Genomic DNA, 72,089 nt, shown 5'->3' with positions numbered 1-72,089 from the left:
ACCCCTTTTAAATTAAAGGTGTAAACTATTTAAGAGTAAAATAAAAGTAATAGATGGATCTGGAACCTGACTGGAAATCCACGTGAGTGCCAGTGGCAGCAGAATAACTGCAGGAGGCCCCAGCCCAAGATTCTGCTGTCCAGAATGAAAAGTTCTAAACTTCTAAAAACAGTCCTGGATGCTGTACTAAAGACTGATAAATAATCAATCAAGACAACAAACAGCCATCCACCTCATAGCTCCAACAATAATTATGCCAAAGCTTAGCAAGTTAAACTTTGGCAAAAGGGGGGAATGATGTGGGCTATGGGTGGAAGGCTCTTTGTCTCTTCAGAGATAACTAAGTTGTTTGACTTGTGGGTGTGGAACGAAGAGGCTGCAGTCCTGCCCTTAGGGACAGTGGCAGTGGCTCCAGTCCCAGGAAATGTTTAACAATGCAAGGGCTATAAACTTTAAGTATTTAGGGGAAATGCAAAAAGCAAATATGCTAAAAGCTTATCTAGAATATCTGGAGTCCATGCTAAAAGCTTACCTAAGATGTGGAAGAGATATATGCTAATTGAAGCCTATTGAGAACTGAAACAAAGGGACCATTTGGCCTTTCCTCTCTGTATAAAAGACGTTTGAAAATCTTGTTCGGGGCTCGGGATTCAAACAGAAGTTCCCGAGTTCGGCCGGCCGTCAGTAAACCATTTTTCCTTCTCAAAATCATTCCTGAGTCCTGGCCTCTCTATACTCAAATAATTGAACTTCTCTTAAATTCTACAACAGTATGGGCTTCAGTGATAGGGGACACATGGAAGGAAGTTCACCTGGGCAAACCTATAAGGTACATAAATATGTTCAAATGTTTATGGGGCATTGTCATAGTGGAGATTCAAACAATAACCCAAAGAACATTGAATTCCCATCCTGGGAGCTCTGCCACATTCTCTAATGGAACATCACTGATCCCCGAAGTGCAGGGCAATGACTAGTGAAGAAGGATGGTCCATTGAGGGACCCTTGATACTGACATTATGCTTATGAGAATTTGCTCTTGAAATTGCAACTTAGCTTAGTGCTACAGGGTGCCTAAGATTTCCATCCTGTGAGCCACCTTGTTGCTACAATGTGGCCTCTCTAAGCCAAACTCAGCATACACATGCTTTATTTTCCTCCAAGCATGAGATATGACTCCCAAGGATGAGCATCCCTGGCACCAAGGGATTACTACCAAGCACCCAAAAGCAATGGAACTGGAAAAAGACCTTGAATAAAAGGGGGAATAAGGTTAAAATCATGTCCTTTTTCAAGCAGATTTATGAGCAGATTTCTATCAAGTAAGTCTTTTTCTTTTCTGCCTAATCATCCTAATACTTAAATGCATCAGGGAATAGCTCTGCTGGAAAAGCATTTATTCCATGCATGACATCCCTGTCTGTGCACTCAAGGTTCAAAATATGAAAACCTGTTCTGTGTGTGTTTGAATAAAAACCATAAATAAGTGTTTTCTTTAAATAAAAAAAAAGGGGGGGGGGAGTAAAGACAAATGAGTTTATATGGCTAGGAGACTTCAATGTGAGTCGGGAAGTCATTCCAGAGGTAATGCTTATATAAGTCTCAGTAGGAGCTCATAAATTGCCAAAGATACTGCCCCAAATAGTGGGGCTCCTGAGTGCTACGGAGACACCCAGGGCCTACTGTCACAGCAGATAGCTCCAGAGTCTGGCCCCTTGCCAGTGGGCCCTATTTTGGAGTTTGTGCTCCCCAGTGTGACAGAGTTTGATTCAGGTGTGACTTCTCTACACATGCCTCCACCATCCCATTTTATGTGAATCTATATTTGGTACTAGAGTTCTTAGGTGTATGTCCAAGAGATTTAAATCTTTGGGCTGCCCATGTACCAGCTAGGCCCTGAGCCTCTGCAGAGTTTCAACACTTACTCTCCAGTTTATTGGACTCAACCAGGACAACTAACGAGAAGGTGAGGATGAATAACCACCATGCCAAGGAAATGAGAGAGTCTACAGTTGTAACCAAGAGAGTCCCATCCATCAATAGGCAAGATGGCGGCAGAGTAAGGGGTTCCTAAAGTCAGCTTCTGCTACAGGGCAGTTAGTAAACACCCAGAGCTATCTGGAGCTAGCTGAAACACCTATCTGGGGCTTCCAGAAGACCAGAAGAGCATTCTGCAACATCCTGGAAAGAATGGAAAGAGGAGACTGCCCATCTGCAGAGAAGACTCATAAGTAGAGACCTCAATGCCAAGGAGGGCAGAGCCCATCCTCTACTGGAGGCTCAAGCCATCTTGGGAGCTGTTCTGGGACTGGAACTGAAAGCTCCATTTCCCAAAAACAGGGTAAGAAGAGACAGTTTTTCACCAACTTCAGCTACTTATGAGTAAATTCAGCAGGCTCAAGTATAATCCTGAGAAAGCTAAAGTTTGAATCTGTCCAAGTCAGAAAGAGGCCAGTAACCACCATCTTAACTCCATGACTGGCATCAGGAGAAGCAGGGCAGAATGAAAATCACAGTGCTGGTAGGGACTGGCTTCTTTCCATCTAGATCAGTTTGCAGCTCTAGCATAAGACCAAACCCCACCTGTAAGCCAGGGGGACCTGTGCCAGACTCTCCAGGAAATTACTGGCCAAGCCACAGTGGCCAGTGATCATCCTACTTTGGCACCACAAACTGTTCCAGGAGCTATTCTGTGGCTTGAATTTGAAGCTCCATTTCCCTAAAACAGGGGAGGAGGAGATGGTTGGACACTGATTTCAGCTACTGATTGGCAGATTTGACTGGCTAAAGTATAACCCTAAGAATAGATAAAGTTTGAACTTGTCCAGGTCAGAAAGACGCTGATACTTGCCATTTTGACTCCAACCCCAGCATGAGGGAAAGCTGGGCTGGTGGAAAATCACAGTGAGGGTAGGAACTAGTTTCTTTCACCCAGATCAGCCTACAGCCCTAGCCTAGGCATCAGCCCCACCCCTAGCAGGGAGAAGGCTGGCAGGCCCTGTACCAGCCTATGCAGGAAACTGCAGGTACATTTGATTGGCACAGACTGAATAATCAGAAATCTATCAGGGCAACTGCAGTCATCTTGGACCCACACTGCTTAGATTGCTGCCCACAGCTGCAGCTTCATCACCACCCCAGGCAGGGGAGAAAAGGACAAGAAGGACATCAGTCTCTCTGGGCAACTAGAGTATAGGCCTAAACAACTTGAATTATTCCACACAGCTGTGACTCCATCCCTACCCCTGGAAAAGGAGAAAATTGGGAGAAGCTTCATCAGTCCCTGGGGTAATGAGGGCAGCCTGAACCGCCACAGCTTATAACACCAACTACATCCTTGGTTTCTACTGCACAATCAGCAAGGGAGAAAGGGCAAGAAGCCCTAAACTAAAGAGAAAAACTGCACCCAGAATAATTACTCTAGTAAGCCAAGTGCCAGGACATCAACAAAAAAAATTACATCCACACCAAGAAAAAGGAAGCTATGGCACAGTTAAAGGAATAAGTTAAGCCTCCAGATGACATAAAGGAGTTGAGACAACTAATCATAGATGTTCAAATAAATCTCCTTAATAAATTCAATGAGATGGCAAAAGCGATTAAGGATATTAAGAAGACATTGGGTGAGCACAAAGAAGAATTTGAAAGCATACATAGAAAAATAGCAGATCTTATGGGAATGAAAGGCACAATAAATGAAATTTTAAAAACACTGGAATCATATAACAGCATATTTGAAGAGGCAGAAGAAAGCATTGGTGAGCTTGAAGAAATGGCCTCTGAAAGTGAACATACAAAAGAACAGATGAAGAATAGAATGGAAAAAATTGAAAAAGTTTTCAGGGAACTAAATAACAGCAAAAGATGTGCAAACAAACATGTCATGGGTGTCCCGGAAGGAGAAGAGAAGAGAAAAGAGGAAGAAGGAATATTTGAAGAAATACTGGTAGAAAATTTCCCAACCCTAATGAAGGACATAGATATCCACATCCAAGAAGCACAATGTACTCCCATCCAAAAAACTCCAAATAGACCAACTCTGAGACACATAGTCTAATGCCAAAGACAGAGAGAATGCTGAGAATAGCATAAGAAAGCAATGTATATCATATAAGGGATACCCAATAAGATTAAGTGCCAATTTCTCACCAGAAACCATGAATGCAAGAAGACAGTGATATATTTAAGATACTACAGGACAAATATTTCCAGCCAAGAATCTTTTTTTTTTTTTTTAAATATTTATTATTATTTTTTAATTACATTAAAAAAAATATATGAGGTCCCATTCAACCCCACCGCCCCCGCCCCCCACTCCCCCCACAGCAACACTCTCTCCCATCATCGTGATACATCCATTGCACCTGGTAAGTTCATCTCTGAGCATCACTGCACCCCATAGTCAATGGTCCACATCATAGCCCAGACTCTCTCACGTTCCATCCAGTGGGCCCTGGGGGGATCTACAGTGTCCCGTAATTGTCCGTGAAGCACTATCCAGGACAACTCCACGTCCCGAAAACGCCTAGAAATCTCATCTCTTCCTCCCGTTCCCCACACCCAGCAGCCCCCATGGCTACCGTTCCCACACCCATTTCACATTTCCTCTGTGGACATTGGATTGGTTGTGTCCATTGCACACCTATGTCAAGTGAGGGCTTAGATTCCACATGGGTACTGGATGCACTCTTCCCGCTTCTAGTTGTAGACACTCTAGGCTCCATGTTGTGGTGGTTAACCTTCTTCAACTCCATGTTAGCTGAGTGGAGTAAGTCCAATAAGTCAAAGTGTAGGAGCTGAAGTCTGTTGAGGCTCTGGGCCTGGGTGTCATATTATCAGTCCAGAGATTCAAATCCCCTACATATATCTTAAACTCAGCACCAACTACAATTCCAATAAAGTAGCATGCAAGTCTTGTGAAAAGAGATCCCCTCTGAGTCCATTTCCATCACGCAGAAACACCAGCTCCAAAGAAGGGCCATCTGTCATGGCAGTGAACCCCTTCTGCCATGACCATAGAACCCGTGGGTCTCTTTATCCCTCAAAAGAACCAATACCTGGGGTTGTATCTACCTTATCTGTCTCTTAGACTCTGTTCAGTTGTACATAGGGGTATTCCTTCTGACAACCTCCCGACTCTTTTTTAGAGACTCACAGCCTTATAATCTCATTTCTCCTTTCCATTTCCCCCTTACATTAAGTCAAACCGCTTCCCGAAGTCATGTTATTATATGTAGACAGGTATATTCTGCTGTTCCGCATTGAATCTTTAATTCAAGGTCATTTTCTAGTTGCTTCTTCAGCTGGTATGTGGTAGTGATCCCTCAGTGCCAGGGAGGCTCATCCCCGGGTGTCGTGTCCCACGCTGGGGGGAATGCATCACATCTACACGCTGAGTTTGGCTGTGAGAGTGGCCACATTTGAGTAACATGAAGGCTGTCAGGAGGAAACCCCCAGGCACAATGCTACTCTAGGCCTTGTTCTTATTGCAGGTGCATAGGCTCAAAAGTGTAGCCATTAGTATCAAGAGCCCATTGTTGGGCCCTCCTTCCTTCCTGGTTCTTGCCGTTGCACCTGGAGGATTGCCGCTGCTCTCCCAGGGCCCACAACAGTGACCCGCCGGCCAGGAGCCCAGTACCCCCCCAGCTGTTGTTTTTAATTGTTTCCACTATGAGTATATATAGACATTACCATATACCCTGGGCATATGCCCTGTATAACTCCCTGTCAACCATATATATCCTGTCAATAACATCCCATATCAGTATTCCTCCGCTGCCATTGTTGAACCACTCTGTGATCCAAAACTTCCCGTAAAGTGAATCCCAACATAATGTCAGCTTCAGAAGAGTCTTAGATCACCAAAATTCATATATACAATATACAGTATTTCCCCAGATCCACCATAAAACCTTTTCCCTTCCACAGCAATAATCTTTTAACTTATTCATATCATATTTCCTGAAACTGATGTACAGATTCCAAAACTATAGTTTTCAAACAAGGTAACATTTGTGCTTACTATGTGGTCCATACTTTAGGTTGTACAGTTTTCTAAATTTTTTAGTTATCCTATGTTTTGTCTTATGGTTTTCATTATTAGTCTGTCGTCCCCTATATGTTTTTGGTGTAATATTAGCTGTTTTATATTCATCCTCGTGTACTCTCACATAACTCCTCTTTTGCCCCCTTATTTACCTTTGTTCTATCCATTGCACGTCCATTTTCCCCTCCCCTTAGGGCCCACAACGCCTGCCAATCTAATGCCCTGGGAGCCGTCCTTTCTCACGAGAGATACAGTTCTCTCTATTCGACGGCATTAGTCTTCCCCAGGATATGGGTCCACCCCACCCAATGGTAGAACCCACCTTGGCAAAATGAGCCTTCAGCTATTCCCTCCGGAGTCCGTCCCACATCAGACCATAGCCCCTGAGCGTCCTAACCAGGTGACCCTCCTATTTATACTTTGATACGTTTTACTCAACATTTAGTTCTCAACGAACTTCCGGCACTCTCCCATGTTTGTATGTTGCCCCTCCCTCCCACCTATTTCTTGGACCATATTACCCCTCTTCCCATCCCCGGCCCCCCTCAAACCCAGAAAACCCCACCCGAAGGTAATCCCTTGCCCCCATTTTGTCCCTTCTTTGTGCTCATACTTACCCCCAGCTCATCACAGATTCCACCCCTACAGACATTAACTCACATCCTTCCTCCACCCCCCGATTTCCAGTAAGCCACTTTTCCAGACTCTAGCTCTCTGAGGCAGTTAACTTATTTCATATCATTGAGGTCATATAGTATTTGTCCTTCAATGCCTGGGTTGCTTCACTTAACATAAGATTCTCAAGGTTCATCCATGTTATCACGTGCGATTGTAGTGTATTGGTTCTTACAGCTGAGTAGTATTCCATTGTGTGTATATACCACATTTTATTGATCCACTCATCTGTTGATGGACTTTTGGATTGATTCCAACTTTTGGCGATGGTGAACAATGCTGCTATGAACATTGGTGTACATATATCGGTTTGTGTCCTTGTTTTCAGATCTGATGGGTATATACCCAGCAGTGGTATTGCTGGGTCATATGGCAAATCTATGGATAATTTTTTGAGAAACTGCCAAACTGTCCTCCAGAATGGTTGGATCCTTCTGCATTCCCACCAGCAATGGATGAGTGTTCCCCTTTCGTCACATCCTCTCCAGCATTTGTATTCTACTGTTTTTTTCATGGCTGCCAATCTTATGGGAGTAAGATGGTATCTCATTGTAGTTTTGATTTGCATTTCCCTGATGGCTAGGGATTTGGAGCATTTTTTCATGTGCTTTTTAGCCATTTGTATTTCTTCTTTGGAGAAGTGTCTGTTTAAATCTTTTTCCCATTTTTTAAATGGGTTGTTTATCTTTTTGTTTTCGAGATATATGAGTTCTTTATATATGCAAGTTATAAGTCTCTTATCAGATATATGGTTGCCAAATATTTTCTCCCATTGTGTGGGTTCCCTTTTTACTTTCTTGACAAACTCCTTTGAGGTGCAGAAGGCTTTAATTTTGAGGTAGTCCCATTTATCTATTTGTTCTTTTGCTGCTTGTGCTTTTGGTGTGACATTCATGAAGCCATTTCCTATTACAAGGTCCTGTAGATGTTTCCCTACACTGCTTTCTAAGGTCTTTATGGTCTTGGCTCTTATATTTAGGTCTTTGATCCATCTTGAGTTGATCTTTGTATAAGGTGTGAGATGGTAATCCTCTTTCATTCTTCTACATATGGCTATCCAGTTCTCCAGGCACCATTTGTTGAATAGGCCATTCTCTCCCAGTTGAGAGGGTTTGGTGGCTTTGTCGAATATTATATGGCTATATACATGAGGTTCTATATCTGAACTTTCAATTCGATTCCATTGGTCTGTGTGTCTCTCCTTATGCCAGTACCATGCTGTTTTCACTACTGTAGCTTTGTAGTATGTTTTGAAGTCAGGAAGTGTGATTTCTCCTATTTCGTTTTTCTTTTTCAATATGTCTTTGGCTATTCGGGGCCTCTTTTTATTCCAAATAAATTTCATAGTTAGTTTTTCTAGTTCCTTAAAGAAAGCTGTGTTGATTTTTATTGGGATTGCATTGAATGTGTAGATCAGTTTTGGTAGGATAGACATCTTAATAATATTCAGTCTTCCTATCCATGAACAGGGAATATTCTTCCATTTATTTAGGTCTTCTTTGATTTCCTTGAACAATCTTGTATAGTTCTCGATGTATAAGTTTTTTACCTCTTTAGTTAAATTTATTCCTAAGTATTTGATTTTTTTATTTACTATTGTGAATGGTATTTGTTTCTTGATTTCCTCCTTATCTTGCTCATTATTGGTGTATAGAAATGCTACTGATTTTTGCGCATTGATCTTATAACCTGCGACTTTGCTAAACTCATTTATGAGTTCTAGGAGCTTTGTTGAAGATCTCTCAGGGTTTTCTATATATAGGATCATGTCATCTGCAAATAATGAAATTTTGACTTCTTCCCTTCCAATTTGAATGCCTTTTATATCTGGTTCTTGTCTCAGTGCTCGAGCCAGTACTTCCAAGACAATGTTAAATAGGAGCGGAGACAATGGGCATCCTTGTCTTGTTCCTGATTTTAGAGGGAAGGATTTCAGGACTTCACCATTGTAAACAATGTTGGCTTTAGGTTTTTCATATATACTCTTTATCGTGTTCAAAAAGTTTCCTTGTATTCCGATCTTTTGGAGTGTTTTTATCAGGAAGGGGTGCTGTATTTTGTCAAATGCCTTTTCTGCATCTATAGATATAATCATGTGGTTTTTTTCTCTCAATCTGTTTATATGGTGTATTACATTGATTGATTTTCTTATGTTGAACCATCCTTGCATACCTGGGATAAATCCCACTTGGTCATGGTGTATAATTCGTTTAATGTGTTGTTGAATACGATTAGCAAGTATTTTGTTAAGTATTTTTGCGTCTAGGTTCATTAGAGAAATTGGTCTGTAATTTTCCTTTCTTGTGGTGTCTTTGTTTGGCTTTGGTACTAGGGTAATGTTGGCATCATAGAAGGAATTAGGCAGTGTTCCCTCTGTTTCGATTTTTTGGAATAGTTTCAACAGGATTGGTGTTAGTTCTTTCCGGAATGTTTTGTAGAATTCACCTGTGAAGCCGTCTGGCCCTGGGCTCTTCTTAGTTGGGAGATTTTTAATGACTGATTCTATCTCTTTGCTTGTGATTGGTTTGTTAAGATCATCAATTTCTTCTTTCGTCAGTATGGGCTGCTTATGTATTTCTAGGAATTTGTCCATTTCCTCTAAATTGTCATTTTTGTTGGAATATAGTTTTTCAAAGTATCCTCTTATGATAGTCTTTATTTCTGTGGGGTCAGTGGTGATATCACCTTTCTCATTTCTTATTTTGTGTATTTGCATCTTCTCTCTTTTTTTCTTTGTTAGTCTCGCTAAAGGTTTGTCAATTTTGTTGATCTTCTCAAAAAACCAGCTCTTGGTCTTGTTTATTTTTTCAAGTGCTTTCTTATTTTCTATTTCATTTAGTTCTGCTCTTATCTTTGTTATTTCCTTCCTTCTTCTTCCTGTTGGGTTACTTTGTTGTTGTTTTTCTAATTCCTTCAAATGTGCAGTTAATTCTTCAATTTCTGCTCTTTCTTCTTTTTTGATATATGAATTTATGGCTATAAATTTCCCTCTCAGTACCGCTTTTGCTGCATCCCATAAATTTTGGTATGTTGTGTTATCATTATCATTTGTTTCAAGGTAGTCATTGATTTCTTTTGAGATTTCCTCTTTGACCCACTGTTTTTCTAAGAGTGTGCTGTTTAATTTCCAAATTGTCGTGTGAAGTCTGGGTCTCTGTCCCTTGCAAATTTCCAGCTTGACTCCACTGTGGTCAGAGATATTGTTTTGTATGATTTCGATCTTTCTGAATTCATTAAGCCTTTCTTTGTGGCCTAGCATATGGTCAATCTTGGAGAATGTTCCATGTGCGCTTGAGAAAAATGTATATCCTGCTGTGTTTGGGTGTAATGATCTATATATGTCTATTAGATCCAGCTCTTCTAATATACTGTTCAAATGTTTTGTTTCTTTAGTGATTCTCTTTTGAGATGTTCTGTCCAGAGTTGATAGTGGTGTATTAAAATCCCCCACTATAATTGTAGATGCATCTATTCTTTCACTTAGTTTTTCCAGCGTTTGCCTCACATATTTAGAGGCGCCCTTGTTAGGAGCATAAATATTTATGATTGTTCGATCTTCTTGACAAATTGTCCCTTTCACTAAAATATAGTATCCTTCTTTGTCTCTCACAATTGTTTCACATTTAAAGTCTATTTTGTCTGATATTAATATAGCTACTCCTGCCTTTTTTTGGTTGTTGTTTGCTTGTATGATTGTTTTCCAGCCATTCACTTTCAACCTCCATGAGTCTCTGGGTCTAAGGTGTGTCTCTTGTAGGCAGCATATAGATGGGTCGTATTTCCTTATCCAGTGTCCCATTCTGAATCTTTTGATAGGTGAGTTTAATCCGTTGACATTCAGTGTTATTACGTTTAGAGAGTTATTTATGGTAGCCATATTTTGGTTGGATTTGTGTTTGTTATATTTTGTTTGTATTATTTTATTTTCCCCTTCTATTTTTGTCTTTCTTGTTGCTTTTACACTCTCCTCCATCTCTGACTGTCCTGTTTTTTCCTTTCTTCCTGCAGAATTCCCTTAAGAATTTCTTGAAGGGGAGGTTTCTTGTTGATATACTCTTTCAGTTTCTGTTTATCTGTGAATATTTTGAACTCTCCATCATTTTTGAATGCTAGTTTAGCTGGATAGAGTATTCTTGGTTGGAGATTTTTTTCCTTTAGTACCTTGACTATATCATACCACTGCCTTCTTGCCTCCATCGTTTCAGATGAGAAATCAGCACTTAATCTTATGGAGTTTCCCTTGTATGTGATGGTTTTCTTTTCTCTTGCTGCTTTTAGAATTTTTTCTTTGTCTTGAGCATTGGATAATTTGACAAGTATATGTCTTGGGGTGGGCCTGTTGGAGTTTATGACCAGTGGAGTGCGCTGTGCTTCTTGGATATGTACATCTGTCTCTTTCAGTAGATTTGGGAAGTTTTCATTCATTATTTCCTGCAACACTCCTTCTGACCCCTTTCCCTTCTCTTCTCCTTCTGGAATGCCTATAATACGTATGTTTGAGCGTTTTGCGTTATCATTCAGGTCCCTAAGTCCTATCTGGATTTTTTCTACCTTTTTATTGACCACTTCTACTATCTGTTTGATTTCCAATGCACTGTCTTCCACATCACTAATTCTCTGCTCTGCCTCTTCTAGTCTGCTGATATTTGCTGCAAGTGTATTTTTGATTTCTTGAATTGTGGTGTTCATTTCCATCATATCTGTTATTTTTTTGCGCATGTCTGCAATTTCCCCTCCAAGTGTTGTCTTCACGCTGTTAACCTCTTTCATTACTTCATCAAATTTGTCGGTGATAAATGTTCTGAGATCTTTCATTGCTTGTGCAAAGTCCTGCCCCCCTTCCTGATTTTCAGTTTGTTGATTGGATTCAGCCATGTTTTCCTGATTACTGGTTTGGTTTGTAGATTTTTGTTGCTGTCTTGTCAACATTTTTTCTTGACGGGTTTAATCAGTTCCTTAGCTTCTTTGTCTAGTCTTGGAGATTAATTAGCTGTTGTTTTTGCGTAAGTGTTACATCTTCTCTTTGTCACTTTGTTCTTCTTATTCCAATTTCTTATTGCTAGTTAAGCTCGCTTTAAAGGAAAGTATTAGTGCTGGGGAAAGTCAATTGTGTAAGGAAGGAAAAAGTGTGAAGTAGTATTGGTGATATATGTTTACAAAGCAACAATATGAGTTCTGGGAGGATGGAGGTTAGATCATGTAAATTGTGTAGAGTTATAGTAGTAGGAAAGTACCTATAATGAGGTAGACGACTGAATATGGGAGGAATGTGGTACGTACTAAGAGGCTATTGTTTTCGTGAGAGAGGGAAAGAGAAAAGAAAGGTAATAGTTTCAGGGACGAATACCAGATGGAAAACTAAACAAAGGTATTAGACATTAAGAGTTAGACACTTCGTGGATCAAAGAAAGGGAGATGGAATATAGGAGAGATAGCAGATGGTGGAGGATATCAAGTTGTAGGGGAAAGGGGATAGTGTAGATAGGCTAAATCTATTCACAGAGAAATGAGGCAGTACCAGCCAAGAATCTTATATCCAGCAAGACTGTCTTTCAAAAATGAGGGTGAGTTTAGAATATTCACAGATAAAAAGAAATTGAGAGAATTTCTAATCAAGAGACCAGATTTTTAGGGAATTCTAAAGGGTGTGCTAGAGCCTGAAAAGAAAAGACAGGAGAGAGAGGGGCCTAGAAGAGAGTCTAGAAATGAAGATTATATCAATAAAAGTAACCAAAAGTGTCAAAATAGTGGTGAAAACAAAATACGACAGATAAAACACAAATAGGAATAAACTTAACCAAAGATGTAAAGCACTTGTATTTAGAAAACTGCAAATCAGTGTTAAAAGAAATTAAAAAGTCTGAAATAACTGAAAGAACATTCCATGCTCATGTATTGGAAGACTAAATATCATTAAGATGTCAATTCTCTTCAAATTGATATACAGACTCAATGCAATCCCAATAAAAATTCTACCAGCATTATTTTAAGTTGAAAACATGATTATCAAATTTATTTGAAAGGATAAGTGGTCCTGAACAGCCAGAAACATCTAAAAAAGGAAAAGCAAACTCTCCTTTCTGGACTTTAAATTATATTACCTAGCTATGGTGGTAAAAACAGAATGGTACTGGCATAAAGACAGACACATAGACCAATGGAATCAAACTGATGGTTCAGAAACAGACCCTCGCATGTATGATCAAGTGATTTTTGACTAGCCTGTCCAAAACAGCTTGGGCAGAACAGTCAATTCAACAAATGGTGCTGAAAGAACTGGACGTCCATAGCCAAAATAAGGAAAGAGGACCCCTATCTCACACCTTATCCAAAATTACCTCAAAATGAATAAAAAAACCTAAAAATAAAAGCAGTAATCATAAAGCTTCTAGAATAAATTATAGGAAAATAGCTTCAAGACCTGGTGGTAGTTGGTGGATTCTTAAAGGAGAAATGAGAAGGACTGAGATCTACCACTGATGTTTAATGTATGTAGAGTTTTAATTACCTTTACTCTAAAAGTGAATGGCAACACATAGTAACAGCTAGTTTATAAATGGGGATGTGGCTAAAAATGGTAGTCTAGGGATGTAAATGCCAGTTAACAGAATGCTAGAGAATATTCTAGGAAAAGAATAACATGGTAAACCAAGAGGTGAATGAGAATTGTGGTTGATGGTATAGATGCAAGGGTGTCCTTTGTTAGCTAGAGCAAATGTACATCACTATTGCATGGTGGTGGGAATATGGAGAAGCATGGGAAAGATACAACTGGAGTGACCTATAGACTATGGTTAGCAGTAATAATATTCTTGCATCTATGCCAAAGATGTACTGTGTTGATAATGGGGCAATATGGAAAATGTGTGCCAAGTGTATACTATGGACATGGTAACAATCAGATGATATTATCTTATCTGTAACAAATGCTCCACCATAGTGTTGTGTGTTGATAGAAAGGTGTTTGGGAATTCTGCACATGTGCATGTTTTATAAGTCTACTACTTCTGTCATTAAAATATATTTAAAAAATAACAATAGGCTGGTTTGGGGAAAAATACACCAAATATAAGAAAAGGAGTATAATTAGTAGTAAGATTTTGACAACATTCTTTCATAATTTGTAACAAACATCTCACAACAATGTAAGGTGTTGGTGGAGGGTTGATGTATGGGACCTCTATATGATACTGTGCATGTTTGCTTTGTAAGTACACAACTTTTGCTATACACTTATCATTTATGTATGTTCATATACAAATATATAAAGATAATAATAATGGGGGTTGGGGGAAAATACCTTGGTTAGTAGTAATATTTTGACAATGCTCTTTAATCATTAGTTAAAAAGGTTTAACAACAATGCAAGGTGTTAGTGGTAGGGTGAGGTGTGAAAGTCCTGTATGATGTTATATATATGTTTGTTTTGTAAGTTCACAACTATTACTGTACACTTATTGTTTATTTATGAGTGATATACTTCAATAAATCTTTTAAAAATATGGACTAGAATGGACTTACTATTGTACTATGGACTTATGATTATAGCAGTGGAAGAAATTATATCACTGATATGGAAACAGTGGCACTGGAGATGCTGAAGGCATAGAGAGGGAAAAAGAGATGTAATATGGGGGCATTTGGGGGACTTGGAATTGTCCTGAATATCTTTGCAAAGACAGATACAGAATTGAGTGGGAGAGAGTGTACAGTGTAAACAATAATCCATGCTTAGTGGCAATGCTCCAAATGTGTTCATCAATTGTAATGAATATACCATACTAATGAAGTAAGTTACTAATGTGGGGAGGGCTGGGAGGTGTTGGGATTGGGGCATATGGGAATCTCATATTTTTTTGTGTAACATTTTGTGTAATCTAAGTATCTTTAAAAATATTTTTTAATGTATTGAAAAATAAATACGTTAAAAATAAAAAATTACATGTCTTTAAATTTCAAATATATGTTTTATCATATTGTGATTAATTTCTAATTGAATTGTACGATGCCAGAGCACAATCAGTACTATAATGACTGACATTAATGTAGTACATGGTAAATATTCATAAATGTTAACATGCATGCTTGAAAAGAATGTATGTTCTCTAATTTTGGATTCAAGTTCTGTACATGTTCATTGTATATATCTTACTCATGTTTAATTTCTATACTCTTAAATAAATGTCTGATCTATTAACAAAATTAATGTTTTGAAGTAGCCCACTATCATGTTGAAAATCTCAATTCCTCCTTGAAACTGTCAACAATTGATGCATTTTCTTAAATTTTTACTGCAGTAAATGATATAAAGCACAAAATTTCCCATTTAACCCACATTAAATATACAATTCAGTAGTATTAACTATATTCACTATACTGTGCTACCATCACCAACAACCATTACCCCTCCTTTTTCATCATGTCATGCAGAAACTACTTACCTATTAAGCTTTAACTCCCTCTTCTCACACCACCTCCCCCCAGCTCTGCCCTCCACACCTGGTAATCTATAAACTACCATCTGTCTCTGTTAAGTTTGCTTCTTTTGGATATTTCATATAAACAAGATCATACAATATTTGTCTTTTTGTGTCTGGCTTATCTAACTAAACATTATGCCTTCGAAGTCCACCCATGTTGCAGAACACAGTAAAACATCATTCCCTTTTACAGCTGAATATGCCAGTGTATTTATATACTACATTTTGTTAATCACTCATCCATTGATGGACATTTGGGTTGCTTTCCTCCTTTTGGCTTTTGTAAATAACAATGTACACTAAAACATTAGTGTACAAATATCTGTTTAAGTCCCTGCTTTCCATTCTTCTCAGAATATACCTAGAAGTGGAATTTCTAAGTCATATAGAATTCTATTTTTGATTTTCAAAAAACAACCAAATTGATTTCCACACTGGCTGCACCATTCTACATTGCCACCAGCAAAGTATAAGTGTTTTTCTGTCTCTGAATCCTCACCATTTACTATACCTGTTTTTATAACAGCCATCCCAGTAGATGTGCAGTGGTATATCATTGTGATGTTGATTTGCATTACCCTGATGACCAGTGATGTCAAGGCATTTATATAACATTTACATATCTTCTTTAGAAAAATGTCTATTTAAGTCCTTTACCCAAATTTAATTGGGCTGTCTTTTTGTGATTGAGTTGTAGGAATTCTTTACATATTCTCTATACCAAACACTTAACAACTATATGGATCACAATGATTTTCTCCCATTCTGTAAGTTATCTTTTCACTTTAAAAGTGTCTTTTGATATGCAAAACTTTTCATTTTAATGGAGACCATTTTATCTATTTTTCCTTTTGTTGCTCCTGCTTTTGGTGTCTTATCTAAGAAATGAATACCATATCTATGATTATGAATGCCCACCCACCCTGTTTTCTTCTAGGACTTCTAGGATATTAGCTCTTTTGTTCAGGTACACAATTCAATTAGAGTTAATTTTTTTTATATGGTGTGAGGAAGGGTCTGAATTCTCTCATTTGCATATGGATATCCACTTTTCCAATACCATTTGTTGAAGAGACCATTTTTTTTCCCAATTAATTTTGTTGTCACTCTTGCCAAAAGGTTTATTTCTGAACTCTCACTTCTAATCCTAAGAAATATCTTAATGCCAGTACCATGCTGTTTTGATTACTGTAGCTCAGTTGTAAGTTTTTAAATTGGGAAGTGTGGAGATTTCCAACTTTGTTTCCTCTTTGCAATATAGATTTAGCTAAATCATGTAATCATGAGATTACATATGATTTTACAGACTGGCTTTTCAATTACTGTAAAATAAATAAAAATAAAAGGCTGCAGGGATTTTGTTAGGTACTGTGTTGAATCTGTGGATAGTTTTGGGTAATACTGACATCTTAATAAGATTATGTCTGCCTATCCATAAACACAGGATGTCTTAGCAATTATTTAGAACTTTCATTTCTTATAGAAATACTTTGTAGTTTACAGTGTACAAGTCCTTCATTTCCTCAGTTAAATGTATTCCTAAGTGATGTATCCTTTTATGAGCTATTGTGAATGGGAGTCTTTTTTTATTTCCAATTTCAAATATTTTTTGGTGATATATAGAAACAAATGATTTGGAGTTGTTGATATTGTAGCCTGAAACTTTGCTGAATTTATCATTTCCAGTAGACTAATTGTGGATTCTTTGGAATCTCCTATATATAGGATCCTGTCATCTTCAAATAGAGATGGTTTTACTTCCTTGGTTCTGACTTCGGTCTTTTTACCTCTTTTTCTTGCCTAGTTATTCTGGCAAGGACTACAAGTACAGTGGTGAAAGCAAGCAGGCATTCTTGTACTGTTCCTGTTCTCAAGTGGAAGGCATTCAGTCTTTCAACACTGAGTATACAGGTAGCTGAGAGATATGTCCTTAATCAAGTTGAGGAAGTTCCTTCTATTCCTATTTTTCTAAGTGTTTTAATCATGAAAGGATGTTGGATTTTGTCAAAAGCCTTGTCTGTATCAATTGAGATGACCATGTCAATATATTACTCCATTCTATTAATGGGATTATTACATTGGTTGATTTTCTTATGCTAAAACATCCTTGCATTCCTACATCCCACTTGGTCATGATTGTATAATTATTTTAATATACTATTGGATTGGATTTGCTAGTATTTTATTGAGGATTTTTGCATCTATGTTCATAAAGGAAATTGGTCTATAGTTTCCTTTTCTTGTGATGTCATTATCTGGCTTTGATATTAGGGTAACATTTGCTTCATAAAATGAGTTAGGAATAGTTCCATTCTCTTCAATTTTTTGGAAAAGCTTGAGGACTGATGCTTATTCTTCTTTGAATATTTGGTAAAATTTATCAATGAAGCTATGTGGTCCTGGGTTTTACTTTGTTGGGATGCTTTTGATTACTTATTCAATCTCTTTAATTGTTATAGGTATGTTGCAATATTCTATATTTACATGAGTCAGTTTAGGTAAGATGTGTGTTTCTAGGAATTTGCCCATTTCCTCTCAATTATTGAATATGTTGGCATACAGTTTTCAGAGTATTCTTATAATCCATTTCATTTCTGTAAGGTCAATTTTAATGTCTCTCCTTTCATTCTGCATTTTAGTATTTGCATCCTTTCTCTTTTTTCCTTGCTAGTCTTGTTAAGGTTTGTCAATTTTATTGATCTTTTCGGGGAAGCAACATTTTTAAATTTTTTAAAAGAAGCTTTAGATTACATAAATGTTACATAAAAAATATAGGGGATTCACATATGCACCACTTCCTCCCCCTTCCATACTTTCCCACATTAACAATATCTTCCACTAGCACGGTACATTTGTTTCAATTGATGAACAAATATTGAAGTATTGCTACCAATCTTGTACTAAACCTTGTAGTTTAGGGTTTACATTTTGCCCCACACAATTTTATATGTTCTGACAAAATGTATAATGCCTGTATCTGCCATTGCAATGTCATGTAGGACAATTTCAATGTCCTGAAAATGTTCCCATGTTACACCTATTCTTCCCTCTCACTCCCCTCAGAACCCCTAGTGGCCACTGCATCTACATCAATGATAAAAGTTCGTCCATTGCTAGAATAATAGTAAATCTATAACAGAATTATAACAAGTCTATATAGTCCCTTGTTTATTCCCCTATTTTGAGGATTTAGGATGGTAATGCACACTCTGCTTAAAATTGAGAGGGGGCTTACATTCCATGGGGTAGAGGGATGGAATTATCTTGCTTGCAGTTGCAGACATTGTCTCTTCCTTGGGATGGGTGTTGTCCATCATCATCTCCTTGTTAATTGTCCTGGGTGAGTCCAATGAACTGGAGAGTAGGTGTTGCAAGTCTGCTGAGATTCAGGGCTCAACTGGTACATGAACAGATCAAAGATTTAAGTCTCTGGGACATATATTTAACAAGTATAATGCTAATTACAGGTTCAAATAAAAGAGGCAGAAGAGCCATGTGTAGGGAAACTACAAATGGTCTAACTCTGTTACACTGGGGAGCATAAATTCCAAAGTAAGGCCCACTGACTGCCTGTCTGCCCTGCTTATAGTGTTTGGCTGTCTCTAGAGCCTTCAGGAGCCCTAAAGTTTGAGGCACTGTTTACTGTAGCAGTCAATGAGATCCTGCTGAGACATGCATAAGAGTAACCTCTGGAATGACCTCCGACTCACTTTGAAATTTCTTAGCCATAAAAATTCATTTGTATTTAATATTTTCCCCTTTTGGTCAAGGTCTTTTTCCAGATACATTGCTGGCTGGTACTTCCTAATAATCCCTCAGTGCCAGGGAGGTTTATCCTAGAAGTCATGTCCCACACCAGAGGGAAGGTAGTATATTTATATGCTGAGTTTGGCTTAGAGAGAGCAACAAGGAGGCTTTCAGGAGATAACTCTTAGGCAATATATAATACTAGGTTAAGTTTCAATTTCACAAGAAAGGTTCATAAATACAATCATCAATATCAAGGGCCTGGTGTAATGATCTGTCTTCCTTCACTAGGCACTGCCCATTTACTTGGGGGATTCTTGCCACTCTAATAGAGAATGTAGCAGTATTCCCCAGGATGGGAATTCAATATTCTTTTGTTTATTGTGCAGTTTTCCACCCACCAAAACAACACCTCAGGAACACTGGAGCATATTCATATGCCTTAGAGGCATGCCCCAGGTGTACCCCTCCACATACACTGTCCCATCACCAACACCCCATACCTATGATCCTCCTCTGCCACAGTTGTGATCCAAAACCTTTCTAAAAATGAAACCAAAAAATGATAATATTAATAAAATAACAAATTTTAAAATAACAACAAAAAAATATTAAAAATTTGAAATGAAAAATTTTTATACATTGTCTTTCATGTAAGATCTATTATGTTGTATATATAGAGACAATTTCTTGCCTATGTTCCCCCACTGTCTTTTTTTTTTTCTCTCATTTTATTTTCAAAGAAGCTTTAGGTTACAGAAAAGTCACATAGAAAATATAGGAGATGCCCATATACCTAATGCCCTCCCCCTTTTCCACTCTTCCCTATTAATGACATTCTACATGTGTATGGTACATTTTTAACAATTGATGTACAAATATTGAAGCATTGCTACTAACCATGGTCAATGGTTTACATTATGGTTTACATTTTCCACCATACACTTTTATAAGTTTTGATGAAATTTTGAAAGGCCTGTATTTGTTACTGCAAGATCATGTAGAACAATTCTAATGTCCTAAAAAATGCCCTATGTTCCATCTCTCCCCCTGTTATCAGAACTTACGGCAACCACTAAGTTTCAATTTTTAAAATTTATTTATTTATTTCACCACCATCACAAATTATGCAGTCGAATTTCCAGCATTTCGGAAAATGACAGGAGTCAGCACATATGGAGTACAATGGATAAGCTTTGCCCTGAGAAAACCCCCTTCACGATCATGTTATCTCCCCTGCCAGGTAAGTATTACTAAGTTTCAATTTTAGAAAAATAAGATTTATAGTTACTTGCAATAATATTGAGGGCTGGACATATTGGTCTGTTTTCTTTTATTAGGCACAGTGCCTATGTTCTTGAGAGATTCTTTTCTTTCTAATTGAGAACATAGCAGGGCTCACCAGGATAGGAGTTTAATATTTTCTTGTGTATTGTGTGGGTCTCCACCCACTGAGATAACACACTATGACAAGATGAACACTTAAATATTCCATAAAGGCATGTCCCAGGTGTGCTCTATCCTGCATATCCCTCACACCCAACTCCCTATACTAGTAACCCTCCTCTGCCCTATTTGCCAAAAGAACATTCCCACCAATGTAGTTTTAACCACAGACTTCCAAATCCCTGCTCCTTCCTCCAAGCATTCCCCAGTTACATGGATAGTCCAACCAAATGCCCCCACCCGATTCCCCCTCACAGACCAGCACCACTGAACCCAAGCTCATCACTGCATCACTCTCACACCCATCCACTGCTCAACCACACCCTTCCACCTTATCATAGATTTTGTCCATATGAGCATTGACTCACCACTCTCTATGACCTGCCTCCTGTTAAGCTATCTTCCAGAATCTAGCTCTGTGAGTCTGCTCAATTTGCTTAAGTCATATCAGTGAGGTCATGTAATATTTGTCCTTCAGTGACTGGCTTACTTTATTCAACATAAGGTCTTCCAGATTCATCCATGTTATCCTGTGTGTTAAAACTGCATTTCTTATTACAGCTGAGAAATATTCCATTTATTGTATATACCATGGTTTGCCTATCCATTCATCTGTTGATGGACATGTGGATTGCTTACAATTTTAGGCAATAGTGAATAATACTGCTATAAACTTTGGCTGTGCATATATCTGTTCATGTCCCTGTGTCAATGCTTCTGTGTATCTACCCAGCAGTGGAATGGCTGGATCAGATGGCAGATCTATAGTTAGTTTTTTGAGGATCTGCAAAACTGTCTCCCATAATGGTTGCACCATTCTACATTCACACCAGCAGTAGATAAGTGTTCTCTTTCCTCCACATTCTCTCCAATGCTTGTAGTCCTCTGTTTTCATAATAGCCTCCTGTGTAATAGGTGTAAGATGATATCTTATTGTAGTTTTGATTTATATTTACCTAATAACTAAGGATACATCTTTTCATGTACTTTTTAGCAATATGTATTTCTTCTTTGGAGAAGTATCGATTCAAATCATTTGCCTATTTTAAAAATGGGTTGTTTGCCTTTTTATTTTCAAGATTTCTGATATCAGATGACTGTATATGTGAGGATGTATATCAGAATTTTCAATTCACTTCCATTGGTCAGTACGTCTATCCTTGTGCCAATACCATGCAGTTTTGACCACTGTAGCTTTGCAGTATGTTTTGTCAGGTAGTGTGAGTTCCCCCCATTTCATTTTAGTTTGTTAATATCTTTAGCTATTTGGAGCCTCTTGTTCTTCAAAATAAACTTCATAGTTAGCTTTTCCAATTCTGCAAAAAATGCTATTGCAATTTTTATTGGGATTGTGTTAAATCTGTAAATCAATTTGGGTAGGGCAGACATCTTAATGATGTTTAGTCTTCCAATCCATGAACATGGAATATCCTTCCATTTATTTAGGTGTTCTTTGATTTCTTTAAACAATGTTGTGTAGTTTTCTGCATAAAAGTCCTTTACATCTTTAAATTTGAATAAAAAATGATTCTTTTTGTTGCTGTTGTAAATGGATTTTTTTCTTGATTTCCTCCTCAGATTGCTCATTATTGGAGTACAGAAATGCTATGGATTTTTGCACATTGATCGTATATCCTGCCACTTTACTGAACTTGTTTATTAGCTCTAGAAGCTTTGTTGTAGATTTCTCAGGGCTTTCTATGTATAAGATCATGTCATCTGAAAAAAGTGAAATTTTTACTTTTTCCTTTCCAATTTGGATGCCTTTTATGTCTTTTTATTGTCTAAGTGCTAAAGCAAGTATTTCTAACACAATTTTAAATAAGAATAGTGAAAATGAGCATCCTTGTCTTGTCCCAGTTTTTAGAGGGAAAGCCTTTAGCATTTCACCATTGAATATGATGTTAGCTGTGGGTTATGCACATGTAGCCTTTATCATATTGATGAAGTTTCCTTCTATTCCTATCTTTTGAAGTGTTTTTGTCAAGACAGAGTGTGTATTTTGTCAAATGCTTTTTCTGCATCATTAAAGATGATCATGTGATTTTTTTTCTTTTGATCTGTTAATGTGGTATACCATTGATTAATCTTATTTTGAACCATCCTTGCATACCAGGGATGAAACTCACTTGGTCATGGTGTATAATTTGTTTGATGTGTTGTTAAATACAATTAGCACATATTTTGTTGATGATTTCAGCATCCAATTTCGTTAGAGAGATTGGTCTGTTGTTTTCTTTTCTTGTGGCGTCTTTATGTGGATTTGGTATTAGGGTGATGTTATCATCACAGAATGAGTTAGGCAATGTTCCCTCTACTTTTTTGGAAGTGTTTAAACAGGATTATGGTTAGTTTTTTCCAGAATGACTTACAGAATTCACCTGTGAAACATCTGGTCCTGGGCTCTTCTTAATTGGGAGGTTTTTGATGACTAAGACAATCTCGTTATTTGTGATTGGTCTGCTGAGTTCATCAATTTCTTCTTTCATCAATGAAGGCTGCTCATGTATTTCTAGAAATTTATCCATTTCATCTAAGCTATCCATCTTTTTGGCACACAATTTTTTAAAATATCCTCTTATAATACTCTATTTTTGTGGAATTAGTGGTGATATCCCCTTCCTCATTTCTTATTTCATGTATTCTCTCTTTTTTTCTTTGTTAGTCTTGCTAAGGGTTTGTCAATTTTAATGATTTCCTCAAAGAACCAGCTTTTTGTTTGCATTTTTTCTAGTGTTATCATTTTCAGTTTCATTTAGCTCTGCTCTAATCTTTGTTATTTCCTTCTTTATACTTGCTTTGGGATTAATTTGTTGTTCTTTTTCTCATTCCTACAGGTATGCAATTAGGTCTTTGATTTTAGCTCTTCATTCTTTTTTAAGGTAGGCATTTATGGCTATAAATTTCCCTCTCAGCACTGCTTTTGCTGCATCCCTTAGGTTTTGATATGTTGTGTTCTCATTTTCATTCACTTCCAGGTAGTTACTGATTTCTTTTGCAATTTCCTCCTTAACACACTGATTATCTAAGATTATGTTGCTTAACTTCCATATCTTTGTGCCTAATCTGGTTCTCTGGCCCTTACTGATTTCCAGCTTCATTCCATTGTGGTCAGAGAAATTATTTGTATAAATTAAAACTTTCTGAATTTTTTGAGAGTTGTTCTGTGGCCTAGCATGTGATCTGTCCTGGAGAGTGACCCATATGTGACAAAGAGGCAATTTTTGGTTTCATTGACTCTAGATTGTTTTCCTATTTTCCATTTCATTTATATTCATTGTAAAATTTACTATCTTCTTTCCACTTACTTTAGGTTTAATTTTCTCTTCTTAGATATGAATTTCCTCTTCTAGATATGATGTTAGGTCATTGACTTGAGATAGTTCTTTTTTAATATAGGTATTCATAACTACAAATTTCCTTCTGAAAAGTGCCTTTAGTGGGTCCCATAAGTTTTGGTATGTTGTGTTCACATTTTTATTCATCACAAGACATTTTCTAATTTCCCTTGTGGTTTCCCTCTTTGACTCTTTGATTGTTAGAAAGTATCTTCTTTTAACTCCCATATATTTGTTGATATTCCAGTATTCTAATGATCTCTACTTTCATTCATTTGGGGTCAGAGAAGATGATTTGTATAACTTCAATCTTTTAAAATTTATTGAGACATGTTTTGTGACCAAACATGTGGTCTATCCTGGAGAATGACCCATGTGCACTTGAAAAGAATGTGTATTCTGCTGTTGTTGGGTGCAATGTTCTGTACATATCCGTAGGATCTAGTTCATTTATAGTATTGGTCAAGATCTTTAAAGTGCTGCAGTGGGTCTGTGAAGTCTTGGTCACTGTATTTGTGTGTTCAATTAAACTGCTGGTGTGGGTGGAACTGCAGTGAATGACTGCAGTAGGAGGTATCCAGACCAGGAATACATCTGTGAGTCAAATAAACCTGGCAGATCTGAGAATGGGGAAGAGGTCTGGAACAATAAATACATCTTGCCTCTCTTTTATCTTTTTTAGATGTTTGCTTTATTTGTTTTTCAATTCAGCATTCATTGAGTTTTTTCCATTCTTAATTGTTCCACAGAGTCCAGTGAGTTGAACCTGTTGTTTTATTTAGCTGTTTCTAAGAGGGGATGTTTACAGGCATTTCTTATACTGCCATTGTTCAATTTATACATTTTGAAGTTGTTATTAGGTATAAATAAATTTGGAATTTATCACACATTTTAGTGTAAAATATATGAAGAGAAAGTTATATGACGACCCCTTTATCACTAATGCCTTTTGCTTTTAAGTCTATTTTATCTAATACTACTACTGTTATACCAGATTTATTTTCTTTGCATTTTTCTTGGTGTGTATTTAATCCTTTTAATATATCAAGGGAAAATGATGTCCCCTTAATGTCCCTTCTTATTAAACTACATATCTACCAATTAATTAAATGAAATGAGCTATGGGTTATAAAGTTGACCTAGTCCTGAAAATTAAAAAGCAACACTAATTGGTAAAACATCTGTAAAAACTAATTTCAGGATAACAAAATAGGACTATGGAGTTGTCAGTGAAATGGAATAGAGGAAAATAAGTCTATCAGTGCCACTACACTAACAACCATCCCTGCCCTCCTAGCTAGATATATTTTAAAGCAATTTGAGCACAACTCATTTACTTAAAAAAAGTAACACCACCTGAGTGAGAAGTCCTAGCACAATTTAAACCCAAGACATATTTCAAGTCATGCTCCAAAATCAACTTGACTCGGGAAACGGACTTGGCCCAGTGGTTGGGGCATCCGTCTACCACATGGGAGGTCCGCAGTTCAGACCCTGGGCCTCCTTGACCCGTGTGGGGCTGGCCCATGTGCAGTGCTGATGCACGCGGGGAGTGCCCTGCCACGCAGGGGTGTCCCCCGCATAGGGGAGCCCCATGTGCAGGGGGTGTGCCCCATGAGGAGAGCCGCCCAGCACGGGGGAGAGTGCAGCCTGCCCAGGAACAGCACCGCCCATACTTCCCATGCCGCTGACGACAACAGAAGCAGACAAAGAAACAAGATGCAGCAAATAGACACAGAGAACAGACAACCGGGGGAGGGGGGAAATTAAATAAATAAATCTTAAAAAATAAAATAAAATAAAATAAAATAAATAAAATAAATTAAAAAAACAACAAAATCAACTTGACTATATTTATCAAAGAAGCAAACCAGTCCAGATGGTTGCTATTCAAATTGAAGGCTCACTTAGGACTCTAATATGTCTTTGATGGAATGAAATAGTGATTTGGCTAACAATACCAGGAAGTAATACAATAAATTATCAAGATTCCAGGTCTTTTTGGAGACTGCTCACTGAATCAAATTAGTGTCAAAAAGGTTGGACAGATTTTTCCAAGGAGCTAAAATTAGCTTTTCTGCTCTGTATTATGCCAAAGATTTATAAGTACAAAGTGAAATTAGTTATACTAGGAGATAAGAGCCTGGTTTCTAAGTCTTTTCACTATGACTGAAGAGTTGTATAATCTTGGACAGCTCTTTGGGCCTAAGTTATGTTACTTCTAAAATGAATGTTGGAATAAAAACATATCAACTATCTTCAAAACCTACCTACAGGACTATGAGTCTAGACAATTCCTAGGGGACAGCATCATAACTGACAGTACAAGTGGCTACAACATCAAATTGCTACATGAAATATAAGAAAAGAAAATTCTGGTAAAGCAAGATTTTCCAAAGATAACCTAAAAAACATCCAGGAATATTCTAAGACACTCTTTTATAAAAGGAAACTTTAAAAGATATAAAAATTCATCCAGGATAGGTCATAAAATTTAGGCCATAAAATTTAGGGAAAAAAAAAGAATACATACATAAATAATGGACTCGGTTCTAGAATGGAGAGAATAAGGTTATATAAAGAATCTACTTGGGACATTCTATGACATTGCTTACTTTCAAATGATCTCTCTACAAGTAGAAAATAATAGTAATCAAAGAAAAAGTATTATTCGTAGGCTGATAGCTAAAAATCTGTCCTAAGAGTAAGAGATTCCTATCCAGAAATGTGACTTTAAATATAACAGAGGACTGAACAGTTTCCTACATGAGAGAAGAGCCAAACTGCCATGTCACTTTTCAAAGCTGCATTACTGCCAGGCAGGCATGGGGATACTGAATGAATTGAGAAGTTGGGGGAAGCAGTGTTTGCTCTTGGTACTGACTTTTCTCTCTAATAATGAAGGAACGTATAGGAAGTGAGTATGAGGACAGCATCATCATAGAAGTCTCAATGCTTCAGTGCATTAGATAAAGGAAAAAAAATACAAGGCACCCACAAGATGAGAATGCATTTCCTCTTTTGTGTTCTGTAATATTGGCAGTATCTCCACAAGGCAGGTAATATGTTAAAGCAAGGCTTATTACCACCAATTTTTCACATTCCTCTACTCTTCTGCTTTGAAGACATCGTATCACACTGTCTTCATTAATTAAAAGGCCATCCACACTATATCTACGCATGCCTCCTACTTCATGTGAAACTTATCATGTATCTCTATTAGTAGCACAAAATAAGATCAATACTAAAATACGTAAATTCAGGGTAGAATTGAAAGGGTTTTTCTTCACGTTTTTGTTTTCTTTACAGTTGTAAAACATTTCCATTCCTTCAAATTCCTAATTGGGTCATCTTCAACATCAGAGTGACACAGAATGGAAAAGCTAACGTGGTGAGGAGAGGACGGGGTCAGTGATTTAGGTAATAGGCACAGTCAATGAGCACAGGTCCCTCTTCTTGAGTTTTACCTCCCGAGTCATTAAGCTATGTGTTTCCTGACTTGATGCAGGCCAAGTCTCCAGGGAATTCAGGTCTTCCTAAACAGGGTCATCTCCCTCAGGAGCCTTTCCTGAACAAAGAGAAGACAAGACATGATCAAATGGGAAAAAACACACAGATGGAAAGATTAAGCCTAAATGAGAAAGTCATGCTACTCAGGGAAATTGTTTTAATCTACCCCTCTATTCTAGAATCATATCATCTTTATCTCCTATATTAATTTCTTTTCCCCCTGCTTTGACAAAATCAAATAGCAAAGATAATCTTTCCTCCAGGATGAGCCTCAGGAGTTTTATTTTTAAGTACTTCTTTTGTTCCTAAAGGCCATATTATTTAAGAAAGTACTTTTCAGGTAAATCGTAGATATATACAACCTTGTAAACCTATACATTAGGATCTAAAGAACACAAATCTTTTGTGTTTCAGAGTCTACCTTTTGGATCAAGAATACTGTGCTCCATAAGTCTCACTTAAACATTTGTATTACCAATAATATATAAATTAGTAAATTCTTAATCTTTAGAGAAAGTTGTTTAAAGCTTTATTAAAGATCATAATATCATTACAATGAGACTTGATTGCTGGGTTTATTATAGGATTGTTACTACTTATTTTGTTAATTTCACTGTATGGACTCTTTCTGATAAGAGGCCAAGCGAGATAGTTTTCTCTGATTTCAGAATTCAGTTCTCAGAATATATTATGGCAGCCTTAAATACTATGATTTAGAAATTTTGTGATAAAGTAAAAATCAAGAATGACAACATCAACAATAAAAAAGACAAGCACATTGGAAACTAAAAAGAGCATTCATTAATTAGTGTTAAAAAAAAAAGAAATTATAAACTATTATAACACCTGAATTAAAATTTAAATATATAATACTAAGAAATATCAATGGAAGGACAACATACCAAAATAAAGGTGAAGGAACTAAAGCAGTGTATAAAGGAGAACAGTATAACTTTAAGTGTGTTGCTAAAAAAGACAGAAAAAATGAATAAAAATGAATTCTGTATTTAATGATAAAGACCAAGCAAAGAATAAATAAGTAAATCCAAAGAAAGCAGAAAGGAAAAAATAATAAAGAATAGAATATAACAAATAGAAAACAAGCTAAAAGAAAAAAAAACTAGCAAAACAACAAAGAATAGTTCTTTACAAACAACTTTAAAAATACACAAAACTTTGTCACTACTAACCAATGGAGAGAAAAAACACAATTAAAAGTAGGAATAAAAAATGGCACAGGAACAGATGGTATGATCATTTTTTAAAATAATAAGCAAATATTATGAACAACTTTATGAAAAAGTTGATGAAATGGACATTTTATAGAGAATTATAAATCATAAAAATTTACTCTAGAGTTTCAAAAGGACAAAAAATAATAAGCATTTAAAAAGTTGGCACAATAATAAAAAGCTCACTCCTTAGGGAGAAAAAGCCACCTGGCCCCCAACAGGTATCCAGAAGAGGCTTTATCAAACTTTTAATGAACAAAAATACCTTTCTTCTATAAATACTTTCTGAAAATTTTTAGAGTTAATTTATATTAAAAGTTAGTATAATTCTAACACAAAAATTAAAAAGGTAAAATTATTAGCCAAATAAGGAAAAGTTTTAGCCACGTTCAGTTATGAACAATAATATAAAAGTCCTGAATAATTTATTACTAAATGAAGCAGTAGAAAAAAATGCATCTAGACTAAACCTTGTCACAAGAAATCATTTGAAAAATTCAATAGCCATTCGAGCTAGAAATAGAAGAGAACTTCTTTGACTTACAATGAAGGTTTATCTATCCAAAATGTTGAGCCAACATGAAAATTAATGATAAAACTTTAGACATTATTATTTTAAAGAAAAGGCAAGGGTTCCTATCACCACCCTTTCTTAATATTGCTAATATAGAGGGTTCAGGCAAAGTGAAATAAGTAAAACAAACAAACAAACAAACAAACAGGCCCATAAGGAATGGAAATGAAGCAAGTAAGCTTATTTGCAAACACTTTAATTGTCTTCATAGAAAATTAAAGAGACTGTACAGTAAAACTACTAGAAAAAATAAGAAAGTTTGACAGAAGAACTGATATAAGATAAATAAATTAGGAGCATTCCATAATAACCAGATACAGCTATAAAAGAAAATATGATTCCCAATAGAAACAAATAGTATAAGGTAACTAGAAATAAATTTAACCAAAATTATATAGTGACAATTGCAACATTTTATTGAAGAGCACAAAAGATAGATTACATAGAAAGGGTCTAATCATGTAGGAGAAAACTCAACATCATAATAAAGGCAACTATCCCCCAAATGGATCCATAGATGCAATGCAATTCCAATCAAAGTTCATGTAGAATTTGCACACATGTACACATGGGTGTGAGTATGTAGACAAACTGACTCTAAAGTTTATGCTATAGAATACAAGGTCTAAGAACATCAAAGACAACTTTGGAAAAGGAGAAAGTACTGGAGAAATTTGCCCTACTACTACCAGATACTGAAACCACTGCATAATAACCAACTTTTAAAGTAACCCCTCCCTTACCAGCTTGCAGAAGTTTGTTTCCCTTTTCGTAGAACTCGCACTTCCTTATGAAGTTACCTATACCTAATTTTAATAGTAAAAATCACAACCATTCAACATGCTAAGCTGCCATTTTTAAAAGTGCAATGCATTAACTAGCATAACTTGTAGCAGCACAGGCTCCACTTAATCCTGCCCCATGACCCATGTCATCTTATCTAATCCTGTATTACTTCCCTAGACCAACCCTCTCCAAACCATTTAAGAATCTCAAACCTCTTCAGCTCGGGGAGACAGATTTGAGCTTGTCTCCTGTCTCCTTGCTATGGTGCTTTGCAAAAAACCCTCTTCTTGAAATCCAAGTATCAGGTCATTGATTTCTGTGGCTTTGGGCAATAAGCCCATTCAGGTGGTATAATCTGGTGATCCCAGTCTTAAATATCTTTACTGGAGGCCCTGTGGCTCCTGTGGGACAGAGATGCCCAGTCACTGATCCTGCACGGCCACCTATCCCAGTTACTTTACAGGCTCGATGGACAGTACTCTCTTGTACTCCTGCCAGTGTCACTGGCCCTGTTGTGCAGTTCCATTTCGAGGGGAGTTACAGATACAGGTACAGTCATCTTCTGGTGAGTAACTTCATTGTAGTGCCTACTCTTTGGTGAAACCAATTAATTCATTTTGGTTTTCTGGTTATTGGCTGTTAATCAAAATTGTGGTTCAAGTTCCACATTAGCTCTGCTCTGGTTGCTGGGTACAGGGCCCAGGCTTGTGAGAGGTAGCCACTGAAGTACTCACAATACAATTTTCATATTCTGGTTCTGCTTTCTGGTATTTCTGATTTAATCAGTTTAATTCTGTGTACACCTTAATTTAGCATGCTGAAAAATATAATCATGAGAAATGTTAGCAGTACTGATGACTATAGTCCTTTGGAATTTGTTTGAGATCATTGGTCTATGTTCAGTTATGAACCAATGAAAAAGAAAAAGATGAAATTCTTTTGTAATACTCCCTGGCCTCAATACAAATTTGAATCTAGAGAAAAATGGTCAGAAAATGTATTTCTTAAGTTTAGACTGTAAAAGAGAAGAGAACTAAAAAGAAATCCCAAAAGCTCATGTCTTTGTATCAGAATGAGAATTTACAGAAAAAGGTACAAAATTATAATTTAAGCTAACAAGTTTTATATCTCTGCATTTCTGTGTTTCTGTATCTGACTCATGGCTAAATATTTTAACTGGCAGTGGATTTGGCCCAGTGGTTAGGACATCTGTCTACCACATGGGAGGTCCGTGGTTCAAACCCCAGGCCTCCTTGACCCATGTGGAGCCAGCCCATGCGCAGTGCTGATGCACGCAAGGAGTGCTCTGCCACGCAGGGGTGTCCCCACGTAGGGGAGCCCCATGTGCAAGGAGTGCACCCCATAAGGAGAGCCGCCCAGTGCAAAAGAAAGTGCAGCCTGCCCAGGAATGGTGCTTCCCACACGGAGAGTTGACATAGCAAGATGATGCAGCAAAAAGAAACAGATTCCCGTGTCACTGACAACAACAGAAGTGGACAAAGAAGAACACGCAGCAAATGGACACAGAGAAAAGACAACCGGGGTGGGGAGAGAAATAAATAAATAAATCTTTAAAAAAAAAAGATTTTAACTGATGCTACATGGTTTTTTATTTGCGTCTGTCTGTTTGATGCACATTTTCCTACCTCCAAATGGTAATATCAAATTAAGAATAAAAAAATTCTTAGGAGACCTCCATTCAAATTGCTTAAAAATAAATGTGTGCTAATATACATATATGTGTTTACATATATACATATGAAAATATTAAAAATACACACAGATGTATATGTAAATTGGTACCCTGGATTTCCAGGAATTAGGGACATCAAACTTATATCCTTCAGACTCTTCCTGTCTTCCTTGTCTATGTCCTGGCTTACTCAACCTCCCCTTCTATAGTGATAAGATTCATCAAACCCTACTGAAGACTCAAAGGGTATTACAAATAATTCAGTCTTATTTCAGACTTAGGAGCCTGGATATCTTTACCATTTAATTTAAGGACTGCGGGTGAAGGTCATACAGAAATCTAGATGTACAAAATTATTTGAAGAAGTGACAAAAAAGAATGGAAAGAAGCTGGCTACTTTTATAAGCCTGACATTAAATCATAGCTTTAAACCAGTCCTCCCTAATTGCCTCCAGAAAACTATTTCAGAAATTATTCATACTGTATCTCACTGGAATACTAATAAAATGGCAAAGTGAGGAAAGTAATATTTTTGAAAACCGTAACTAAAATAGCTATGTCCTCTGTACTACCATGTTAATTGCAATACAAACATAAAATTTTATTCTACTTGGGTATATTCTCCCTAAATTTATACAGATTTACTGATAAAATAAGCCTGCATTATGGCTATTAGATCTTAAAATTATGAAAAAAGTTAATTTCTGTTTAATGTAACTGAATTATTTTTAAAAACTTTATTTCAAATATAATTATTTTTGTAGGATGTTTGAAGACAGTTTCAAAGATCTTTTTAGTAACTTAAGGTGGCAGGTATGTAAAGTATGCAGGATGTTCTTTGTTAAAGAAAAAAGACAGATTTTTCCCAAAATAAAATTACTGTTTTTCACAGAATGGGAAGCAAGAATGTGTAAGAAAAAGCCTGAATGGATATAGAAAGTTGTGGAGGGTTCATAGAAATGAATTTTATTTGTTGTGGTCAGTGCTGAATAATATTTGATAAGGTTATTTCTATTTGTTTTGTTTGTTTGTTTTAATGCCATCTAAGTATTCTGCTTATAAGACAAAGATTCTATGTCATATTAGAATAACATCCTCGTTAATGTTTATGTTGACCTTACCATCCTTTATTGTTTTAGAAGACAAGTCTTCTATTATTTAAAGGAATTAAGACTTTTTCTTATAATCATATTAAGTCTTATTTCATTATTTTATTGTCACTTTGGTTAAATAGGGAAATAAATATTGTTTTACGGGGACCATTTTCCTGTTTAACATAATGTTTAAACCTGACAACTTTTGTATTTTGTCTTCACAAAACCAAACCCTAAAAGCTATCTTTTATTTCAAACAGTTGCAAAGGATTTATTCTTTCATCATGTAAAAATATGGTGCTAAAAATCTTTGGGTTCCTCTGATATGTTAGGAATTTCATGGGAAATACAAAAATTAAAAGAGATTTTCTAACCTTCTATTGGTTGAATTTATATGGATAAAATGTACTTACAAATACTTAAAGATTGTATAAAATTCCTAGAGAACTGACCATGTTCTCACTGAGGCAGGCTAGGAAGGGAATCAATAGATGAATCTGGAAACTGGCAGGATGCCCATGTGGCCACTGGTACCCCCAGGATGGCTGCTGGAAGACCCTTGAGAGAAACCTCATTCAGAACAAGATTTCCTCTGGAAGACAGGAGAAGACCGGGATCTTCTCCAGGAGGCCTTATCATTGGGCCCTCCCAGGGGATTGATGGGTGGGGTAATCAATCAAAACACAAACTGCTGGGACTCCTCCCCTGTCAGTAGCAAAGGGGAAGAATAATTAATGGTTTAAAAGGTAAGGGCCAAAACAAGACTCCCCTGTTCTTGCCTGGAACAGCACACAAGTAAAACCTGGGCATTTGTAATCTGTAAATCAGCCCTCTTTATCTCTTTTCAACCCCTTCCCCTGTACTTGGGACCTGTAATCTGTTATTTTCTCCCATTTATCTTCCCTCCCTTCCTTAATAAATTACTGGCCTAACTAAGCTGGCTCACTCTTGAAATTCATTTTATGTAGCTTAGCCAAGAACTGAGAGAAATTCTGGCAACATCACTGACCATATTATATCCTGATACTGATCTGTAGGATATTAGTTTCACTCTGATGCTTCTTTGAAAAGGCATGTGGTTGCCTCAGGTCAGAACAACAACAAAATGGGATTTCAAAAGAGAAGCAAGGCACAAACTTCTGGGGAAGATGGCAGTGTAGGGAGCTCTAACACTCGGTCTTTCCAACAAAGCAACTATTAAACAGGCAGGAACTATCTGAAACAACTGTTCTGGGGCTCCAGAGGCCAGAACAGCATCCAGGGAAGAGAGGGAGGAAGAGACTGATAAACTACAGTAAAGAATAGTGAGTAGCTCTCTCTGCCGCAGCTGCTGACACCCATCCCCCATTCTTATGGTGGGCCAACCTGGGGTCAAGTCCCTGGCTACCTGCTGCTGGCTGAAAGGAACATAAATATCCTTTCCCCCAAAACAGGAATAGGCATGGCAGAGCACTGATCGTGGCTTTTGATTACCAAATTTGAATCATTGGGTCCCATCTTTATGCTACTGTTTTGACATGCCCTGGATAAGGGCAGCAGAAGCCATTTTGACTGCACCCTGGACAGGGGTGGAAGCAGTGGAGATTTAAAGACAAAGCACCTCCTTGAGGTAGTGGGAACAGTTTGTTAAAGGGCAGCATTTGATGGACAGGCCAGAAGGCACAGCTTTGGGAAACCACTGGGGAGAATTTTGGCAACCTTTCTGATCCCCTTCCCAGAACACATTGGAATTGGTCATTGATCCCTTTGTGGATTCCTGGCCATGTCTGGGTGGGGAAATATGGTCTTGAGAAGGTCTTTTCTGGAATGACCTTCAGGCAAGAGTTGCCTTCCAGGCAGGGGGAGGTGGAGACAACAAAAGAAGTGTAAATGAAACTACAGAGGCAAAACTGAAACAAACAGAACAGATCAAGATTCCCAGAGGGGAGCAGATAGAGCTCAAATGATTGAGTGCCTGCCTGCTTCCCATGTATGAAGTCCTGGCTTTGATTTCAGGTACCTCCTAAAAACAAATGAAAAAAACACCTCTCATTGTGGAGCAGATGTTACTCAGTGGTTGAGTGCTCATTTGCATGTATGAGGTCCCAGGTTCAAGCCCCAGTACTTCCTCAAAAAAGATTCTCAGAGAAGGAAGAGAGGAAAGGAAGAAAGGAATTTTTCTCCTGGGGGTAAAACATTCACAAAAACTGTAATATTAAAAATTGCACCACATATACAGGGAAAGAATCAGATCAGTTAAAAGTGTGCAGTAAGTTGAACCAAGTGTCAAAGAAAAGCCTTAACACAAACAACCAACAATAAAACCCTGGGCAAGATGTAGAAACTGACCTTCAAAACAAACTCAACAATATTATCATATGTCTAGACATCACAAACCATACTAAGAAACTTGAAGATATGGTCCAGTCAAAGGAACAAATTAAAACCTGAGGTGACACAGAATTTGGGAAAACTAAATAAAAATATTCAAACAAACCTCCTAAATCAATACAAGGAAATGAAGGAAAATAAAGTTAAAGGGAGAAAGGAAATTAAGAAGACACTGTGATCATAAGGAACAATTTGAAAGTATATAAAGAAACAGCAGAAATTATGGGGAAGAAACATATTAAAAGATATTAAAAATACACTAAAGGGAGTGGATTGGGCTCCAGCAGTTGAACACCCGCCTCCCACATGGGAGGTCCTGGGTTCGGTTCCCAATGCCTCCTGAAAAAATAACAAACAAGCAAAACAGATGATAAAGTCAACTCAGGGAAGCTGATGTGGCTTAGTGGTTGAGTGCTGGCTTCCCACATACAAGGCCTTGGATTCAATCTCTGGTTCCCAGTACCTCAATAACAAAACAAAAAACCCAGAGGTATGCAACAGCAGATTTGAACAGGCAGAAGAAATAATTAGTGAACTAGAAGACAGGAAAATTGAAACTCAGAAGAGCAGATAGAGAAAAAATGAAAAAAAATTGAACAGGGTCTCAGGGATTTGAATGACAGCATGAAATGCACAAATGTACATATAATGGGTATCCTTGAAGGAGAAGAAAAGGGAAAAAGAGCAGAAATAATATTTGAGGAAATAATAGCTGAAAAGTTCCCAATGCTTATGAGTGTATGTACTACAAACAGAATAAATCCCAACAGACCTGCCCTGAGACATATACTAATCAGAATGTCAATGCTAAAGATAAAATTCTAAAAACAGCAAGGGAAAAGTGATTCATCACATACAAGGGATCCACAATAAGATTAAGTGCCAATTTCTCATCAGAAATCATGGAAGTGAGAAGAAAATGAAATGATATATTTGAGATCATGAAAGAGAAAAACTGCCAACCAAAAATTCTTTCATGGAAGAAAGTGTCCTTCAAAAATGAGGGAGAATTTTAAATATTCACAGATAAACAAAAATTGAAAGAATTTATCAACAAGAGGCCTGCCCTGCAGAAATACTAAAAGGAATTCTACAGTCTGAAAGGAAAAACAGGAGAGAGGCATGGAATAGAGTGAAGAAGTGAGAATTATCAATAAAGGTATTGAAAAGGTAAAAAGAGAGACCAAAAAGATGAAATATGAAAACCAAAGGATAACATTGTTAAAGTAATAATATTACAATAATAATATTGAATGTTAATGGATTAAACTCCTCCATTAAAAGAGACTCACCTTACATCCAAAGACAAATAAGTTGAAAGTAAATGTTGTAAAGAATATTCCATACAAAACTGTAACCAAAAAATAATTGACATAGCTAAACCTCCACTGGACAATACAGACTTTATGAGACAAAGAAGGACATTATGTATCAATAAAAGGGGCAATCCACCAAGAAGAAATAATAATCATAAATATCTAGGCACCTAGCCATCATGCCTCAAAATACGTGAAGCAAATATGGCAAACTGAAGGGAGAAATAGACATCTCTACAATAATAGATGGAGACATCAATATATCTACTCTCATAAACAGATAGAACATCTAGGCAGAGGATCAACAGGGAAACCGAGAACTTGAGTAATATGATAAATGAACTAGACCTAACATGTATATAGGACACTGCAACCCATAACAGCAAGATATATATATATCTCAAGTGCACATGGATCATTCTCCAAGAGAGACCACATGTTTGGTTATAAAATATGGAAACGGACTTTGGCCCAGTGGTTAGGGCGTCCGTCTACCATATGGGAGGTCCGCGGTTCAAACCCCGGGCCTCCTTGACCCGTGTGGAGCTGGCCATGCGCAGTGCTGATGCGCGCAAGGAGTGCCTTGCCACGCAAGGGTGTCCCCCGCGTGGGGGAGCCCCACGAGCAAGGAGTGCGCCTGTGAGGAAAGCCGCCCAGCGTGAAAAGAAAGAGCAGCCTGCCCAGGAATGGCGCCGCCCACACTTCCCGTGCCGCTGACGACAACAGAAGCGGACAAAGAAACAAGACACAGCAAATAGACACCAAGAACAGACAACCAGGGGAGGGGGGGAAATTAAATAAATAAATTAAAAAAAAAATAAAATAAAATAAAATATGCCTCGAAAAATTTATAAAGATTGAAATTACACAAAGCACTTTCTCTGACCATAATGGAATGAAGCTAGAAGTCAATCACAGGAGGAGAACTGAAAAATCCACAAATACAAAAGACATATTCAAACAATTAGTGGGTTAAAGAAGAAATTGCAAGAGAGATCAATGTGTCTAGAGAAGCCCCCTCTCAATTAAGAAGTAGAGTGGGTATCACCATCCCAGAGTCTTCTGGATTGGGGAATAAAATATAGATCTGAGGGGACTTACTGGTATTCTTCTATAGAATTATTGTGACTCTAGCAATGGAAGAAATTATATCATTGATGTGGAGACAATCAATGTCTGGAGTTGCTGAAGGCAGGGAGGGGGAAAAAGAGGTGTAATATGGGCACATTTTTGGGACTTGGAGCTGTCCTGAATGATACTGCAGAAACAGATGCAGGACATTATATGCTCTGCCATAACCCACTGAATTCACTGGGAGAGAGTGTAAACTACAATGTAAACTATAATCCATACTCTGTAGCAGTGCTCCAAAATGCATTTATCAAATGCAATGAATGTATAACACTAATGAAAGAAGTTGTTGATGTGGGGAAAGTGGGGGGTGTGGGGAGTGGGGTATATGGGAATCTCCTATATTTTTTAATGTAACATTTTGTGTGATTTATTATCTTTTAAAAATAAATTTAAAAATATATATATTAAAAAAACTTAGGAGATACAGTGAAGGCAGTGCTAAGAGGAAAATTTATAGCCCTAAACACTTATAATAAAAAAGAAGAGAGAGCTAAAATCAAAGAACTAAATACATACCTCAAGGAACTAGGAAAAAAACCCAGCAAACTAATTCCAAAACAAGTAGAAGAAAATAAATAACAAATATTAGAGAAGAATACAAGAAATTGAGAATAAAAAAAAACAAGAGAGAATCAACAAAACCAAAAGTTGGTTCTTGGAGAAGAGCAATAAAATTGACAAGTCCTATGCTAAACTGACAAAAAAAGAGATAAGTTATAAATAAATGAAATAAAAAATGAGAAAGGGACATAACTACTGGCCCCACAGAATAAAAAGTAACTTAAGAAATACTATGAACAACTGAACAACTGTATGACAACAAATTAGGCAACTTTGATGAAATGGAAAAATTCCTGGAAACACACAAACAAACTACACTGACTCTAGAAGAAATAGATGACCTATACAGACCAAATTACAAGTAAAGAGATTGAATCAGTAATCAAAAACCACCCAACAAAGAAAACCCAGGACCAGATGGATTCACAGGGGAATTCTACCAATCATTCCAAGAAGAATTAATACAAATTCTGTTCAAACTATTCCAATAAATTGAAGAGGAGGGAACACTACCTAACTCATTCCATACAACAAGAAAAGAAAATTCAGAGCAATTTCTCACATGAATATAGATGAAAAATCTTCAACATACCCAAACACAGAATCCAACAGTACATGAAAATAATAATATACCATGATCAAGTGGGTTTTATCCCAGGTATGCAATGGTGATTCCACATAAGAAAACCAATTAATGTAATACACTATATTAACAAAACAAAAGGAAAAATCACATGATCCTCTCAATTGATGCAGAAAAGGCATTTAACAAAACCCAGCATTCTTTCTTGATTAAAAAAAAAAAAAACAGAAAAGTATGAATAAAAGGAACATTCTGGGAAACAGATGCAGCTCAACCAACTAGGCTCTCACCTACCATATAGAAGGTCCAGAGTTCGATGCCAGGGCCTCCTAGTGAGGGCAAGCTGACCCATGTGGCAAGCTGGCTCACATAGAGTGCCAGCCTATGCTGGAATGCCACCCCACACAGGAGTGCCACCCTGCATGGGAATGGCACCCCACAGAGGATTGCCAGCTGACACTGAGAGCTTACACAGCAAGATACACAATAAGAGACACAGAGAAAAGAAATAAGATGTAGCAGAACAGGGAGCTGAGGTGGCACAAGAGAGTAATCACCTCTCTCCCACTCCAGAAGGTCCCAGGATCAGTTCCTGGAGCTGCCTAATGAGAATACAAGCAGACACAGAAGAATACACAGCAAATGGACACAGAAAGCAGGGAATGTCGGGGAGCGGGGGGGGGCAGGGAGAAATAAATATTTTTAAAAAAAGAGAGGAACCTTCTTCAACATGATAAAGGGAATACATGAAAAATCCACAGCTAACAAAACAATCAATGGTGAAAGACTGAAAGCTTTCCTGCTGAGATTGGGAACAGGATGTGCACTGTCACCACTGTCATTTAACATTTTACTGGAGGTTCTAGTCAGAGAAGTTAGGTAAGAAAAAAATAAAAAGCATACAAATTAGATAGGAAGAAGCACAACTTTCACTATTTCCACAGGACATGATCCTATATACAGAAAGTCCTAAAAAACTACAATAAAAGCTACTGGAGCTAATAAACAAATTGGTGGAGTACAAGATCAACATGCAAAAATCAGTATTGTTTCTATATGCTAGTACTGAGTAAGCAGAGGAGAAAATCAAGATTATATACATATATATATATATAAAGTGCTCATAAATATAAGCTCAATGACTTTTCACAAAGTGACTGTACTTTGTGTAACCAGCACCCAGAACAAGAAGCAGAACATTACCAGAATGCTGGAGTGCCTTTTTATGAATGCCCTTTCAATCATTTCCCTTTTTCCCAGGATAACCACTATTTCGACTTCTTGAACCACAGTTTAATTTTGCATATTGTGGAACTTTATATAAACGGGATCCTCTATTTTTACTCTTATGTATCTGGCTTCTTTTTTAAAAATATTACTGTGCTAAAATATATATTCACAATTGCCAAAAAATAAAAGCAACCCAAGTGCCCATCAACTAATGAATGGATAAATAAAATGAGTGATATACATATGATGGAATATTATAAAGCTGTAAAAAGGAATGAAGTACTGGAGTACCTAGAAGTGAAATAGATAGGCAGTCTACAAAATTACGACTTGATCTGTATAAGTGGAAGAGTTCTAGATCAAGTAAATAAAACCCTAAACTGAACTGCAGACACAGAGAATCACAGCCCCTTAATCAATTGCCAGACTTGAGACAGGATACGGACCAGAGCACCATGAATGAATGGAATGCCAGGTACTCCTGGGGAGGGACCCTGTTAAACTGCCAAAAATTTATCCTGTTATTCTTCCTCCCACCTTTCCCCCAAAGAGACTTACGGCCTTTAAATAGGATAACCATGCACTGGGGAAAAGGAAATGATCAGGTATTTGGGGGATTACTAGATACGGGCTTAAAAGTGACATTAATTCCAGAAAACCCAAAATGTCACTGTGGTACACAAGTCTGTAGGGGTTTATGGAGATCAGGTGATCAATGGGGTTTTAGCTCAGATATGTCTCACAGTGAATCCAGTGGGTCCTTGGACCCATTCTGTAGCTATTTTTAGTTCTAGAATATGTAATTGGAACAGATACACTCAGCTACTGGCAAAATCCCCACATTGGATCCCTGACTTGTGGAGTGAGGGTTATTATAATTGGAAAGGCCAAAAAGAAGCCACAGGAACTACCTCTACCTAGCAAAATAGTAGATTCCTGGAGAGATTGCAAAGATCAGTGCCACCACTAAGGATGTGAAGGACACAGGGGTGGTGATTCCCACCACATCTCCACTCAGCTCTCCTATCTGACCTGTGCAGAAAACAGATGGATCTTGGAGGATGACAGTGGATTATGCCAATTACAGCTGCTGTTCCAGATGTGGTACCATTGTTTGAGCAAATCAGCACATCTGCTGGTACCTGGAATGCAGCTATCTATCTAACAAATGCTTTTTTCTCAATTGCCATTAGTAAGGACCACCAGAACAGTTTGCTTTCCAGCTGGCAATGTCAGCAATAAATTGTCACTGTCCTATCTCAAGGGTGTATCAACTTTCCAGTCCTAAGTCATAATATTGTCTGCAGGGACCTTGATCAACTCTCCCTCCCAGAAGATATCATACTGGCCCATTATATTGATGATATCATGTTGATAGGACCTAGTGAGCAAGAAGTAGCAATGACTTTAGACTCACTGGTAATGCATTTGTGTGAGAAAGGATAGGAGATAAATCCAACAAAAATACAGGGTCCTTCCACCGCAGTGAAATTTCTAGGTGTCTAGTGATTTGGGGCATGTCAAGATATCCCTTCCACAGTAAAGGATAAGCTCTTGCTTCTGGCCCCTCCTATGACCAAAAAAAAGAGGCACAATTCTTAAGTGGCCTCTTCAGATTTTGGAGATAACACATTCCTCATTTGGGTGTGCTACTTAGCCCATTTACCAATTGACCAGAAAAGCCGCTAGTTTTGAGTGGGGACTTGAATAAAAGGAGGCTCTGTGACAGGTCCAGGCTGTTGTACAAGCCGCACTACCACTTGGGCCATATGATCCAGCAGATCCAATGGGATGGAAGTGTCAGTGGCAAATAGAGATGCCATCTGGAGCCTTCAGCAGGCCCCTACATGAGAATCCCAATGCAGACCCTTAGGATTTTGGAGCAAAGCCCTACCATCCTATGTAGATATTTATTCTCTTTTTGAGAACAGCTTTTGGCCAGCTACTGGGCCTTAGTTGACACTGAACTAAGTTACAGGCCAATTACAGTTGCTGTTCCAGATGTGGTACCATTGTTTGAGCAAATCAGCACATCTGCTGGTACCTGGAATGCAGCTATCTATCTGACAAATGCTTGGTTACAGGCCACCAAGTAACCATGAGACCCGAGTTGCCTATCATGAGCTGGGTATTGTCTCACCCACCAAACCATAAAATTTGGCATGCATAGCAGCATTCCATCATAAAGTGGAAGTGGTATATATACGACTCATGGGTTGTTGCCAAAGGTTTAGGTGGATGGTCAGGGACTTGGAAGAACATGATTCAAAAATTGGTAATGAAGAATATGTGAACAGAACTTTCTGAGTGTGCCAAAAAAACTTGAAAATATTTGTGTCCCACCTAAATGCTCACATAAGGGAGACTTCAGCTGAGGAAGACTTTAATAATCAAGTGGATAAGATGACCCACTCTGTGGCTAGCATTCAGATTCTTTCCCCAGCCACTCTTGTCATTGCCCAATGGGCTCATGAACAAAGTAGCCATGGTGGTAGGGATGGAGATTATGCAAGGGATCAGCAATATAGACTTACCCACCCTCATCAGGACCAACTTGGCTACAGCCACTGCTGAATGCCCAATCTGCCAGCAGCAGAGACCCACAATCAGTCCCCAATATGGCACCATTCCCCAAGGTGATCAGCCTGCTACCTAGTGGCAGGTTGATTACACTGGATAACTTCCATCATGGAATGAGCAGCAATTTGTTCTAACTGGAATAGACATACACCATGGATATGGGTTTGCCTTCCCTGCAGGCAATGGTTCTTCTAAAACTACCATCTGTGGACTTATCAAATATTTTTTCCACTGCCACTGCATTCCACATAGCATTGCTTCTGATCAAGGAATTAACCTTACAGCAAGTGATGTGCAGGAATGGGCATACACTCATGGAATTCACTGGCCCTACCATGTTCATGACCATCCTGAAGAAGCTGGATTGTTAGAACGGTGTTCTGGCACCAACTAGGTGGCAATACTTCACACAGCTGGGGCAAGTTTCTCCAGGAGGCTGTGTATGCTCTAACTCACTCTAAGGTACTATTTCTCCCATAGCCAGGATTCACAGGTCCAGGAATCAAGGATGGAAATGGGAGTGACACCACTAGCTATTACCCTGAGTGATCCACTAGGAAAAAATTTTGCCTCCTTTTTCGCAACCTGAAACTCTGCTTGTCTGTGGGTCGTATTGCCAAAAGGAGGAGTGCTTCCATCAGGGAACACAATGATTCCACTGACCTGGAAGTTAAGACTGCCACCTGGCCACTTTGGGTTCCTCATGCCTCTTTACTAACAGGCAAAGAAGGAAATTACTATTTCCTGGGGTAATTGATCCTGCTATCAAGGGGAAATAGGAATACAGGAGATCCCCTAGGGTGGCTCCTAATACTACCATGACCTGTGATTAAATACAATGGAAAACTGCACCAACCCAATCCAGGCAGGACTAAAAAAGGCCCAGAATCTTCAGGAATGAAAGTTTGGGTCATCCCACCAGGTAAAGAACCACAGCCAGCTGAGGAGCTGGTTAATGGTAAAGAGAACATGGAATGGATAGTGGAAGAAAATAGTGATAAATATGAACTTCAATCACATGACCAGTTACAGAAATAAGAACTGTAATCATGAATCTTCCTTCCTTGTTTTGTTATGAGTATGTTTGTATATATACATAAAATTAATCTTTGTTTTCTTCCCTAGCCTTTCCCCTTATTATATGAAATAAGGTGTACAGCTTTATGTCACACTATTTAAGGATGTGAAGTTTAACAGTGAATACTACCCAAGTACTTGCACCCTATTGTGGAGGGAATTAGCGTGTTTCTGATTGTATGTAGTACAGTTGAATAGTGTTAGGCAGAAATATACATATATATGTATGAATCTGTTGTTTTTATTTACAGACCAAGTATGATTTAAGGTGATAATAAAGCTGCCAGGTTGACAAGGGGTAGACTTTGATGGTTAGGCTATGGTGTCAACTCATCCAGGTAATGGTATCAGTTATTTGGTCAACCAAGTACTGGGATAATTGTAATACAATGACATTGACTTTAATTATCAGTGAGTTGATTGCATAGATGGCTGGTTACTTCTACAATCAACTGCAGAGACTGCTATCAGCAATGAGTGACATGTAATCCAATTAGCTGAAGGCCTTAAAAGGAGAAGGGATTCCAGCATTCACAGTGAGAATCCCAATCTTTACTGCAGGCAGCCAGTATCTCCTGAGGAATTCAAGGAGGACTCTTATCTGAGCCCTGGGTTTGCACCTGTCCTGCAGAATTTGGACTTGTGCATCCCCACGGTTGCATGAGACCGTTTTATAAAATCTCATACTATTTACAGATATCTCCCATAGGTTCTATTTCCCTAGAGACCCCTAATACAGGGGAAAACATTAAATACAAAAGAGTTCTTATGGCTAAGAGACCTAAAAGTGAGCCAGGAGTTCATTTCAGACATGCTTATGCATGTCTCAGGCAGATCTCACTAACTGACACAGTAAACAAAGCCTCAAACAGGGGTGCTCCCAAGGGTTCTAGTAACATCCAGTCACTACAGGCAAGGCACATACTCACGAAATCAGCATTCCAGCAGCGGACCTTATTCTGTAAGATACAATATTCTGTTTCCCCAATATAAGGAATTAGACTCATTCATAATTTCCCTACTGGCAATTCTTCTATCCCTTTTATTTGAACCTATAAGTAGCATTACACCCCTTAAATATAAGTTTCAGAGACTTAAGGTTTCTATCCCTTTCATTTGAACCTAATAATTAGCATTATACCCATTAAATACAAGTTCCAGAGACCTAAGGCTTTAGTCTGTTTATATGCCAGCTGAACCCTGATACTCAGCAGAGTTACCCACTCTCCAGTCCATTAGATTTGCCCAGGACAACTATCAAAATGCTGAGGATGGACAACTCCCATCCCCCAAAACTGAAGAGTATATACAACTGCCAGCAAAACAGTTCTTTCCATCTGCCCCATAAGATCTAAGCCCTCTTCCAATATGAAGCCAAGTGGCAACATCATCCCAAAAGCCTCAAAATTGAGGAATGAACAATATAAAGGGGGAATACAACCCCCAATCAAAGTAGAATTATTATATTGTAGCAAAGAACTTACAACATTGATATAAAGATATGATTACCAGAGTTGCTGAGGGGAGGGGGAGGAAGAACAGGTGGAATATAGCACATTTTGGAGGCAGTGGAATTGTTCTGAATGATATTGCAATGGCAGATAAAGACCCTACACATTTTGCCAAAACCTATAAAACTGCACAGTGAAAAGTGTAAACTATCATGTAAGTTGAAGACCCTGGCTAGTAGCAAAGCTTCAGTATTGGTTCATCAGTTGTACAAATGTACCACACTAATGTAAGATATTACTAACAGGGGAAAATATGGGAGGGGAAGGGTGGGTTATATGGCAATTCCCTACACTTTCTATTCACTTCTATGTAATCTAAAACTTCTCTAAAAATAGTTTATTAATTTAAAAAAAGAAAAGAAACAAACTGAAAATCAACAACTCTTCCCAGATCCATCTGACAACTGAGGTCACAGGCAAACCATCATCATGGAAACTAAAAAGACTTGCCACTATAGATATTCACAGGATTAGAGCAAGTATTGGATAGGACTTCTTGCAGAGTGAAAGGCTAATTGCTGGAGGCTGAGTGTGGACTAGATTGGGAGATAAAAACTCCTGGAGACCCAGCCTTGGGGGAGGGGCCCACACTTTCAGGAGTTTTACCCCTAGGAGCCAACCAGGTTCTCACTGTGAAGATTAGAGATAAGTCCTGTGACAGTGTGAATTTTGTGAATCTCAAAAAGCAAAAATACAAATGTTTATCCTATGTACGTCCCTCCTTTTGATATTGGAAGCAGATAATTTGTAAGTTTCACAGGTCTACAGCCAGAGGGGAATGTTGCCCCAGGACAAACTGCAAGCCTATAACCGATTTCTATGAGATTTTTTAAAAGCATTACTACTGAAATAATATAAGGCTTTTGAAATATTGTGATGTAATGAACGTATTTTGCATATGGAAAGACATATCTTTTTGGGATTCAGAGGGTAGAATGTGGTAGGTTGAGATTATTTTATGAATCCCAAAAAGAGAATGATCATTAGTTTGTAAACTAATCTACTCCTCTGGATATGATACTCTACTCTCTGATTGCAATAAATTTAGTTGAGGGACCTTTGATCAGATTACTTGATAAGGTGGATTTAGGGCTTTTCATTAGACTACCTCAGTGAGCTGTGACTCAGTTTGATTCTTCACTTTCTTCCTGGGGCTGATATAAACAGATACACAGAGAGAGAGAGGGACACAGACAGGCACAGGAAAAGGAAGTCACCATGTTTGATCCTGTCATGTAAGAGAGAGGGCTAGAGGATCGCTTAAGCATGAAGCCTCAAGAGGCTGAGCCCACAGAGCAGCTCAAGAGATGGTGAACCCAGAGGGGAAGGCTGGAATCTTATCAGAGATTGGCAGCCATCTTGCTTCAACACGTGGCAGCTGATTTTGGTGAAAAAGCATCTCTGGTGGTGCCTCGGTTTTGACTTTTCACAGCCCTGGAACTGGAATGATTTAAGGCTTTTGAAATATTTTATTTTGCACATGGAAAAGACATGGCTTTTTGGGATTCAGGTGGTAGAATTGGAAGGTTTAGCCCTTTGGCAAACTAAAACAGAAACTGGTACCAGGAGAGTGAGTCACGCTGTTTGCAATTCCCAAAAATGCTGGAACAGTTTTATTTTCTAAAACCATCTCTTGGAGTTCAGCTGTCAGGAACTGTGAGACAGTTGATAGAAAAGGTCTAGACTGCTTTGAAGAGACTGTTGGTAGAAATACAGATGGTAAATATAGTGCTGATAAGGCCTTAGAAGGAAATGATGAAACTATTATTTGAACCTGGAGGAAAGGTGATCTTTGTTTTAATGTTGCAGGGAACTTGGCAAAATTGACTCCTGAAGTTAGATGGAAGGCAGAATTTGAAAATGACAATCTTGGACATTTAGCTGAGGAGGTTTCAAAGTAAATGTGGAAAATGCACCCTGGCTTTTCTTGCAGCTTACAGAAAAATGTAAGAGGAAAGAGATAAACTGAGAACTAAATTGCTGGGCACAAAGAAACCAAAGACTGATTTGGGAAATTCTAAGCTTCTGGAAAACAAGCCCCCAGATGATAGTGCCCCATGTGAGGATTTAACTAAACGTGGAGCTTGTAAGTTAAGATTGGAAACGCAGTTATCCAGGAAGGACCTGTGGTGGAAAGTCCTACTGTCTGATGTCTGGACCCCTGTGAGGTTCATCTAAACCAACAAGCTTTCTGTGAGAACTGTATGAACAAAACCACTGTCAGCCTGGACTAAAAGTCAGGGGAGGGAGAGACTGAGGGAGAAACAGCATCAAAAGGAAAACCATGGAAGCTGAAGCCTGGAATTAAGATATTCCCTTGGGCCAAGAGAGAGACCCCACCCATGTGTACAGAGAAGGTGAGTTTGTCCCAGCCTTTGAAGAGGACGGATGTTCCAGCACATTGTTAAGGGAGAGTTTGGTCTCCCCAGGCTACAGAGGGTGGAGCATATTTCCCAATGTTTGGGGAGAGTGAGGTCAACACTCCATTTCTCTGAGGGGGTTGGGCCTATATGCCAAAGATTAGAGAGAATATTGCTGCCATTTCACTGTACTAAGAGGAATGAGCCTGTCCCCCAGAGATTGGGGAAAGTGTGACCATCACTCCAATATCCTTGGTGGGTAACATCGGTAGCTCGGTTTCCACCCAGATGCTTGAGGAACATGGAGCTGAAAGTATGGCCTTTGGGCAAACCCACGAAAAGGATGGGCTCCCATGAGGCCCCAAGGAGAAGAAACCATTATCTTAAGGATGACTCTCAGACTTCGAAATCTAGTGCAGTATGCCCTGCAAGTTTTCAGAACTATTGGGACCTGTGACACCCTTTTCCCTTCCAAGTTCTCCTTATGGTAAAGCAAATGTTTATCCTATATATGCCCCCCTTTTGTATATTGGAAGCAGATAATTTCTTTGTAAGTTTCATTGGTCTACCGCCAGAGGGGAATATTTCCCCAAGACAAACTGCATACCTATAACTGATTTCTATGAAATTTTATACTTAGCATTGCACTGAAATGATTTAAGGCTTTTGAAATATTGTGATGTAGTGAATGTATTTTGCATATGGAAAGAATATATATTTTGGGATCCATAGGGTGGAGTATAACAGTTTGAATTGTGTGAATCCAAAAAAAACAAAAGATTGTTTTAAACTAATCCATTCCTGTGGATGTGAGATCCATTTGACTGGAGTACATCATCGGGGTGTGATTCTTGTTGCGTCTAACCCTTTGGCTGGGTCTGATATAAAAGGAGACACAGAGAGACAGACACAGGAAAAGAGAGCTGCCATGTTTGACTCTGCCATGAGAGAGAACTGCAGGAAAACAGAAGCCCCTGAGAGGCTCAAAGAGCTGAGGTCCAAAAAGAAACAGACAAGCCTTATGCTTGATTGCTCACAGCTGAGCTCTAAGAGATGGTGGATTCTGGAGGGGAAGGCAGAGACTTCTGTAGAGATGGGCAGCCATCTTGCTTCACCATGTGGCAACAATGCCAGTATCACCAGCAACTGACTTTGGTGAGAAAGCATCTCTGCTGATGTCTTGATTTGGCATTTCATGGCCTTGGAACTGTAAATTTCTACTCCCAATAAATCCCCATCATAAAAGCCAAGAGATTTCTGGTACTTTGCATAGACAGCCTTTTGGCAAACTATAACAAACCCCCTCTGTTTCCAGTAGGAGGAAGAAGGGAAGACAAAAAGAGAAACAAATACAGAAGATCATACAGCAAATGGACACAGACAGCTAAAACAGCAGGGCAGGGGATAGAAAAAAAATCTTCAAAAAAAAAAGCCCAGAGAGCTCTCCTCTCTTTTACAAAGGGCTGCCCTCGAAAGAAGCTAGTTTACCAGAACCAACCTACTTGAGTTTTATCAGAACCTAACCAACCCAGTGAACGAAGAACACTGAATTCCATGTCTAGCTTTTGACATGGGGAAGAGGAAATACCCAATTCCAGTCCCCACTATCCAATAAGGGGTGATTTTTAAAAAAGATGCAAAGCACCTGGGATGGTCACCATGTAGGAGCAGCAGCTCATTAAAAGAATGAGACCTAGTCACAGCACTGTAGAGCTATCCCTTCCTTCACCTCTGACAACCACATCAGTAGGGTTCCTGGAAAATAGGGGATTAGTGTTGAAATGGCAAAACTCAGACTGTATTTTAGAAGTAGTATACCAGGAAACCCACAGACAACAGGGAAGATAAAAACAAGACCACCACAGGAAATTTTAGCCTCCATTAACAGCTACAGCAAAAAATAAATACAGCTTAACTCTGGCCAGATAAACATAAAACCTCACACTAAGCACACCTATTTAACTCAGTTCCTCTTACCTGATACATCATGCCTGGCTCTTAATAAAAAACTACAAGGCATGCATAAAGCCAAAACAAACAAACAAACAAACAAACAATACACACACACAATTTGAAGAGACAGGGTAAATATCAGACTGATATATGAGAGCAGTTTGGGAATTATTAGGGCAAGATTTAAAATAACTATGATTAGTATGTTAAGGGCTCTAATGGGAAAAGCGGACAGCAGGCAAAAAGTGGCAGGTAACATAAGCAAAGAGATGGAAACTCTACAAAAGAATAAAAGAGAAACACTAGAAATCAAAACCACTGTGACATAAATGAAGAATGCCTTTGATAGGCCCATCAGAATAGACACAGCTGAGGGAAAAAAAACAGTAAGCTTGAAGATACATAACTAGAAACTTCCAAACTGAAAAGCAGAGAGATAAAAACTGAAAAAGTAGAACAGAATATCTAACACCTGTGGGACTACTACAAATGGTGTAACATGCACGTATGCAGGTATTGACCAGAAGGAAAAAAAGAAACGAAACAATTATTTGAATTAATAATGGCTGAGAGTTTTCCAAAATTAATGACAGGGCACAGGTCTGAGAAGTTCAGAAAATACCAACCATGATAAATGTAAAATAACCCACCCCTAGGCATATCTATTCAAATGTAAGTAAGTCAGAGAAAAAAAGAAAACCTTGAAAGAAGCCATAGAAAAAGAAGCACCTTCCTATAGAGGTACAAGGGTAAGAATTACATCAGATTCTCTCCAGATACAATACAAGCAGGAAGAGACTGGAGTGAAATACTAAAAGCATTGAAAGTAAAACAAACAAACAAACAAAACACACATACACAACCTAGAATTATAGAACTCAGCAAACTATCCTTCAAAAGTGAAGGAGAAGTAAACTTTCTAGACAAACAAAAATTAAGGAAATTTGTTACCAACAGACCTGTCCTGCAGGAAATGTTAAAAGAAGCACTTCAGAGAGAAAGAAAATGATAAAGGTCAGAAGCTCTGATCTACAAAAGAAAGGAAGAGTGCTAAGAAAAAATAAATGAAGGTAAAATATTTTGTTTCTCTTATGCTTAACTGATCTAACAAATAAAAGTTTGTTCAAAATTATAATACCAACAATGATTACAGTTTATGGATAAATTAAATATATGATGGTTGCTATAAGGAATGGAAGGGGAGAATTGGGATTATTCTGTTATATAAGGTACCTGCACTACCCATGAAGCAGTACTCAGATTACTTGTAAATGTATATTGTAACCTCTAGGGAAACCATTAAATTTTTAAAAAAATATGTATAATTGAAATTCTAAGATGGAGAGACAATGGAATTGTATAAAATGCTTGATTAAAATTAGAAAAGGAAAAAAAGACTGGAAGACACAGAGCACAATGTCAATGAATAAAAAGTAGTTAAAATATGGTAGATATTAATCGAATGATATAAATAATCACTTTAAATGTGAATGACTTAAATACACCAGTTAATAGAGACTAGTAGAGTGGATTAAAACATAAGACCCAACTATATTTTGTTAATAAACTCACCTTAAATACATAGTCAAAGATAGATAAAAGTAAAGAGATAGAGAAGGATATACCATGCTAACACTAATCAACAGAAAGCTGGAGTAGCTGTATTGATTTCAAACAAAACATATTTCAGAGCAAGAAAAATTATCAAGGATATATAGGGAAATAACATAACGAAAAAGGAGTCAATGTTCCAAAAAATAACAATTCTTAACATGTATGTCCCTAACAACAGGGCACGAAAATATGTGATACAAAAACTGATAGAACTGCTAGGAGACATAGACAACTCCACTCATATTTGGAGACATCAATATCCCTCTGTGAGTAACTGTCAGATTCATCAGGCAGAAAATCAGTAAAGGTATATTAGAACTGAGGAGCACCATCCATCAACTGGATCTCATTGACATCTATAGAAACATCAAACAGCAATAGAATATACATTTTCCTCAAGCCCACATAACATTCACCAAGACAGACCACATACTGTGCTATAAGATACCCCTCAACAAATGTAAAAGAACAGAACTTTCAATCCATAACAGAATTAAACTAGAAATCAATAACAGAAAGATAGATGGAAATTCCAAAATATTTGGAGCTTAAACAAAACATAAATAACACATGGGTCAGAGAAGAAGTTTCAAAAGAAATTTTAAAAATATCTTGAACTACAGAAAAATGAAAAGACAGCTTATCAAAATTCATTGGATGCATCTCAAGTTGTTTATATAAGCTTCCACCTTAGGAAACTCAAAAAAAAAAAAAAAAAAGATAGAGATCAAATTAAACCAAAAAAGCAGAAAAAAATAATAAGGATTAGAGCAGACATCAGTGAAACTGAAAATAAGAAAATAAAGAACTTCAACAAAATCAAAAACTGGTTCTTTGAAATTATGAACAAAATTGATAAACCTCTAGCTAAGACAGTCAAGAAAAAAAAAAAAAAAGAGAATACACCAATTGCCCACTGAATATATTTTAAGTACAGTTTACCTCGATCATATTATTCTAGAGCTAAAATTTTAACATTAAACACAAATTTTAATTTTATTCCTTTATTTAAACTTGTTTAATTAGTTTCCTTTCTAGATCTGCTGAGATAACCTTACTATAGCACTTAGTTCATGCAACTATAATAGGATTCCCATTTGTATTATAATTACCTATATATAAATGTCTACAATATTTTATAATCTCCTTGGAAAAATGTTTACCTGCTTCTCTTTTTCCAACCCAGAATGTAGTGCCTAGTCCAGAATGGTAACTAGAAAAAAGGAATTTTGTATTGTCACTGTGTGGTTCATTTTATTATGTTTCTCTAGTAAAATGAGTACTATTCCCAGGTCTTGACAAACCTGGTGTAGCAGTTTGATAATATTTATGATTTCCAAAAATATATATTGGATTATGTTGTGAACTGGTCTGTTCCTCTGGGCATATTAGATTGGATTGCAGTCAGAGGTTTCACTTTTACTTGATTAATAATGATTAAGGCTTTGACTGGGCCACATCAGTAGTACGTGAGTAGTAGTCACAGAGAAAATGACATGGCAGAGAAGAAAATTGGAGTTTTGATCCTGGAGTTCAGGAAGTAAGCACACAAAGAAGCAGATACATGAGGAAAGAGTGAAGGCTCCATTAGACATTGCAGAGGCCCCAGGAAGAGAGTCAAGCTGTTCCCCTGACAGTTTACAGCTGGCCTTGTGGAGAGAGCAGAGCAGCTGAGCCTGGAAAGAAACAAACCTTGGAAAAGAGCCAAGACTTGTCCCAGTCTGTGGCTGAGACTGGAAGAAGCTAGACCATGGAGCCTTGGGAGGAGGAGTAAGACAGAACCCTCACAGGCATCACCCACCATCCTGCTCCAACATGTGGCAACAGACTCTGGGTGAGAAAGTACCTCTTACAGTACCTTTAGGTGGACTTTTTAGGGCCTTGTGATGGAAAGCTTCTATCCCAAATAAATACCCTTTATAAAAATCAACCGATTTCTGGTATTTTGCATCAGTAGCCCTTTAGCTGACCAATATACCTGGGAAACAAAGAACTTCCACTATGGTTGGGAACCCTTTCATCATGGATTCTAGATTAGTAGAGTATAATGGGCAAGGTACTTTCCCAAATTCATTGATAATCTAGGCTGGGAAAGTTCCTCCAGGTCTTATAATTCACAGATGGTACTGCCTCAGGATAAGAACAGGATGTTCCTTTTCCCAGTGTTAAGATCCCACCCCAAAGAAAATCTATTTGAGGTAGTGTCCCTAAGTACTCCTCTGTTGTCCAATCTCTCCTCTTGACTCAGGTGCTGGAGCAGGTCTTGGTGGAGGCAGTGTGTGGAGCACATCCTGAAAGTACTGGCTGCAATGTCCAAAGGAGCTGGATATGGTCGAAAGGGATGCCAATTGACAGTGAAAGACAGGGATAATATGAATGAAGCCATGGTAGGCAGAAAGGTGGCAACCTTCATTACTTTAGCAATTTGGGAAGAACCCAAAATGTAGTCTTTGAGTTTCCTGAATGGGCAGGTCAAAGAGATTTCATGGGAGGTGAGTGATTCTAGATTGCCTAATTCGATACTGTCTACTGGAGAGCCATGCTGTGTCAGTTGAGGCTTAGTAAATGGTCTTTGGTGGGGTATCCTAAAATCCTTACTGGTGGATTGAGACTCCTTGACCAATGGCCAGAATCAGGATGGCACTAGATCAAATATAGAACTAGAAGTGAAAAACATTATTACTATGAAAGATGTGTATGCCAATTTAACTACTTGCACATTTAAAATAGTAGCTCTGTAGCCTACTATTTTATCCATACAAGGCACAGTACCCAAAGTACTTCCCAGTGACTCCTTAAATGCCCCTTCTGGATTACTGATAGGTGGACATGATCTTGGAGAGTCTTCTAAGTGCAAGACATAATAAATGTGGCCCTCTCTCAACACATGAGTGGGAAGCACACAAAGAAACATCTCTTCCGAAAAAATGGGGTTGACTGGGGGAGACAAAGGTGAGCCAGCACAAAGAGCCATATGGTCTGTTTTGGCAAGGTCATTGCATAGAATGAGAACTGTATTCTGGGCATCTTAGGAAGGGTGAGGCTCTCCGAGGTTACTCAGAAATTGAGGATAAGTAACATAAACCCTGATCACTGGCTCAGGTCCTATAAGGTCCTATGTAATTCAGAATATTGGACCTGATAGAGCAATTTCAGGTTATCGTGGCTAAGTTTTAAAGAAGTCTGAAAGATGGAAAAAACTGATGACCTTCACACAGGCTTTTACCAATGGAACATCTCAGTGATCTTGCTGTACTGGTAAGTATTAACACAGCTCCTATGTATCCTACCCTTTTTATTATCAAAAAGGGATGGTTTTAGATTACAGAAAACAATGATAGGCTCAAGCACCCCTGTCTGGCCTCCTAAGGGGAGTGTGGCTTAAGGGACACAAAGTACTTAAGCAAGTAATTCCCTGGGGTTTGGTGGTTTTAATAACTAGGAAGAAGAGTGCCTGCCCCACCAGGAAGAGGTGAACGTCTTCATGATCCAGGGCTGCTCTCCACAATGCCGGTTAGAAGCTGGGTTAGCCCACCTTGACTTAAAGAAACTCAGCCAGTTCTTAAAGATAATAACATTCTTTCCTAAGGGCTCACACTCCATCTGTTTAGTATTAGGAACCATGCCATAAACCAAGATTTTTAATTAGTAGTTTCTTAAAGGACAACGTACTGTAGAAACTTCTGTTTAGTAGTACTTTGGTTCTCTGGTTGCTTACACCACCAAGAGTGGCTCTGAGGAAATGTTCAACCCAACAAATGTTTATGAACCTTCTACAGCATACCAAGTACTGAGCCTGCCTAAATGAACACGAAAAATGACCTGGCCTATTTTCTCAGGGAGCTAACACTCCACTAGAGAAATATAAAAATAAATGGAATTAGACAACAAATAAGCACTTGAATAGGCATATAAATAAAGCTTCACAGGAGCCCCGAAAAGGGAATACACATTCCAGCGGGGATTCCATGACTACTGTAAATGCTTTTAATTAGTGATTTCAGTACTGTGTCTATGGCTAAAGACTAATTCACTTAAAGTAACCAGGGGCTCTCCATCTATAGCTGTCTAACCTTTCAATTTTGCAAAGCATTCCTTTTCCCCGAAGAGGCCATTCACTAGGTGGAAATGAAGAGCAGAACTATAAATTAACGTAACATGATGCAGTACTTTTTGAATACAGATAAAATATATTTAGAACCTCAAAATTTCTGCCCATAAAATATAACAAATGTTGCTACTTTCATTGTAATTTCTTTTAAGACAATCCACCTAGCTTGGCCACTTAATATTAATTTACAAAGGAAATGTATTAAATGAGTGCCTCAACTATCTTTTTATGTGCTTGCCTTTTCCTTTTTATTGGAAGCTAAAATAAAGGCACAGAGTGTCTGTGTAAAATAGGGAAGACTCTGAGTGGAAATCATACTTAAAATGACTTTAGTAAAATTTATCATTTCATCAGTTTCTTGAATAGGTCAGAAGAGACCAACTATTAACTGACAGAATTGTTTATGCACAATTACTACAAAAAAGAAAGAGTATCAAGCAAATAAAAAAGAAAATTAAGCTACAACAAAAGGAGATAAATAATCCTGGGTGGTAATCAAAGAAATATAAATCAAAGAAGCTCAAGGCATCATTTCACAAATAAATTATCAGGTCTCTTCTTGCTATGATAACACCAAAAGCTCGTGTGGGTGCAGTGTAAATAGAGTAACGCTGGTAAATTGTTTGACCACTTCTGGAAAATAACATAGCAACAGAGAGCAAAAGCAATGTGAAATTTGCACCCGTAGTTGAAGAGTACCACTCTTGAGAATTTATCCTAAAGAAACAATTCAATGAAAGAATAAAAGTCACAAATATTAACATGGTATGAATAGTAATGTCTATAATAGGGAAGAAAAAACTGGAAACAATGCATCTGCTATGGAGTAATTAATATTACAATGAGAAAGAAAGCTGTTTCTGATCTCTCTGCGAGTAAGCAGACATACCCAGAAGCAGCCTGGCAAAGGACTGTCCTGCAGACGGCTGTGGCTTTAAACCTCTAGAGAAGGAGAGCAGCACTGATGACAGTAAGGGTGGGCAGGAGAGGGAACAGGGACAGGGCTAACGCAGAAGGAACAAGGAAACATAGGACATGAAAAACGAGGGCAAGCTACTCAGGTTTGAGGCAAGGTAATGACAATACAGGTCAGTTGGAAGACAGCTGGCATCTAATTTAAAGAAATCACATTAGTATTACGTACCAAAAGTCTTAGAAAAATATATCCCCTAAAGCCATATCTAAGAAAAACATGGAAATACTAAGAGACTTGTGGCAAATTACAGGGTATTTTCATTGCCTTCTTGGTGCTTTTGTGCTTATTTGTACCTTCCAAATCCTCTATAATGCACATGTATTACTTTTATAATCAGAGAACCCATGCTCTTTGGGAAAATAAAGACCAAAAAACACAATAATCACTGTTACTCTTCAGTGTGATGGCTTGTTAGAAACACCTAACTTGGGGACCCAGGGACCCCAAACTGTCCTGTTAACAAGATGGCACATCTCAGTCTGAAAAGCTCTGCTCTTCTCCCCACCCCCCACCCCCCACACCCTCCCCAAGTGAACAGTGTGTGGGAACCTACCAGACTCTGCTGGGACCCTGGATAAAGACATGTCGCCATAGCCGGCATGAGGTGGCGCAAAGCCTTCTGCAGATATGGAGCTTGGTGTCCTGAGGCAGGCAGGCCCAGTCAGCACCCTGGGGGCCAGAACACAACAGTCCTTCACTTGGGCAAACACAAAGCCAAGGATTTTCTATAAGACAACTGGTGTTTCCACAGCTCTGACACATTACTCATTTATTCAGTCAGTGTCATTCAGTGGATACTTAATTCCTTAAATAGCACATCTACACTGAATTAGATGCTGGGGATTCAATATGGAAATAATAAATAAGAATTAACTATAGAGCCTGTCCTCAAGAAATGTGGTCACCTTGATTCAATCAATAAATATTATCATGTAAAAAAGCATTTTTTCCTCTAATATTTGCCATAATTGGACTGCAAGGTCATGTTACATTGCTGTCATTTGTTAAAGCTTGGAGTATTTTTTGTCTGGCTACCTACAAATGAAATGGGATTACTGTAACCTGAAACCAAAAATTACTGTTTTAAACAGATTCATTTTTAAAAACTCTGAGATTTACAATATTAAGAAAAATATTTAAAATTTTTCCTTAAGGCAAAAATGTAGGTGGCACCTCCTTTTAATGCCACATAAGGATAATGTTTAACTGGCCCTCCCAAGGATTATTTAATAACGTAGGGAAATTGTACTTTGGTCCACTCATTGCTTACTGTTGACTAAGAGTCCTACACTTAGTGAAATGACATATTATTTGTAAACTTTTTTTTTAATTCTACTTTGACAAGGAGAAAAGGCATCTCTTTTTCAAAAAGAAGAACTATGGTGACTGGCAATGAAGAGCTTTCCCTGTACACATACCTGAGAATTGAAGTACCTCCTTGTTAATGAAGAACCACTAAGGACCAGAGGATCTGCCATCCAACTACTTGGTATATTTTTAACTAAAGACAACTGAAGTCAATTTTCTCTAAAAATTTTGTCTGAAAATTAATTTTAAGACAGTCCTTGATAATTAGTGAAACCCTTAACACAAGTACCAGGGTTTAAATAAATGGCCCACATGAAATAAACATGTGAATGGCCCTGTACCCAAACAACTTATCTTCTTTGTACACACACATACACACACACACACACACACATAGATAAGGTCTCTCTAGCAAACAAATAAATAGACTGAAACTCATATTAATTCATACCAAGAGTCACCAATTTCAAATCTTCCACCAAAGTCAGCAGTGCTTCCAGGACAAACAGTTTTGATTAGAAACACATGCCCATTTCTGGGACTTGTTAGGTAATGAATCAGAGATAATCCTATAGAAAAACAAAAGTCCATCAACTGGATGAATTTCTCTTCTCTTACACGTTATCTAGTATATCATAGTACAACTAGATAAAAGAATACCAACGTTAAGATGATTAATATTTAATTCAATTTTAAATTGCAACTACTGCAGTAAATTAGACATAGCATAATGCCTAAGTAACAGTTTATACAAGTCACCATCAACAAATGTACACTGAGTGCCGAGTCAGTCCATAAAGTTTAAAAAATAAATTATATAAATCCCTGTTCCCTCTCCTGCCCACCCTTACTATCATTATTTCATTTATTATAAAGCAAAAGAAAACTTTTCAGGAAATACAGTGCCCACCTCCTCCCAAGTTTGGCTAGGTAAGCAGCCATTAGTGTTTCCCCTCTAATCTCTGTGGGGATTTTTGGTTATTTTTTTAATTAGAGAAGTTGAGGGTTTTAGAACAATTGTGCATCAAATACAGGATTCCCATATACCAGCCTATTATTAACAACTTGCACTGGTGTGGTACCTTTGTTACAAATGATGAACACACATGTTTATAATTATACCATTAACTGTAGTCCATGGTTTAACTTATGGTTAAACACTGTTCTGTGGGGTTTTTTTCTTTTCATAATTGAGGTTTATCAGTCATTTTGAAGTTCAGTACACAGACATTTATGAACAATCTGAACACAATTCTAAATATAAATACCAAAAACCTAAAAAGCCATGTAGTTGTTTTTCTAAAGTTATTCCAGTTACTTTCCAGCTTAAAATTTGAATGTAAGTTTTCCTTAAGAGGCTATCTAGTACCTACATCTTCAAGTGCTGATAAGCTGTTCCATCTTTATATCCCACTAATTCACAATTCAATATCATACACACAACACACATTTCCAATCTTTCACAGCACATAACACAGTTATTAGAAAAACTGGATGGCCATGACCAAGGATGTTATAGAGTACACACAGTTCAGACAAGGGATGGTTTCAAGAAAGAATTCTACTAAAAAACAGGGGAATAGAAGTAATTTAAAATGTTTGTGATGGCTACTGTGTCAACTCAGCCAGGTAATTGTACCCAGTTGTTTGGTCAAGCAAGCACTGGGCTAACTGTAATACAAGGGCATTTATGGACTTTAGTCACCATTGACTTTACTGCAGTGGTAAATCATAGAGAGCTCATTATAATTACATCAATCAGGGAGATTGCAATCAGCAGTGAGTGACACTTAACCCAATCAGTTGAATGCCTTAAAAGAGGAAGTGAAGCCAAACTCAGCATGTAAATGCAATGCCTTCCCCCCAGCGTGGGACATGACACCCGGGGATGAGCCTCCCTGGCAACGAGGGACCACTATCAACTACCAACTGATGATGCAACTGGAAAATGACCTTATACGGAAGGTTCAATGCGGATCAGCAGAATATCCATGTCTACATAAAATACCATGACTTTAAAATGCTGTTTGACCTAAAGTAAGGGGGGAATGGAAAGGAGAAATGAGTTTATATGGCTACGAGTTTCTAAAAAAGAGTCTGGAGGCTGGCAGAAGGTTTGCCCTCATGCACAACTGAGCAGAGTCAGAGAGACAGATAAAGCAGATACAACCCCCAGATATTGGTTCCTTTGAGGGCTAAAGAGACCCATGGGAGTTATGGTCATGGCCGATGGGGTTAACTACCAGGGCAGATGGCCCCTCTTTGGAAATGGTGTTTATGTGTGATGAATCTGGACTCAGATGGGATCTCCCTTCATAAGACTTTCATGCTAATGTGCTGGAGGTGCAGTTAATGTTGGGGTTTAAGATATATTTAGGGGATTTGAATCTCTGGACTGACAATGTGATAGCCAGATCCTGAGCCTCAACAGACTCCAGCACCTACAATCTGATTTATTGGACTTACCACACTCAGCTAAGATGGAGTTGAAGAAGGACAACCACCACACCATGGAACCTAGAGTGATTACAACTGAAAATGGGAGGATTGCATCCACCATCCAGGTGGAATCTGAGCCTCCTCTTGACATAGAGGTGCAAAGGACACAACCAATCCAATGTCCACATAGAAGAGGTGGCATTGGATTGGGAAAAGTGGACATAGTGGACAAAGGGTATGGGGAAAGGCAGGAAGAGATGAGAGGTGGAGGCGTCTTCGGGACATGGAGCTGCCCTGGATGGTGCTTCAGAGGTAATCACCGGACATTGTAAATCCTCACAGGGCCCACTTGATGGAATAGAGGAGAGTATGGGCCATGATGTGAACCAATTTATATGAGGTGCAGAGGTGCCCAAAGATGTACTTACCAAATCCAATGGATATGTCATGATGATGGGAACGAGTGTTGTTGGGGGGGGAGAGGGGGGGTGGGGGGTGGGGTTGAATGGGACCTCACATATATATTTTTAATGTAATATTATTACAAAGTCAATAAAAAATAAAAAAATTTAAAAAAAAAAAAAAAAAAAAAGAGGAAGTGATTTCAGCATTGCGTGATAATTTCCCAGCTCATCTTTGGACAACCAACATCTCCCAGAACTTATCAAGAAACTTCATTGGACTTTCATCGGAGCCCCTGGTTGCAGCCTGCCTGCAAAACCTGGATTTGTGCATCCCCACAGCTGCATAATACAGACTCATAAAATAACATACAATTGACAGATATCTCTTGTTGATTCTGTTTCCCTAGAGAACCCTGATTAATAACAATGTTCAACCATATTCAATGCATGACTGTGATTTCAAATCACCAGTTAATATGCATTACAAGGTACAAAAATTGCCAACCCCTACGCCATGGAGTGTTTTTGTTTGTTTGTTTGTTTGTTTTAATATTTATATTTATTTCTCTCCCCTTTCCCCCACCCCGCCCTAGTTGTCTGTTCTCTGTGTCTATTTGCTGCATGTTCTTTGTCCGCTTCTGTTGTTGTCAGCAGCACGGGAATCTGTATTTCTTTTTCTTGCGTCATCTTGTGTGTCAGCTCTCCGTGTGTGTGCAGCACCATTCCTAGGCAGGCTGAACTTTCTTTTGCACTGGGCAGCTCTCCTTATGGGGAGCACTCCTTGTGTGGGGGGCTCTTCTATGCAAGGACGTGGCAGGGCACTCCTTGCGTGCATCAGCACTGCACATGGACCAGCTCCACATGGGTCAAGGAGGCCCAGGGTTTGAACCATGGACCTCCCATGTGGTAGATGGATGCCCTATCCACTGGGCAAGTCCGCTTCCCCCTGCCATGGAGTGTTGACATCTAATATACCAGAAATGTGTATATATTTTTTACAATGAAAAAAAAAAGTTGACATCCAAGATAGTCAAAGACTATCAATATCCACTATTTTCTGGTTGTACCAAGAAATAAACAACCAGCAAATGACTTCCCCCTTAAAAAAAAAAAAAGCATTTACACTTTAAAAAATGGGATGAAGTGGGATCCCAATCTTCTTAACACTGTTTCTTCTAGAGCTACTAAAAACATTGCATTTATAAAATAACTTTTTTTGGTAATGTATATATTTTCAAAAAAATACAATTTACAAAAATGGTGGGGTGGGGAGTGGAGAGTGGGTTATATGGGAACCGCTTATGTTTTTTAATGTAACATTCTTTACAATCTATTAGCATTAATTTTAAAAATGTAAAAAAAAAAAGCTGATAAAAATATTCCTCTGGGTTATACAAGAAAGGAGAAATGGACCACTGAGAAGACATGGTATACAATATTTAACCAGACCTGGCTTCTTTCTCTCCTGCTTCATCAGAGGCTGGACTCTCCTCATTTTTAGTTTCTCCATTTTCTGCAAGTAAATCCTGTTGAGTTTCTTGGTTACCACGTCAGCTTGTTTTCCCTTTGCTTCCCTTTTCCCTTTGAGGGTTGCACTTTTCAGTCTGAAGGTTTATCCTTTCCCACTGTCATTTTTGGCTTCACGTCTGCTTTCATAGGAGCAGGTTTAGCAGACAGCCTTGCCGACCTCCTCCTGGGCTCATCCTTCCCTACCGCTTCAGCGGAGCGGAGCTTCCTCTCAGACAAATCAGAATCTAAGCATTGAAGGGTAGAATTGTTGCTGTTTCTTCAGTGACTAGCACATTGGAAATACTCAAGAAATGTTCGATTAATTAATTTCATGAAAATGTGTATCATCACTGATCAGTCCACACAGCCACATCAATAACTCTGGGAAGTCTCAGAAGTCTTATACGGTCCCTGAGAGAAGGGCTGTAAAAGATAAAGTTCAAGGTTTCCTTCCAACTCCTGGGGAAGGTGCCAGAGTGCTGAAAATCAGGGCATTAACCCTGAGAAGGGAGAAAACTAAAAGCAGAGCTAGTTTCTGGATACATAACTCAGGAGAGAGAAAAAGTGGTCTAACCTGATGCAAAGTGATCCCATTTGATCATAAGAGGAAGAAAACACAAGTGTTTGTGTTGCCCAGGCAAAAGAAGCATGACATTTTCCTTCAGAAGTTAGGGTGACATAGTGGAAGAACCAATGAATTCTTATTTTCAAATGATAACTATTGTAAATCCAGTTGGGGTACTATTTATAGCCTATCTCAAAACTTTAGCAGATACTGGCAAAGACCACTTCTTCATAATGGACTTTAAGCAGGTACTAGATGCCAAGATAAATAAGTTGAAATGACCTGCTGAGCACCTTGTCTAGGCCAATTCTTAACTACAGGCTGAGACTCTTCAAACTCTCCTGAAGGTTCTGTCATACCCCATTCACTGAGTCGTGTATTAGCCTAGAATAAAGGGCAGGAAAGAAGACCAAGTGCCTAATACTGAATGGCTCTTGCTGTCTTTCCTGTAGTCCTATGGAGAGAGGAGTTCCCTCCTCTGAAATCTATTTTCTTGTGGCCAAGTGCCAGTGTAAGCATGTTGGACTATTACAAATTATACAGCACTATTTATACCTTTTAAGAATTGTTTTTTCAGACTATGCTTTTTCTAAGAATTACTATTGTTGATTTTTCTGACTATAAAGATAACCAATAGTAAAGTTACAAATAGGAAATTTCATTTTGTAGTTTATTAACCATTCTCAGTATGTGTGTCTGGAGAGAGGGTTGCAGGGAAACAGGGAGAAGAGAGGTGTGAACTGCTACCTCAAGAGCTGCTGTGGTGGTGGAGACGAGTGTGGTGGAGTGAGGGAGAGAAAAGCAAAGGACACAGAAGGCAGGGCTCCAGGATCCCTCCAGGCTCCCATAATTTTTTCAACAAAGTTCTTCCACTAAAAGAAGTTCAAAAACAACTGTTCCAAACAGTATTTTAAGTAATCATCTCCGAGTAATTTTATACATATCTTTATCACTTAAAAGATGTAAAAATCACTATTCTAGACTTGCTCTAAATAAATCAACAACTTTCCCCCTTACAGATATGCATAATTCAGGTGCAGTCATCTTATAGGAAAATATTACTGCTACTTAAAGACAGTGGCTCAGGGGAGCATTGGTGACTCTGGGACAAGTCATGTGACATCCACCAAAGAAATAGTAAGTTCACTAAAAGGGAAAGAAAGAGGAAGAGAAAAAGGAGAATAAAAGAAAGGATGGAAGAAGAATAAAAGAGCCAGACTAATAACAGTGAAAAATCACACTCGAAAAAAACGGAATAAAAATTTAAAAGGTGGAAATAAAAGTAAGAGGAAAAATATAAAAGATCAGAATGATGAGAAGAGAGGAATGAAATAAAGACCAAACAAGAGAAGGTGGAAAGAAAGAAAAATAAAGAAAGAGGGGGAAATGAAAGAAAGAGAAATAAACAAAATAAGGAGAAAAAGCAAAACCACCACCACCACAACAGAAAACTAGATCTCCCTCTCAGGCCACCAACAAGTGTCTCAAGCTGCCTGTGCTCACCAATCACCCCCATGGCCTGCCTTCCACAGTTTGGCTGACTACTGGTTTTCTGGTTGTAAAAGAAATGCAGAAAAATATAGCTCTCAGCTGACAACTGCCAATGCAACCTATGGAGTCTGTGGCCTTTAAAGATGTAGCTATAGACTTCCCCCAAGAAGAATAGGCTCTCCTGGACCAGTCCCAGGGAAAGGTGTTCAGAGATGTCACAGCAGAGATCACCAATCATCTGGTTTCGGTGGGTATTCAGGTCTGCAAATCAGATGTCTTTTCCCAGTTGGAGCAAGTAGAGGAACTGTGGAGTGAAGGAATAGGATTTCCCCATGACTAGAGTTCAAGCAGGCAAAGCAGCCATAAAAAAATAAATGGTAGCCATACAAAATATCTGCAGGAAAGATGTATCTTCCATCATGTCATTGAGATTTCACATTTGAAAGAATCCCTCTAGATGTAATATATTTGCAAGAAGAATTCACACAAAGATCAACAGATTTTCAACATGTGTCAACTCACAAGGGAAAGAAACCCTGTTTCAGCAATTTGGAAAGACCTTCAGTGACAGTCATCTTTTACTCAACATGAACCAGTTCACAGTAGAAGTAAATCATATGAATATCACATAAATGGTAAAACCTTTATTCAGTCATATGCCCTTAGATGATTCAATGGATCTGACATTGTTGAGAAACCCTCCAGATGTCATCTATGTGGGAAAGGCTTCAGTCAATCTTTAAACCTTAGGCAACATGAGAGAACTCACACCAGAGAGAAACCCTATGAATGTCATATATGTGGGAAAGCCTTTGAATCTATCCTTAGCACCAGAGGACTCACAGGGAGAGAAACCCTAAAAAGACCATCTATGTGGGAAAGTCTTCAACACTTCTTCTAGCATTAGGCAACGTGAGAGGCTTCACACTGGAGAGAAGCCCTTCACATGTGCTGTATGTGGGAAAACCACATACAGAACCACTTTTCTGGCCTTAGGAAACAGGAGAAGACTACTACTCAAGAGAAATCCTATGAATGCCATCTATGTGAGAAAGCCTTCAGAACAAGTTCCCAACTTAAAGGCCATGAGAGAACTCACACTGGAGAGAAACCATATGAGTGTCTTTTATGTGGCAAAGCTTTCATCCACTGGTCCCACTATCGACAACATGAGAGTACTCACACTGGAGAAAAAGTCTATGGATGTCATCTATGTGGGAAAGTCTTCAATCACTTTTCAAGCCTTTGTCAACAGGAGAGAATTCACACTGGAGAGAAACCCTATGAATGTCATTTATATGGGAAAGCCTTTGCCTTTTTTTTTTGTCCTTAGACAACATGAGAGAACTCACACTGGTTAAAAAAAAAAACCCTAGTAATGCCATCTATGAGGGAAAGCCTTCACCCATTGTTCTGACCTTAGAAAACATGAGAACACTCACAGTAAAGTGAAATCTTGTGAATGTCATCTATGTGGGAAAACATTCACTTACTGTTCAGCCCTTAGCATCATAAGAGATTTCACAATGAGGGAAAAACACATGAATGTTCTCTATGTAGTAAAACTTTCATTCATTCTGGCCTTAGATGACATGAGAGAACCCACACTGGAGAGAAATCCTATGAATGTCATCTATGTTGGAAAACCTTCCATCATTATTCTTACCTTAGAGAACATGAGGGAATTCACTGAACAGAAACCATGTGAATATCACCTATGTCATAAAGTCCTAACTCATTGTTCTCTCCTTTGGAAACATGAGAGAATTCCCAATGAGGAGAAACCACATGAATGTTGTCTGTGTGGGAAAGCTTTCACTCATTCTGAACTTAGATGACATGAGTGTACTCACATTTGAAAGAAACTGCATGAATGTCTTAATATGAATGGGAAGACCTTAAGTTAATTTTTTTAATTTACATAATATATAAGAACTTAAATAGGAATAAAATACAAGTATATGGGACAGCTCTCAAGCAATGTTTTTATCTGAGGATATGACAGCAGTCACTAACATTCAATATACAGAAGAGATTATAAACATAAAATTAACCTTTAATACACCACAGAGCTCACACACTGAAGAAACACTATGCTTGTAATCAACAGGGAATAGCTTTTTATCTTATAACTACTTCATCTTACCTAAGCAAATCTATACAATGTCATAGTTGTTGCAAAACCTTCTATTGATGGTTTGATATAAAATGAGTGAACTAATTATATAAATACAATAAAAATAGAAGAGTCTTCACCTGCTTTTCAAAATTATAAAGAAACCAGGAAAATGATATGTGAGAGAAATTCTACATTGTAAATCAATGGAGGAATGCCTAAGTTTATATTCTCCTTTAAATTAAATGAAGGAACACAACAAGAGAAACACTAAGTTTGTAATGGATGTGTATAACTATTTACTCAAGGACCAACCTTGGTGTGCAAAAGAAAATTCAGTGTAGGAATAATCACTAAAAACAAAAAATAATCATGAAAAGTCTTTATGAGAAAGACAAAACTCCTAGGAGGAATACCAGATATTTCATGCTGAAAAACTGTTTGATGAAAACCACATGAAATCCTTTATTCATACAGCAACATTTGCAGGGCATGTAGGAATTCACATTATTTAAAACACTTTTCAGGTCATATATGAAAGAGTGTGTTCAGTGAGCATTCATTTCCTAGTAGCTTTAATATTCTTCCAATGAAGAAACAACCATTCTGAAGGTCAGATGGGTAAACCTTCAGCTGGATTTCACATCAGCTAACTCATACTGGAAAATAATACAATTTATATGTAGAATTTTGAAAAAAGAAAAAAGCCTTATGATTGAAAACATGTAATAAGGCAATGTAGAACTGTGAGGTGACCTGGAAATATTGGGTGAAGAATTTTTAAGAATATAAAATGAGATTCAACTCAATAGATTAGTATTTGCATATATGGAAGCAACAAAAGTTGTTGCTGAAAAATCTAATTTGGCAAATTGTAGTTTTCTATGTAGCCCTAAACAGAAATATTTGGATATGTTGGAAAATAATCTTTAATGTAAACTGAAACATAGAACAGAAAATGAAATGTCTTAGTCTTATGTTATAATATTAACATGTATGTATATGTATATAACATGTAATATAACATGTATGTATATGTATATAACATGTAATATAACATGTATGTTATAATATTAGGGATTTAGACAAATCAGGGATTTAGACAAATATGAATAAACATACCTTAGGAAAAAAGACAGTGACTCAAATATTAGATCTTATAGGCAGGTAGCCACTTCCTCCTTAGTCATACCAAGGCATTGTAGATAACTAAGAATTATGGCATATTTTGAGTGTCCACAACACCCCAGAACACCTGAAAACAAGAGGGCAACAGATGTGCAGAAGCCATTCCTGGTTATAAGGCCAACCAATATGCTAAAGCACCTTTTATCCTACCAGTCTTGCATTATGGAATTGTTACAACTCAAAAACTTATTAAAATTCACATAATTTCAACAATTAAAATCTACTTACAAAAATAGAGCAAACTGGATAGCCATCAAAAAAAATAGATATTATATACAACAAAAAAGGTTTCAGCATAACTCCACCAACACTTCCTGCATAGTATCAGCAACTGTACAGAAGAAAAGAGGAAGAAAGAAAAAGGGACTTCTGATGGTCTTGAAAGTTACAGAACCCCCAAATCTCCAATAGGTACTCAGAAAATCTGTCGAAGAACAACATCTGAAACTGGAAGTGGCTTTGCAGGGTCCAATTCTTGGATGAGTGCAATGGAAACATAGTAAGGCTGGGGGGTACTAGAGTGATGGGAATCCTATAAAGTCCTGAAACTAACCAGCTGAAAGTTTTCTTATAGGACAAGGCTTCATAGTGAAGAGAAACTGCAGGAGTATAAATCAAATTGAGCAGCGGGGGAAAATAGGATCAAAGGAAACAGAAGGGCCAAATAAAGTTGGGAATGGGGATAGGAGGAAACCAGCGCATGTCATAAAAAGCACACTTTGAACACCTGGTGGAAACAGAGGACACCTAGAACTACAAAGGTAGCAAAGCACTCCTCACCCACTCTCCCTTTCTTAGCCATAGGAAAATTCTTCACATCTACACATGAGCAACAGTAAAACACTGAGATCAGTGCTCACAAAAAGTTATAATAAAAAAGGAAATCAGGAGAAAAATAATATCCTTTCAAGTAACAAAGGCACATTAGAAAAGCACGCCCACAAATGAGTTAAAAACCATAACCTAAAATTTGTAAACTAGCTTACAATAAAATTATTAGTAAAACAGTAACTTAAAACAAAATAAAAAAATAAAAACTTGCCCAAATATCTGAAACATTATCAAAAGATAGAGCAAGCAATTAAATAAACTACATAGTAAAAGAAAGGACAGAGAATACCAATACACACACACACAAAAATACACATTACAAAACATTTTTTAATAAATGGAAGCAAGTACCTTTAAACTTAAAACAATGGTTAAATATAAGGGAAGGAAGGATAAAGGGTAGAGGGACAGATTGGACAAGAGACTTCTTTGGACTAAACCTTGCTTTGTGTAAATTTAACTTTGAAACCATGCAAATAACTTTAAAACAATTAAATTTTGAAAATGAGATCCACTAAAAAATTGCAAGCAAAATTAAAGGAAAAAACCTCTATATAAATTTGGTGGCATAATCACACAGAGAGGAAATATAATAGTAATCCAACTGACTTTCACTGCTCCCAGAATAAAGATCAAGAAGACTTCTAGGAAAACAAAAATATCCAGTACCCACAAAGTAAAATTCAGTCTGACTACCAATAAATGATTACCTAGCATGCAAAGATAAGAAGGAAAATACTTAATTAAAACTGAGCCTTAACAGATGAATTAGCAGGTAAATATATTAAAAGTTGTTATAAAAGAGAAGATTTGTGAACTAGAAGGCAAAGCAATAGAATATCCAAACTGAAACACAAGCAGGTGTAGCCCAGTGGTTGAGCACCTGCTTTCCATGTACAAGGTCCTGGGTTCAATCCCTGGTATCTCCTAAAAAATAAACAAAACAAAACAAAAACAAAAAAACCCAAACTGAAACACAAAGACAAAAAAATCTTTGAATAAAATGAAAAGAGCATCAGTGAGCTCTAAGACAACTTCAAACAGTCTAATATGCATGTAGTTTGATTCCATCAAAGAAAGAAGGGAGGCCAGAAAAAATATTTGAAGAAAGAATGGTCATTTTCCAAATCTGATGAGAAACCACAGACCAAGAAACTTAATGAAATCGAGGCAAAAAAATGAGTAAGGAAACTACACTCAGGTACATCTGATCAAGTTGCTCAAAACCAAAGATAAAGGGAATTTTTTAAAAGCAACCAGAGGAAAAAAGACATGCTATTGATAAAAGAACAAAGGTAAGGATACTAGTGGAAAGGCAGTGGAAGAACATCACTCAAAAAAATTTTGTTTAAGAATAGAAAGAAATGGACAATATAGCGATATATAAACAGTGAAAATCTCTTTCAAAAACAAAGGCAAAATAAAGATTTTTCAGACATACAAGAGCTGAAAGAACTCCTTAATCAGCAAACCTGTAAAACAATATATGTTACATGAAGTCCTTTAGGCAAAAGTAAAATGATATCACATTGAAATCTATATGTATACAAAGGAATGAAGGGCACAGGAAATGGTAACAATAAGGATAAATATATCACAAATATTCTTATCACTTAAAAAGAAAATTGACTAATAAAAAATAATAACAATGCATTTTACAGTTTACAACCATATAAGTAAGTTGCATGACAAAAATACTACAAAGGGGAGCGATTATGGCTCAAGCAGTTGAGTGCATGCCTCCCACAAGAGAGGTCCTGAGTTCAGTTCCCAGGGCCTCCAAAAGAAAAAAACAAACAGACAACAAGCAGACAATGAGCAAAAACAAACAGATAAGGGAGTCACACTGGGAGACATACACACACACTCAAAAATATTATAAAGGTCAAGGAGAAAAGGAAGTATATTATCAATAAAGATTCTAACACCATATGTGCAGTGGCATAATATCACTTTGGTAGGGTGAATTATGTACTCCAGAAAAAAAAATGCTCTGAATCTTTACCTATTCCTGTGGGTGTGAACCCATGGAAAATAGGACCTTTTGAAGATGTTATTTTTAGTTAAGGTGTGGCCCACCTGAATGAGGCTGGGCTTTAATCCTATTACTGGAAATTTTTTGAAGAGAAAGCCACATAGACAAGTAGAAGCAGGAAGTCAATGGAGCCTGGAAGAGAAAGAAAGGACACATCATGTGACAGAAAAGTCAAGGAACCCAGCCAGGGATTGCCAGCCAACCAGAACACTGCCTACCCCAAGAGGAAGCAAGTCTTCTAGCCTCTGAAACCAGGAGCCAATAAATTCCAGTTGTTAAGCCAACCCATTGTGTGGTATTTCTTGTCCATACAGCTGAGAAACTAAGGCAATCACTTAAAGGTAAACTGTAATAGTTTAAAGATGTATACTATAAATTCTGAAGCAACCACAAAATTACTTTATCAAAAAGAAGGAATAAAAATGGAAAAGGGAACACAAAACAGACAGGACGAATAGAAAACAAAAGTAAGATGACAGATTCAAATGTAACTATAACAATATCATATTAAATGTATATGGATTGAATACCCCAATTAAAAAACAGATATCATCAGAATGAATAAAAAAGAAAGACCAAACTATATGCTACTTAAAATATACTTTAAATATTTTTAAAAAAATATTATTATTATTTTTATTAATTACATTAAAAAAAATATATGAGGTCCCATTCAACCCCACCGCCCCCACCCCCCACTCCCCCCACAGCAACACTCTCTCCCATCATCGTGATACATCCATTGCACCTGGTAAGTTCATCTCTGAGTATCACTGCACCCCATAGTCAATGGTCCACATCATAGCCCAGACTCTCTCACGTTCCATCCAGTGGGCCCTGGGGGATCTACAGTGTCCTGTAATTGTCCGTGAAGCACTATCCAGGACAACTCCACGTCCCGAAAACGCCTCCACATCTCATCTCTTCCTCCCGTTCCCACACCCAGCAGCCCCCATGGCTACCGTTCCCACACCCATTCCACATTTTCTCTGTGGACATTGGATTGGTTGTGTCCATTGCACACCTATGTCAAGTGAGGGCTTAGATTCCACATGGGTACTGGATGCACTCTTCCCGCTTCTAGTTGTAGACACTCTAGGCTCCATGTTGTGGTGGTTGACCTTCTTCAACTCCATGTTAGCTGAGTGGAGTAAGTCCAATAAGTCAAAGTGTAGGAGCTGAAGTCTGTTGAGGCTCTGGGCCTGGGTGTCATATTATCAGTCCAGAGATTCAAATCCCCTACATATATCTTAAACTCAGCACCAACTACAATTCCAATAAAGTAGCATGCAAGTCTTGTGAAAAGAGATCCCCTCTGAGTCCATTTCCATCACGCAGAAACACCAGCTCCAAAGAAGGGCCATCTGTCATGGCAGTGAACCCCTTCTGCCATGACCATAGAACCCGTGGGTCTCTTTATCCCTCAAAAGAACCAATACCTGGGGTTGTATCTACCTTATCTGTCTCTTAGACTCTGTTCAGTTGTACATAGGGGTATTCCTTCTGACAACCTCCAGACTCTTTTTTGGAGACTCACAGCCTTATAATCTCATTTCTTCTTTCCATTTCCCCCTTACATTAGGTCAAACCACTTCCCGAAGTCATGTTATTATATGTAGACAGGTATATTCTGCTGTTCCACATTGTATCTTTAATTCAAGGTCATTTTCTAGTTGCTTCTTCAGCTGGTATGTGGTAGTGATCCCTCGGTGCCAGGGAGGCTCATCCCCGGGTGTCGTGTCCCATGCTGGGGGGAATGCATCACATCTACACGCTGAGTTTGGCTGTGAGAGTGGCCACATTTGAGTAACATGAAGGCTGTCAGGAGGAAACCCCCAGGCACAAATATAAAGACACAAATAGGTTAAAAGTAAAAGATGGAAAATGCTATATCATACTAACACTAGTCAAATGAAAGATGGAGGGACGATGTTAATATTACAGAAGACAATTTCAGAGCAAGGAATGGTACCAGAAACAAAGAAGGTCATTTCACATTGATAAAGGGGTCAATTAATCAAGAGAACATAATATTCCTAAACATTTATACACCCAATAACAAAGCTTCAAAATAAAAAAACCAAGAATTTTGGTTTGCTAAGGAAAAATAGACAAATTCATAATTATAGATGGAGATTTAAATGCCCCACTCTCAAAAATGGATAGAACAAGTAGGAAGAAAATCAGCAAAAAATATAGTAGATTT

General features: G+C 37.9%; 1 long non-coding RNA gene and 1 pseudogene across 1 annotated transcript; both read right to left on the bottom strand.

Moving 5' to 3' along the window:
- Positions 1 to 20,013: 20,013 nt before the first annotated feature.
- On the bottom strand, positions 20,014 to 20,199 carry LOC131279065 (U1 spliceosomal RNA; annotated as a pseudogene).
- A 6,798-nt stretch (positions 20,200 to 26,997) lies between these two features.
- Positions 26,998 to 57,844, bottom strand: LOC131279030 (uncharacterized). The gene is made up of 3 exons (XR_009186372.1): positions 57,757 to 57,844; positions 56,551 to 56,666; positions 26,998 to 27,300 (listed from the first exon to the last, which is right to left on the bottom strand). It is a non-coding gene; the product is annotated as an uncharacterized lncRNA (long non-coding RNA).
- Positions 57,845 to 72,089: the final 14,245 nt, after the last annotated feature.

This window comes from Dasypus novemcinctus, chromosome 6 (genome assembly GCF_030445035.2).
Source record: "Dasypus novemcinctus isolate mDasNov1 chromosome 6, mDasNov1.1.hap2, whole genome shotgun sequence".
Classification (NCBI taxonomy): domain Eukaryota; kingdom Metazoa; phylum Chordata; class Mammalia; order Cingulata; family Dasypodidae; genus Dasypus; species Dasypus novemcinctus.
The sequence above is the reverse complement of the archived record's forward strand: the minus strand, read 5'-3'. Positions and strand labels throughout refer to the sequence as shown.